At 39.7% G+C, this 72,089-nt stretch overlaps 1 long non-coding RNA gene across 2 annotated transcripts; it reads left to right on the top strand.

The window, feature by feature from the left end:
• Nucleotides 1–41,508: 41,508 nt before the first annotated feature.
• LOC107816184 (uncharacterized) lies at nucleotides 41,509–69,920 on the top strand. Of its 2 annotated transcripts, none has more exons than XR_001654881.2 (6): nucleotides 41,509–41,657; nucleotides 41,742–41,898; nucleotides 67,931–68,024; nucleotides 68,622–68,685; nucleotides 68,782–69,041; nucleotides 69,485–69,920. It is a non-coding gene; the product is annotated as an uncharacterized LOC107816184 (long non-coding RNA). The 2 variants fall into 2 exon arrangements; XR_001654882.2 differs by having other exon boundaries at nucleotides 41,538–41,657; nucleotides 41,749–41,898.
• Nucleotides 69,921–72,089: the final 2,169 nt, after the last annotated feature.

The following is a 72,089-nucleotide window of genomic DNA, read 5'->3' as shown; positions in this document are numbered from 1 at the left end:
AGTTTCGGAACGGAGTTAGACCGAAAGGGATTCAAGGAAAAGTAAACAAAGGACAAGAAAAAATGAATTTAAGGGAGAAGCGTCCCTTTCGGGAGGGGAGGAAGGACTTATCTGGGGTGCATGCGGGCTTCAATAGACATGACATACTTCTTGGACTGGATATCCGACCCGCACAAACTTCCCTAATTCCTCATAAACTCATTGTGAACCATATTTTCAAATCGAGAAACCTAGCCAGGACTCCAATGGTGGCGAGGGTGTCTTCTTTTCGATCAACGGCGCCCTTTGCGGGCTTTTGCCAATCGACCTCTCTCATTTCCCTTCTCACCGCTGCCTGATAGTGCTCCTTACGAGTTTTCACTACCCAAGCTCTCTCATTTTCAATTTCTCTGCTCACCATCGCCTTATGGTGCCCGTAGGTTTTCACCGATAAGACTCTCTCATTTTATTTCTCTCATTTTGATTGTATCAAATCCACGCAGCTGTGTTTTCTAATTCTGACGCCTTTGCCGATTGATCAGTAGGACTTGGACAGGGTTCGGGTAAAAAGAGAATTGGATCGCATTACAACTTTGGAACCGGTCGGCGGGATCATTGCCGAACTATTACATCATCTGTCCCAATTTTACTCTTTTGGGAAAAAATTGGCTTTTTGTTTTGGTGTGACTGAACCCCAGGGAGAGGCTGCCTACGTATCCTTTCGGAATCAAGTCGAACGTAGTTCAGGAAAACTTTTTTTTTCATTTTCATTTCATAACACTTTTCGGTTGCAAAGAGGGTAATCAAAGAAGAGTAACCGGCTCATATGGGTTTGCAAAAGGGGAGATAGTATTTGGGGTAGCGAGAACGAAAGCCTTCGTCATCCCAATCAGACAAGGTTGTTACTGCAGAAAACCTAAACATAGTACCTTTTGACTGCATCCGCATTTACAACTGCTTTGGGATCATTTCCTTCGATATCGCCCAGATACAATGCTCATCTCGGCAATATCTTTCTAATGATGTATGGGCCTTTCCAATTAGGAGCAAATTTTCCTTTTGCTTCCTGGTGATGGGGAAGAATACGGCTAAAAACGAGTTGCCCCACTTCAAAATTTCTAGGCCGCACTTTCTTATTGTAGGCACGGGCCATTCTTTGTTGGTACAACTGCTCGTGGCAGACCGCGACCATTCGCTTTTCATCGATCAAGGTTAACTATTCCAGACGGGTTTTAACCCACTCACTATCTTCAATATCAGCTTCCACAATGATCCTGAGAAAGGGGATTTCAACCTCTGCGGGTATTACGGCTTCAGTGCCATAAACCAAAAGATACTGGGTGGCTCCAATTGATGTGCGCACAGTAGTGCGATATCCCAAAAATGCAAACGACAACTTTTCATGCCACTGCCTGGAACTTTGAATCATCTTTCTCAAAATCTTTTTGATGCTTTTGTTTGCTGCTTCAACGGCACCATTGCCTTTAGGCCGATAAGGAGTAGAGTTCCGGTGCATTATCTTGAATTTCTCACATATCTCCCCCATCAAATGACTATTCAAGTTTGCAGCATTGTCTCTGATAATAGTTGCAGGAATGCCAAAACGGTAGATAAGATTGGAGTGCACAAAATCTACCACTGCTTTCTTGGTAACGGATTTGAGAGTGATGGCTTCAACCCATTTTGTGATGTAGTCAATGGCAACTAGTATGAATCTGTGCCCATTTGAGGCTTTCGGCTCGATTGGCCCAATGACATCCATACCCCAAGAAACAAATGGCCAAGGTGCTAACATAGGATGTAGTTCTATGGGAGGTGCATGAATCAAATCACCGTGCACCTGACACTGATGACACTTCCGGACAAAGCTGAAACAGTCCTTTTCCATGGTTATCCAGTAATAGCCCGCTCGAAGGATTTTCTTTGCTAAAACATAACCGTTCATGTGGGGTCCGCATACTCCCATGTGTACCTCATGCATGATTCTTCCAGCCTCTTCTACATTAACACATCTTAACAAGTTGAAGTCCGGAGTTCTCTTGTACAAGACATTGCCACTCAAAAGGAAACCACTTGCGTGCCGCCTAATGGTTCTCTTCTGATCTCTACTGGCTTGCTCGGGGTATTCTTGCATTTTTAAAAACTTTTTGATGTCATGGTACCATGGTTGGGTATTTGGTGTTGTTTCAACCGTATTACAATAACCATGCCTTTCCCGAATCTGGATTTCCAAGGGGTCAATGTGGGCATTACCTGGGTATGGTAGCATTGAGACTAAAGTGGCAAGCGCATCAGCTAGTTCATTGTGGCAATGAGGAATGTACCTAAACTCTATTGACTTAAATCGCTTGCCAAGTTCTTCCACATGTTGCCTATAAGGAATAAGCTTGACATCTCGGGTTTCCCATTCTCCTTGAGCTTGTCGGATAATCAAATCTGAATCTCCCATGATTAACAGTTCTTCGACATCTTGGTCGATTGCCAGGTTCATACCCATAATGCAAGCTTTGTACTCGGAAGTGTTGTTTGTGCAGAAAAACCGAAGCCTAGCTGTGGTTGGGTAATGCTGACCGGTGGGCGAGATCAAGATTGCCCCAATTCCGACACCTTTTTGCGTTTACCGCTCCATCAAAGAATATTTTCCAAGCATTGATGTCTTCAGATATTGCCTCAACTGAGTTTACCTCTTCATCTGGGAAGTAAGTATTCAAAGGTTAGTATTCATCATCGACCGAATTTTCAGCCAAATGATCTACCAACGCCTGGGCTTTCATTGTCGTGCGAGTGACATATACTATGTCAAATTCCGTAAGCAGGATCTGCCACTTTGCTAGCCTCCCAGTGGGCATTGGCTTCTGGAATATGTATTTTAAAGGATCCAACCTGGTTATGAGGTAAGTGGTATAAGCTTGCAAATAATGCCTCAGCTTCTGAGCGACCCAAGTCAGAGCGCAGCAAGTCCTTTCCAACAAAGTGTATTTGGCTTCATAACTAATGAATTTCTTGCTCAGATAGTAAATGGCCTACTTTTTCTTTCCGGTCACATCGTGTTGCCCGAGGACGCAGCCAAAAGAATTTTCCAAGACTGTCAGGTACAAGAACAAAGGCCTCTCTGGCTCAGGTGGGACCAAGACTGGCGGATTTGACAGATATTCCTTGATTTTATCAAAAGCTTCTTGACATTCATCTGTCCAGTTGATTGTCACGTCTTTCTTTAGCAATTTGAATATGGGTTCACATGTGGATGTCAACTGGGCAATGAACCGGCTGATATAGTTCAATCTACCCAACAAACTCATAACATCCTTCTTGGTTTTCGGAGGAGGCAAATCTCGAATAGACTTTATCTTAGTTGGGTCTAACTCGATGCCCCTTCGACTGACGATGAATCCTAGGAGTTTGCCGGATGGTACCCCAAATGCACATTTGGCTGGGTTCAGATTCAAATCATATTTGTGCAGCCGCTCAAAGAACTTTCTCAAGTCCCGAACGTGATCATCCTGGGTTTTGGATTTGATGATTACATTGTCCACATACACCTCTATTTCTTGGTACATCATATCGTGAAAAATGACAGTCATGGCCCTCATATAGGTTGACCTGGCATTCTTCAGACCAAATGGCATGACTCTGTAACAGTATGTACCCTACGGTGTGGTAAAAGCTGTCTTCTCCGCATCTCTTTCATCCATCAACACCTGGTGATATCCTGCGTAACAATCCACGAAAGATTGTATCTCATGCTTGGCGCAGTTATCAACAAGGATGTGGATGTTCGGCAAAGGAAAGTTATCTTTGGGACTTGCCTTGTTTAAATCTCTGTAATCCACACACACCCCGGTCTTCCCGTCTTTCTTTGGAACTGAGACCACATTAGCTAGCCATGTGGTGTACCGTACCACTCGGATCACCCCCGCTTTCAACTGCTTCGTGACCTCTTCTTTGATCTTGTCACTGATACCAGTTTTAAATTTTCTTTGCTTTTGTTGGACTTGGGGACAATCTGGGTAAGTAGGCAACTTATGAACCGCCAAATCAACACTCAGCCCTAGCATGTCGTCATATGACCAAGCGAACACATCTTTGAACTCAAACAGGAGTTGGATTAAGGCGTCCCGAGTTTTTCCGTCTAGGTGAATGCTTATCTTGGTTTCCCTGATTTCTTCAGAACTACCCAAATTAACCGGTTCAGTATCATTTAAGTTCGGCTTAGGTTTATTCTCAAATTGTTCCAATTCTCAATTTATTTCCCTAAAAGCCTCATCTTCATCATACTTCGGTTCTTGATTCATTATTTCGCAGTTAGACAACGTGCTTGGATTTGGGCATGAAGTCCGCAAGCATGTCATGTTATTTAAAGCCGCATTATTAGAATTGAAAAAAGAAATAAAAGAGAAAAAACAACAAAATCAGAAGGAATAAAAAAGGATGAACGATGAAATATTGATTTCATTTCTTGGAATTTGAAGATAGCAGGGTTTACATTGGAAAATTAAAAGACAAGAAACTAAAGAAAACATCCGAGTTACACCCTGAAATAACTCATGATGCAGAAAAGGTGGCAGGACAGGTCTACTGGGATTCCCACCTGATTGGGAATGGCGTAGACTTCCAATTCTGCAGCTTGGCATTAAGTCCCATATACAGCACCTCAGCGGTGCTTGAGCCCTCCCCCAGCTGGACCATGTAGGTTTCATATGGTATCTTCCTCATTGTCCCACAGATCTCTTCAATCTCTTCAGCCGTGAAGGCCTCATTTTCTTCCTTCTCATGGTATTTTGGCTTGATAAATGTTTTGTACAGATGCGACACCGGATGTGGCAAAACCCAACCATCATTCTTTCTATCATTTGCCCATTTTACATCAGCTGGAGTGGGTCGAAAACTTATCCTAAAGAACTTTTCACTGGCGGTCAAGGTGACAGGTTCAGTTATTCCTTGCAAGGATTTCCCGAGCCCCTTCCCCGGCTTGAAGCCATGTCTAATCATTTCTTTGGCCACCATGATTGTTGCATAAGAAAGGAAGGGTTGGGGGCAATGATTTCCCTCTTCGTGTTGGTCTGCGACCACAACTTCAAAGGCCTGATAAACTATGTGCTCACTCCCTTCTCTTGCTTCAAGACATGGGACTGATGGGTCCCAATAAATTGACTGCTCGTCTTCCCTGTGGACCACAATCTCTTGATCTTCATGCTCAAATTTTACCATCTGATGAAGGGTAGAGGGTACAGCCCCCGCTGCATGAATCCATGGCCTCCCCAAAAGAAAATTGTAGGATGTGACCATGTCCAAAACCTGGAAGGTTACTTCGAAGTCTACTGGGCCGATGGTCAGAATCAGATCGATCTCTCCAATTGTGTCCCTTTTTATACCATCGAAAGCCCGTACACAGACATTATTGGGTCGAATTCTTTTGGTCCAGATTTCCATGCGTTGTAGAGTTGAGAGTGGGCAGATGTCTACCCCAGAGCCTCCGTCCAACATAACCTTTTTCACATAGTACCCTTCGCATTTGACTGTCAGGTGCAGGGCTTTGTTATGCGCGGCCCCTTCTGGGGGCAAGTCATTTTTGCTGAAGGAAATCTGGTTAATTGCGAAAAACCTTTCTACCATCCTCTCCAACTGTTCTACAGAAGTCTCGACAGGCGCGTATGCTTCGTTAAGGGTCTTAATCAATACCTTCTGATGTGCGGTGGAGTTCATCAGCAAAACCAACAAAGAGACTTGTTCGGGGAATTTTCGTAGCTGGTCGATCACCTCATAATCCGACATTTTCATCTTTTGAAAGAAGGTCTCTGCTTCTTTGGCACTCACGGGCTTCTTAGATGGGAAGCGCTTTCTAGTGGAATTGTTCACCCCTTCCAAATTAGAATACTTTTCAACGGGTTATCTTCTTGAACTTCTCTTGAGATTTCTTTGCCCTTATAGGTCACCACCGTTTTGTTGTAGTTCTAGGGCACAACGGTAGGATCTGTCATGGGCTTCTGTGGCGCGCGTCCAATAACCATGGGCTCGCTCAGCCTTGGTAGATTAATTGGCCCCCGCATCACATAAGCCCCCTTGGCCACATACATCGGGGTTGTCTTGTTCAACTAGAATCTCCTAGGGGGACTCAAAGTCATCGGCTTTTCTTTGCGGCCTTGCAGGATATAGAGAACAGCATCCTTGGGAGGCGTTGCCCCAGTTTCGACTTCAACTTTCTTCTCTAACTTTGGAGGAGTGGTTTCGTTCTTTTCCTCCCCTTTGTCTTGATTCGAGACAACTTTTGGTTTCTTTTCTGCATCAGCGATGGCAATGATGGCCTTCAATGCTGGGTCAAACTCCTTATCCTCACAAATCATTCCGATTACTGGCCCGTTGTTGTGGGCCGACAGTGGGTTGTTAGTCACATTGGGAATATCTTCATCCCTAAGCACTATCTTCCTCTATTCTATCAAATCTTCCACAGCTCTTTTCAAAGTCCAACAATTTTCCGTATCATGCCCCTCAGCCCCTGAGTGATAAGCGCATCGGGTGCCACGTTGGTAAGAAGGTGATTCTGGGTTTTGCCTATTTGGGGGTACGGGTTGCAACAAACCCATTTGGACTAATTTTTGGAATAGGCTAGAATAAGATTCGCCAATTGGAGTGAAGTTTGATTCCCTTGGCGGCTCCCGGGCACAGAAGTTGTTTTGTGGAGGTCGGGGATTGTAGTGGGCTTGGTAAGGAGGCTGGTTTCTGGGAAATAGAGCTTGGTTCCGGTCGGCTTGTTGTTGTGGCTGGACATAAGGTTGAGCATTCATGATCGGGTATGGCTGAGGAGCATAAGCCACACCTTGGTGGGGGTAATAGTGCTGTGGGGTTCTTTCTAGGAAAAGGGATCTGGGAGTACGGTGTTTTTTTGCACCCGACGCTACCATGGATGTTTCTTCCTTTTTCTTGCCCTTCGCTACTCCTCCAGACCCACCCTGAATGGCTTGGGAGGTGGCTCTGATAGCAGATTGGCTTAGAATTCGACCCGTTTTCAGCCCATTTTCAACATTTCGCCAATCTTGATGGCTTCAACGAATGGTTTACCCATTGCGGACATCATATTTTGGAAGTAATCAGCTTCTTGAGCTTGGAGGAAAACTGTGACCATTTCAACCTCATCCATCGGAGGTTTTACCCTGGAGGCCTGCTCACTCCATTTAACTGCGTACTCTCGGAAGCTTTCCGAGGATTTCTTCTTCGAGTTTGTCAATGAGTTCCTATCTGGAGCAATATCAATGTTGTACTGGAACTGCCTGACGAAATCTCTAGCAAGATCATCCCAGATGTGCCAGCGGGATATATCTTGGTCCATGTACCACTCAGATGCGATGCCAACCAGACTTTCTCCGAAAATAGGCCATGAGGAGTTCTTCCTTTCCACCGGCCCCTCGCAGCTGGTTGCAGTATCTCTTGAGATGAGCAATAGGATCACCGTGTCCATCATACTTCTCAAATTTTGGGGTTTTGAATCCCAATGGTAGGTGCACGTGGGGAAACATGCATAAGTCGGCATATGATACACTTTTCTGTCCACTCAAACCTTGTATGCTTTTGAGACTCTGTTCCATACTCCTCATCTTCCTCATAATCTCTTCTTGCTCAGGAGTTTTGGTGGTCTTTTCTTGCCCCGTAGTGAACTCAAATTGGGGTGGCTGAGGATAAGTATAAGTGGGAAACTAAGGAGGTTCCATTTGGAAGGCGGGTGTTTGAAAGGTGAAAGTTGAGGGGTCAAAACTGGGTCTAAGCAGTGTAGGCTGTGTTGTGGCCGAGCATGGGGGAGCAGTGAAGATATTTGAAGCTGCACCGGACATTAACATATGGGGGCGAACCTCAGAAGGTGTTCCCACAAAATGAGCTGAGATAGTTGGGTGTCCTAGTGGTGTGTTTGGGTGACTGATCAGAACAGTGAAGGCACCACTTGCTCTAGGAAAAGGTTCGGGGAATCCCGGGATGGCGCTTGGTGGCTCTCTTCCATTTGCCCAAGTGTCCCACATTTCCATAACCCGAAGACGCAGGATTCTATTTTCTTCGGCAACTGCCGATTCTGAGGTCGGGATGCCTGAAATAGGACTATCATCCATGACGGGAATTGTTGGCAGAGTCATTTCTGAAGACATTTCAACGCTCCCTTTTGATCTCGTAAAGTATGGGTGTGAAGCCAGATTACCACAAAAACCAACCACCGTTCTATAAAACCCTGGACTGGAATGCATCATCAAATGGTTAGTTTGAAACAAATAACAGATAAGTAATCGCACGTTGGGGTGTGATGCACCTATACAGTTAAAATGTGTTTCTACATATTTTGCAGTGGTTGCATGCTTCATCCCGGATTTACTTATTCTTTCCATTTTTCTTCTTTCTATTTCCATTCCCTTCCACTTTTATCTCCTTCCTCGCTTTCTTTTCTCTTTTTTTCCTTGGATTTTTCTTCAGCTCTCTTTTCTTTCTTTTGGGTTTTTCTTTCGGCTCTTCTTTTCACGCCCTCTCTTATTGGATTTATTAACAAAATCATGACCGGATCCGATGAGGATTGCCTACGTATCACGACGCTGCGTGAATCAGATCATTTACGTAGTTCAAGAGGCAATAAATGTAAAAATAAATAACAAAATATTTTGGGATTTTCAATTTTTCATAAAAAGGAAATACTTTGGATTACAATGATTCAAAGCTAAAAGGCTCAAAAAGGAAAACAACAGACTCCAATAACACGATGACAATACAGACTCATGAACTGACTTAACAGACTCTGACAAAAAGAAAAATACAGAATCGAAAATAAACTAACAGACTTTAACAGAAAAGAAAAATACAGACTCTAGTAAAATCAAAAATACATTAATGCTCCTGGTGCCCGCGGGACGTCATTCGGTCTCGCCGCGGGCCTAAATGCGAGATCCCCTTGCAATTGGTCCAAATCACTCATGACTAGGCGGGCGAAAGTCATTACTGCAGCGAAAAAAGTGGTACGAGTCATATCCTCACACGCTTGGCACTTCATGGTAATGTAATCGGCGATGGTTCTGATCCTTTCTCTAATTCTGCCCTTTTCTTGGAGCAATCGCCCTATCTGCTGATTCCGGGCTTCTAACACTTGAGAGTTATGAAGGTGTTGATCTTGCAACTGTTGTTTTCCTTCCTCCATCTGAGCCATCAAATCATAACAGTGTTCCCTATCAACTTTGAAATCTTTAGTCTACTTGGTTGCCTCATTCTCAAGAGTAGTCATCTTTCTTTTTAGGCTGGTGATTGTTCCTTCATATCATCTTTTTATTTGTTGCACAAACTAGGTTCGACCTTTTGCATTCTCCGCTAATTGAGCCCGGGCATTTGCTAGACTGGCCTCAGCCTTTTCTAGGTCATCTTGACACTCAAGGGCTTTCTTTTTCAGACTGCTTATAAGTCTCTCGTCCGCTCGGCTTCTCTCCGGGTTTCTAGCAGCTATTTTCATCTTCCAGATTTGAGCTTTGAGGGCTTTATTCTCTTGAGTTAGTTTTTTCTTTTCTCCCTCGTCTGCGGCAGCTTGCAAACTATTTTCAAACTGAAGGTTCATGACTTGCCTTTCTAGCTTGCTTATTTTGGCCCTGTAGCTTTCTTCTTTTGCCAACCAGCCCCACTGCTCTTGCGAGTCGCTAGTAAACTGCTGAACGTGAGCCCTCTTAGCAGGTCTCTCAAGAATCTGAAATCTTTTATCGAACCAAACAATGTACTTAGGGTCTACTTCACCTCTAGCTAAATCTCGCACCATGGTCTTAGGTTCAAGAAACCTACATTCATTCCACACCTGGAGAATTCTCCCTTCTGGAAATGTGGCTTTCGGGTACAATTCAACGACATGTCTACTCAAATCTTCGTCATGAGGGACGGTTTGAAATCTTCCTAATTGGCGCAAAACCCTGTGAGGAGCATACGGCTGGATGCTCCGGATGCCCATCAGGAGGAGATAACACACTTCAGCTGACATGTACACTGCTTCAGTGATAGGAAGCCATCCGAATGCCCACTCAATTTTATCATCAGTCAATGAGCTTAAATGTGTAAGCCAAGCTTTAGTACCTTCGGGGAATTCAATACCCACTACTCGGCTTTCAAATTCTTCAACGCAACTTAAACCGGTCATACCATAATTCATATATCCAACCCAGTGGCAGAGATGTTCCTACATCCATAATTGTAGTAGCAGATTGCATCCTTGGAAGAACTTTTCCCCTTCTCGACAGATAGTCAAGGCTCGGTATATTTCGGATAAGATTAGGGGAACCACAGTGCTGTTGGATTTCTTGATTGCAACATCGACCATTCCTACGAGACCCACCTCTATATTACGATCTTTTCGCGGACAGACTACAATACCCAAGAATGCTACAATAAAAGCCAGACCCCGCCACGCCTCCCACTTGTCTTTATTTCCATCATGGGTCAGACCAGTGTTCCGCTCTTCAAAACTTCGGGGGTTACCATATCTATAATATAAGAACTGGAGCGTGCAATACCCCTCAGATAAATTTCCGTCTTGAATATCCCGACTAATACTCAACAAATCTAGAAATCTGTGGGGGATACCGGTCTTCGTGCCAACGGATATCGACTTCTAAGGTTTCCGTTAAGGCCCGCATAACCTGCAATTTCCTCCAATGTAGGTGTAAGCTCAAAGTCAGAGAAGCGGAACACATTGCGAGTCGGGTCCCAAAAAGGTATTAAGGCTTCAATTATGTCCAACCTTGGCTTGACGTTTAATAGTCCGACGAGGCCTCCCAGAACTTTTACCACTGTTTCTTTATTGCCTTTTCCTAGATCATTCCACCACATGTGGAGCTTTAAGGGGATCTCATTAAGGACTGTGAAGGGTTCAATTTCGTCTATGCTCATCCTGCACATTTGTTAAGGTGATTTAATAACTAATTTTGACCCAAAAGAGTGACACCATTTTTCAAAATTTTATTTCACAATAAAACCAGGTTTTGCAGATACAACCTTTCAGCACTTCGGGGAAGAAGATTTTGAAGTCGTGCCCGCTAACCGTTTAAAAATGACAAAAGGGGCTATTCTTGCAAAAAAAACTGCCTTCCGGCGCCCTTTTGGGGACATTCGGCTTATTTTAAGCAAGAATGGCATTGCCCTGTTTATTTGTGACAAAAAATAAATTTTTATTGTTTTTGGGCTATTTTTTGCAAAAAAGGGAAGTTGGACCCGATGTGGGTTGCCTACGTATCCCACATCCGGTGAGAATCAAACTGGCGTAGTTCGGGCAGATTAGACGAAAATAAACCAACTATTTTTCAAACAGAAAATTTTTGTCAAAATTTTGGCAGAGTTTCAGCATATTTTTTGGATACTGATTTTTCAAAACAAGTAATTATCTCTCCGAGCCCTCACATTGATTTTCTTTTTCCCAACTTTTCTCCTATTATTCATAAGCCGGTCAACACGCAAATTCGAAGCAAATAAATGCGCAAGTAGAATGTATCAGGATGGTCTTTTCATTTCGTGTACACCTGTCCTAGACAGACCCAACCCCTATGTTGAGTCTCCTAAGTCAAATGCACGTGATGCAAACAAACGTTCCTACTAAGGATCCGACATGAGGCTTTGTTATACTAGGTTTAAAGCCTGGGTTTATTGTTCTAGACCTGGCTTATCCGAGCGGACAACTCGAGCCGAGGGAGGGCAGCGTACCGGGAATACAGAAGCTTCACCGGCTTAGCAACTTATCCGAACCTCGTTCTAAAATGGGATAAGACTCTAAACAGAAGAGAAGTCACACGAAGTGCACCCTTCTCCATGATTTAGAAGACTCAGAGAGAGGAAGGGTTTCGTAGCAGTTTATATACAGTTCACAAAATATCAAAGCGATAAAGCATTTAGCACATTAGGCTCAAACATGTAGGAAAATTAGATAATAGATAAAGCCAATCATAACAGCTATTCTAAGCTCGAATTCTTGAACCCTGAACCAGAGATTCTGGGTTCGATTCCCCAGCGGAGTCGTCAGAGATGTCACACCTCCTTTTTACACACCCGAAGGTAGTATAAGGGAGTTTTTCCAATTTAAGTGGCATTATTCGAAATGGGATTAATTATTCATTTTTTGTTCAGAGTCGCCACTTGGGATGGTTTGTTTTCTGGTGTCCCAAGTCACCGGTTTATTTTTTAATCCCAAATCGAGGAAGATTTCGACTTTCCTTTTGAAGTCTGCGAACCAGAAATTCTAAGTAAGGAATTCTGTTAATCCGAGGGAAGGTGTTAGGCACCCCCGGATTCCGTGGTTCTAACACGATCGCTTAAACTATCATAATTGGCCTATTATCTGATTTTAATACATGTTTTAGCCTATGGTACATTTTAACTTTATTAAAACGCTTTTAATTATCTTTAGGAAGATTCAACGTTATTTAAAACACGTCTTCGGACCGCACCACATGAAATGCACCCGTGATCCACGGCATATTTTATTTAATATTGTTGAGAATTGGAGTTGGGTCACATAAAATGCACACCGGAGTTTAGGAAGGTAATATTATTAAAATACGCGCCTAAAGCAACTACGTGTTTTAGCTTTGCGAGGGTCATGGAAATTTGCTAAATGGCACGCCTCGATTTCTAGGTATTTTAAATGAAATAATTAAATGAGGGCCATGCATTTGAGATTTTATTTGGTGCGACGCACTTCAATTCTAATTAAAGAGGCATTCAAACTAGGCTTCGGAGGGCCATAAGTTATATTCTAATGGATATGGCTCACTTCGTAATGTAACTAGTGAGAATTCAATTAATTAGAGGACATAATGATCAACACTTTTAAGACTAAAATTTTGGATCAATTTAAAACTAAAAGACCAACAATCGGTCTGCCCTAATACATGCCCAACGCAAGCCCTAAGCCATAGAGAATAGGCAACGGCAGATGCGAGACTCCAGATCGAGTCTCTACACATGCAGAATACCAGAATTATTTGAATTAATGGCCCTGACTTCATTTACTGGCCATCACTAGGCCCAAGTTCTCGTGATTCAAATGATTCATACAAATTAAACTGATGTTAATTATGGAACATGAAGTCAGATTAACAAACTTAAACTCTGATTTTAAACAATTAACACAATTTAACTAAGCTAAATTTTTAATTTTATCTTCCATGTATCCTTGAGTCAAATCTGCTACCCAAACAATCCAGTAGCTAAAAGAATGCCCTGCTGGGTAAAAAACGAGCTCAGATAACAACAACAGGCCATCTTCCCTTGCAAGTGACTTCAGAATTCAAGGCTCGAGGAGCCCAACACTGTAACAAACAAAACTGAGGGTTTCAGACTAAAGATCGAGTCTATGTTAAAGCAAAACAAACCCTTGCACTCAAACATAAACTGTTAAATCTCATCACTACCCAATAACTAATACATTAGGAAAACTTTGAATTACTACCGAGGATACATGCTTGACATCAGATTAACGAACATTCACACTTAACTAAACTTACAAACATAGCACGAGACTTTAAACTAACTAACTCTTTTTCAATACCAAAAAGTAACAAAATCTAGAGAATTAATCAACACCCAAAACTCTTAAAGAGCACATATTCACTTGTATAGCATATTAAGGGCATGAGATATCTAAGACAACATGTGTAATTCAGGACTTATTACAGAACATTAAAGAAATAGAGGAAATGAATGTAATGGAGTTCAAAACAGTTTGCATTCAGTCACGCTTCAACTCGAAATACATTTTCTTAGTCACTTGTTGACCATGGTTTGGGGAAATACCTGGAAAATACACAAAAGGAAAAATGTGAGGGCAACAAACAGCTACCGCAGCAGTGTAACAGGTCCAGCAACAGCAGAAACCAAAGTAGTAAAACTCAGCAGCAAGAAAAATCCCAGATTCCACCAAATATCTAGTGAAATCAACTCAACCAATAATGAAACAGTGACCTCGACCCAGAACTCAAACCCAGACTTTAAGAGAAAAACAAGTTCAAGCCATTTTATACACCCACTGAACCAAAGATTACCTTAGCAAGTTGGAATTTCAAAAAATCAGAAATAAAACTCAATGGAACAGTAATTTTTTTCTCCAAATTTCAGCTGTTTTTTTTCCCTTAGTTTCTTAGTTTTTTTTCCAATCCCCCTTGAGCCTCAAGTAACAATGCCTTTATAGGTAAGTTACTAGGGCAGCAATAATGAAATAAGTTTTTGCACTTTTATCCTTTTGAAGTTTTTTTTGCTATTTAATCCTTAGTTGAAAAATTAGGTTTTTACATAAGTCCCAACCCCCACCTTCTAGGCAGCTTCCCATTCAGTTATAAGAGATTCTCTCACCTAGATTTCCTAATATACCCTTTAAGACTTTGTCAATTACCACAGCAGACCACATGAGTCAATTCTGACCCAAGACTCAAACCAAAATGAGTGAGCTTCTCTTAAAAATGGGTCAGAAATGACCCCAAAGCCCAAAACCAATCAGAAAATCCATTTGGCAATTCATGAAAAACAGAAGAAGAAACCAATTAAATGATTTCAAAAACAAAAATCTAAACTAAATGACTGATTTTAACTAAATAATGAGCTAGAATTAACTATATTACCAAATCAACAACATCTAATTAAACTAATCATACGACTAGAAAAAATCAGAAACTTAAAGTCATGAGTGACAATTAAGCATGACGAGTAAATAATCTTACCAAAAATAACGTTTAAAAGTTGAAAGGAAAACTGAAAAACAGCCGGAACTAATACAGATATGAATCAATCCAGAAAAAGAAACCTATGTTCAGAACCTTGGTTAATTTTCGATCTACTTCATGAAAAATGAGAAGAAAAAGAGGAGTAGGAGGTGAAATAACAAAATGGACAGAAAAATAAAGAAAGTTTACCGACTAAACTCGAAATAACGTTGTACATCTTGATTTAAACGGAACTGATACTAATCACTTGTTCTTTGTCAAGAACAAATGAGTAGCATCAATTCGCGTTGAATCAAACTTCAACACTCGAACTAATCGGAAGCCTATGGTCATGCATGCCAATAGATTCAACAGAAATTGATTTTGGGTTTTTAGGTTTCGCGCTCAGATTTGAAATTCGAGCAGATGCAAAAGGATTCGAGGGAAATTAGTTAGGGATTTGGGAAGAGGAGGTTCCGAGGATTTTGGGGTGGACGTTTGGGGCCAGTTAGGGGTGGCGCTGCCACCGGAGAAAACAAAGGCGGTGCTAGGGCTTCTCCTTTGAATCAAGATTCGTGACGCTCCAGACATGTGAGCACGTGATTTTTGTTTTACGCGACAATAGCTCCAAAAGAAATAAAATAATAACAAATGGTCCTGCTGTACAAGTTTTGGATTTTATGTGGCATATTTGTTAGTTATCTGTAATCTCGTCCGTGTTTATTTTATTCAAAAAAAATATATAAAATAAAAAATGTGTGCATCTTTCATTTTTATTTTTTGTCATTAAGTGATGTTAGTATAATTAAATGTTAATTGTATGTAAATTGTTGTTTATGGTTTTATATGGTATTATTTGGCAAATTAATTTAAGAAATTAAAAAGAAAAAAAAAGAAGAAGAAAGAGTTTTCGGACTTGGGCCAGTCCAATTTTAAAACAAATTGGCCCAAACAACCCAACCCAAAACCCCGGTCCAGACCAGCTGACCTTAGGGGGCATCCAAACGACGCCGTATTGATCTGGTTTGATCTGGGCCGTTGATCTCAAGATGATCAACGGCCAAGATCGCATTCCCCATAACCCATGAACAAACCCGACCCATTCCACCCGGACCAACCCAACCCCTTTTAGTTTAAAACGACACCGTTACTTACTAGCCAAAAGATCCTGACCCTTCATCTCACTCCATCCGACGGCCAGGAATCGATCATTCACTTACTATATAATCCCACTCCATTACCCTGCCCCCCTATCCAAACCCCCATGCCTTAGTCGTCCCCTTCACGGACCTCAATCCCCCAAACCCTAGCCGCCTCTGTACACCTTCACCATGAAAGCCAGCGGCCTGGACGCCGGTGACTCCCACCTTAACACCGTAGGACCACCTCACCGCCCTGAACATGGATTTGTTAACCGCTTAGCTCGAATCCCATCCCACCTTCTCGAATCTTCATTTGAAGATTCAAGTCAAAACTCGATCTACACCGATCTGCCCTAGATTCATACCAGACAGTCCCCAGACTTCCCTCGTGACCAAACCATGCTTGGTTTGGTCCGAATCTAACCGTAGAGACTCAAAACCCAAATCTGTCATCTAGGAACCATAGAAAACCCCAGGGCCTGGTCCGCGTCTGTTTGAGCCAAGTGATTAGGGTCTAATGGACCTTAATCGAAGTGTTTCTCATTTGAGAAACACTTCGATTAAAGTCCGTTCAACCCTAAGAAAGGTCTATTCAAGTCCAGCTAAGGCTTTCTGATTTTTCGGGGATTTAAGGTAAGTTTGTTTTTCCTTTTTTCTTTATTCTGTCCATGTGTTGATTAAAGGTCTGTTCGTTGGAAAAATGTCTGGTTTAATTTGTGTTTTGAATTTTACCAACTGTATCCTGTCCACTTTGATTGAACCTCTGTGTTTGATCGAGTCTTTCTTCTATTCACTGATAATGTGTAGATGTGTATGTGCTGTGCAATCAATTGAACTTTGAACTTGACTAATTAACTGATTCCCCGGTACAGTTTCTGCTTAGTCATTACAATTCGAATCATGGGTTCGATACTGTTAGATATCTGATCATGGTTTCGATTGTACCTATTATGATTAGTATAGTCGAATCGACATATGTCGTCAATTAATTTCAGCTATTTGAACAATAAAAATTGATCTGCTTCTGTTAAGCATTGTTTGAATCAATTAGGAATTGAGTTTTAGCTACTTATAGTTGTTAATTTGAATCAAAAGGATTTGTTTTGTTTATTTGCAATCTGAATTGTGGTCATGTGCACTTCTGCACAGCATGTGCATTTAGGGGCCTTTTAGGATTAAAATAAGCTGTCAACAGGTGCTGTCAGAACACACCCCTGCTGCCCATGCCCTGTTTTAATTTAGAAATAATAAGCCCCATCCAGATATTGTTTGTCAGGGAATATCATGGGAGGGGATATACTTAAATGTTTGAGTGGAAACTGAAAAGAGAAAAAACAGTGCATGGGAGGGGTTTTCTGATTGATTAACAGGCTGTTTAAATGGCCTGATGTTAGGCTTATAAGAGGGGAACTTCCATTAGAAAAGAGGGCAAAAAAAAACATTAAGAACGGAGGTTTGAAAGACAGAACACTGAAAAAGAATTCTTTTTGATAACTCAAATAGATTTCAAGACTGAAAATTGGCACTGGATTTTGAAAAGAAAAGAGATAGTGAGAGGGATATCACAGAGAGGCTTATACAGACACACATACGAGAGAGAAAAACATACAAAAATCAGAAACTGTTTTCTTCCTGCTGTTTGTTCGATTCTCAGTTTGTTCAAACTGTTCAATCAGTTCTGTTTTCTTTCAAGTATCAGCTAAGTTTATTGGTTGGTTCGTATTGGTTGTTTCTCTTGGAATTGGATTGTCTGGATCTTTGTTTCTATACTACTGGTTATTGCTGTCATTCTGCCATTTTCCATCGGCTCTAGCTGCCTCTTGCACTGGGATTTGTTCTATTTGTTACCTGCTGCCACTGCTACTGTTTGGTATTGCTTCTATTGCTCTAACTGACCCCCTTGCTTCTTCTGTTGTATCCAACATCCAGGTACATACTAGAACTTTGCATCTGATGTAACAATGAAAGCATGAAATAAAAGATATGCGGGAGTTTAATCATTCGTTGCTGCAGTTACAGTTTTTACGAATGTTATTAGATTTGTGTAACTTGTTTAGTTTGTAATTCAATAAAGAAACACATTAGGTAGCCTTGTACTTAATTGCAGCTTAGTTTTTTTTTTCAAATTGTGATTTCAGTTGTTTAGTGGGTTGTATGATAAGGAATGCATGAGTGTTTTGGCACACAGGTAATTAGATAACTTTTCGGCTATATTCTACATGTATAAAGCAGAATGCCTTAATCTTGCCAGATATAATGTAGTTTTATTGGATCTTTTTAGGCAGTTCACATGATCACGTTCAAACCCTATTAGTAACAGTTTCCGATAAGTTAATTCTACTGACCTGGTTTAAATAAGTGAGTTTCAAATTCGGATTTGAAGAACATTTAACATAGGCTTTTTAGCAGTTTTATTAATCTTGTATATTAATTTCCTCTAGCAATTTAACAACATGTTCATCCATGAAATAAGGCACAAAACAATTCATGCCTCATAAACAACTAATCAGATAATCAAACAAGAATCCGAAGTTGGTCAAGCATGTAATTATCACGCATTCCTCCTTCTTTCATTTTATTAGAGACGAACACAATAGAAATGTAGTCACTGTAGGTTTATCCTTTTAAATAAAAATGAGACGAGCCTCAACAAACAAAATGCACCAGCTGCGGGGCCCTCTAAATGTATACATTAAAATGCTTAGAATTCGGGACAGGCCGTTTAGCGAATTTTGCGGCCTTCCTAAAATAACAACACGCTAGTTGCTTTAGGCACGGCTTAATTAGATTACATTCTTAAACTCGGGTGCACATTGATGTGACCCAGATCCAAATCTCAACGGAGTCGAAATGTATTAATAACCACGGGTGCATTGATTGTGACGTGGTTCGAGATGCATTTTCACGACGTTGCAATTCTATAAAAAATAAATGATAATTGTAAAAGCAGTTTAAACTTAATAAAAGCACGTAAGTCATAACATATATTGAAATCAGATATTTAGCCTTTATAACAATTTAAGCGACCGTGCTAGAACCACGGGATTCGAGGGTGCCTAACACCTTCCCTCGGGTCAACAGAATTCCTTACTTAGAATTTCTGGTTCGCAGACTTCATTTGGAAAAGTCGAAAATTTCCTCGATTTGGGATTCAAGATAAACCGGTGACTTGGGACACCAAAAGCCAAACCTTTCTCAAGTGGCGACTCTGAATTAAATAAATAATCCCATTTCGAATATTGTCACTTAAATTGGAAAAACTCCCTCGCGCATCTAAACCCTTCGGGGCGGGGCGCGCAAAAGGAGGTGTAACAGCTCTGGCGACTCTGCTGGGGATTTAAACCCAGAACCACTGGTTCAGGGTTCAAGAATTCGAGCTTAGAATAATTATTATATTTGGCTTTATTATCTGATCTTTATTACATGTTTTTGCATAACGTGCTAAATGTTGTCTTTTACCGCTTTGATATTGTCTGAACTGTACATATAAACTGTGCCGAAACCCTTCTCTTCTTACCTCCGGGGAGAAGCTCGCTGGTCGAGACTCCCTATTCTGTTAGTGTCGATACCTGAAATAAGAAAGAGGTCAGACAAGTTACAAAGCCGGACGATCTCGCGGGTCCCCGGTACGTAGCCCCCTCCTCGACTCGAGTTGTCCGCTCGGGTACACAGTCTAGAACAAATACCCAGGTTATAAACCTAGTATAACGAAACTTCATGCCGGATCCCTAGTAGGAACGCTTATTTGCATCATGTTGCATTTGACTTAGGGGACTCAACACAGGGGTTGGGTCCGTCTAGGACAGGCAACCTGAAATGAAAAGACCATCCTGCTGCATCCTATTTGTTTTGCGCATTTATTTGCTTCAGTTCCGCATATTGACCAGTTTCTAAAAAGAAAACAAAAGCAGCGTAGGGAGATAATTACTTATTTTGGGAAAAATAATGTCCAAATAGTGTCAAAACCTCGCCGTAATTTTTCTAAAAAAGGGGAATAAAAACAAAATTTGTCTTCTAGTTTGACTTATTAAAAAAACATATAAAAATTTTCTTTTAATTACTTTCAAAATAAAGAAAAAGGGTATTTATTTAAAAGTAAAAAAAAATGGAAAATTCATAATTCAAAAAAGAATGTTGTTTCTTTTGTAGTACCTCTTCTATAAATTCAGACTAATAGTCCAAATATTTCCTTAAAAAAAATAATAAAAAAAATATATATTCTTGCTTTCTGGGTTTAATCGATTTTCTCTATTTGCGATGTACCGTACTATGCCGGTTTGATTCTCACCGGATGTGAGATACGTAGGCAACCCCCATCTGGTTCAACCCCACCCTTTTGCTAAAAATAGCCAAAAATAATAAATAATAAAAAAAATTCTGTCATAAAGAAGTCGGGTGACGATGTTTTATCGAGACATAGCCGAATGTTCCCGAAAGGGACGCCGAAAGGCTGACTTTGCATGAACAGCCACCTTTTGGGTCATGTTTAGGATTTTGTCCAATTGACCCACACAGCCTTAAAATCTTCATCCCCGAAGTGCTTAAAGGCCGTGTTCGAAACTTGATCCCCCTTTGTAAAATATTGTTGAGTCAAGTTATTTTTATTAAAAATCACCTTAATAAATGTGCAGGATGAGCACGATGCAAAATGAACATTTTTCAATAATGACCAAAATCCCTGTCAAGTTACGGCTATGGTGGAATGATCTAGGTGCTGAAGGACAAGATGAGGTCAAGAAATATCTGAAAGGTCTCGTGGGTTTGTTGGAAATCCAGCCTCGGGGAGATATCATAAGAGCTTTGGTTACCTACTGGGACCCGGCGCACAATGTTTTCCATTTCTCTGATTTTGAACTCACCCCGACTTTGGAAGAAATGGCTGGGTACATTGGAAATGCTGAACTTCCGTTAAGGCAAAAATACTTGGTCGCCCCAAGAGCTGTCACGGTACATCGGTTCCTAGATTCACTGAAGATACCCAGAACGGTCCACAACCCGGATTTGGCTGCCGGTTTTTGTACTCTATGCTTCATATATGATAGGTACGGTCATGAAGGAGGATTCAATAATCCAATCAACAAACTGTGCAGCAAAGGTATTCGTCAGAAGTGGGACAAACACAAACGGGTAGCCTTCATGATGATGTTCCTGGGCCTTCTGGTATTTCCGAGGAAAGACGGAAACATTGATTTAAAGATATCCGGGGTCGTCAGCACCTTACTCACGCAAAGTGACAGTACTCTCGCGCCTATGGTGGTATCTGACATCTTTCGAGCTCTTACAGCTTGTAAGGCTGGGGGAAATTTCTTCGAAGGTTGTAACTTGCTCCTACAAATGTGGATGACCGAGCACCTCTGCCATCGTTCCGAGATTTTGAGCCATGGTTCCCCGGAAAAGACTTGCATAGAAGAATTTTATACGAGAACCAAAGAGATCAGTTTGCCCAAAGGAGTCATGGCATGGACCTCGTTTTTTCAAGCTCTTACTGCCAGCCAAATACAGTGGACACTGGGATGGTTGCCTGTTGATGAAGTCATATATATGCCAGCAGCTAGAACTCATTTCTTACTGATGGGACTTAAGAGCATTCAACCTTACGCGACCTGTCGAGTTTTGAGACAGCTCGGAAGATGCCAGACGGTACCGCATGAGGAAGATCTTAGCGCTCAAACAATTGAGATAAGTCCTGGCGAACAATTTCCAGAAGCGAAAATTCGCCAAATCTGGAGTGAGTGTCAATATTTGAAATCAGATACTTGCGTGCGGGATCGAGCCAAAGGTGAGACGGCACCAGGTTACCTGGCCTGGTATAGAAGGGAACTTGCGCATGAAAGGCCGGCTAAGAGACTCCACATCCTGAATTTCGCCGAATCGTCGCAAAGGCAGTGGGATTGGCTAGCAAAAGAAAGAGGCTATTGCGCCGAAATCAGCAGGTTAAAGCAACAAGTGGAAAGCCTGAAATATGAGCACAACATGCAAGTTGCTACCGATCTGGGAGAACTGAACAGGTTGATTCAGGAAAACGAAATGCTCAGAGCCCAGATCAAACAGATAAGGATGGATGCGGATAAACGGCCAAGGCGTCGATCAGACGAGCAGTTGATAATAAAGCTAAAAAGTGAAGTCATGGAATAGCAAGAAGGTTTAGAGAAATCTAAAAACGTCATAGCAGAGCTCAGGGCACAGTGGGATACAAGAGCAGATAAGCATCGCCGATACTTAAATCAATTGAAAAGCGACCACGAAAAAACTGTTGCTAAAATGAAGAGAGAGATGGCTGCACTTGAGACCAAAGCAGCTAATCAGGCTAAGGATTTCCAAATTGAGAGCAGATACTGGTACGACTTGTTGGCCTAGATGAAGTTAGAAGTACGGCAACTGAAGAATCAATATATACAGGATGCTCAGGTATTCAAGATGTGTAGCGATCAGATAAAACGCCTACTCATAGAGAAGAAGCAAACCAAAGATAGGATCAAGGCCATTGCCCATGCCATCACCAGACGATGTCTACGATGTGAGAACATGACCAGCGTTACCGTCCTCTCGGCAGTGATGAGTTATGTCAAGCAGACCATGTATGAGAAGGAGCAACTTGAGAGGGATCTCACACCTAGGACCGCGGCGAGGCCGAACGATGCCCCGCGGGCACCAATTTTCAAAACCATAATGTACTCATAAGTCAAGTCTGTATCTTAGCATCTTCTGCCTGTTTTTCCCATCAGAGTGATTTTAGTCTATTTTTGAGTCTAGGTTTATTTTCAAAGTTTGCTCTTTCTTTTGCAAAATGTAGTTTGTAATAGACCGTTTCAACAATAAAAGGTGTGTTTCTTTTACGCTCATTAGTGTTTTTGAACTACGTAATGATCTGATTCACGTGGCGTCGTGATACGTAGGCAATCCTCATCGGATCCGGTCGCATTTTTACCGCAAAATAAAAACATAAAAGAAAAACAAAAAGAGAAGAAAAATGATAAGAAAAGGGAAGCCTAAAAAAAAGAATGCCGGAATGACGCATGCTTTCATCGCAAACATGTAGAATTCACTTAACTGTATAGGTGCATCATGCTCAACGTGAGGTTGCCTATCTGTTATTTGTTTCGAATTAACCGCTCGTTTGTCGTTGAGCCTTCCAGGTTTTTGGAAAAGACGGTTGGTTTGGTGAAAGTCTGGCCTCGCACTCATACTTCACGAGGTCGAAAGGGAGTGTTCAGCTACCTGTGGTTAAGTCAGGAGGCAGTGCTCACGCTTATTTCACAAGGTCAAAAGGAAGCACAGAAATGTCTGCAGAAATTCCTTTACCAACAGTGCCTGTTCCCGAGGAAAGTTCGATCTCAGCTGTCCTCGCGCCCGAGTCCGCAACTGCGGAGGAAAATAAGATCCTACGGCTCCGCATGTTGGAAATGCTGGACGACTAGAATAATGGGAAAGAGCCACCAAGTGTCGTCCCTGGATTCCCTGAGTTATTCTCCAGGACAAGCGGGACTTCTAATGTTCCCATAAGTTATCCTGCTACCCCGTTCGGGTACCCGGCTACTTCAGCCTTCTCTGCTGGATCGCCCTCTAAGTCTCACCCCCGAATGTCAGCCACCGATGCAAGCACGAACATCTTTACTGCACTGCCCTGCCCAATTATGGCACAGCCTGCTACGTATAAGCCAAGCTTTGACTCATCCTCCTTTACATTCCAAGCACCCTCTTTCTCAATGGAACCAACTAGGTTCGCTACCAGCACTAATCCTCCACCGCCTCAGTGCGAGCTTGCACCTGGGCAGGATCAGAACCCCAGAATTGCAGAACAAAATGAGATGGCCAAAAGAATGAGAAGCCTTGAACAGAGTTTGAAGAATATGCAAGGTTTGAGCGGACAGAAGAGCGTCTCTTACGCCGACCTATGCATATTCCCTCACGTACACCTACCAGTGGGTTTCAAGACCCCAAAGTTTGAGAAGTACGACGGGCACGGTGACCCCATTGCTCACCTAAAGAAATACTGCAACCAATTAAGGGGAGCCGGCGGAAAAGAGGAATTGCTAATGGCATATTTCGGGGAAAGTCTGATAGGAATAGCCTCGGAATGGTACATGGACCAGGACATGTCCCGATGGCATGTCTGGGATGATCTCGCTAGAGATTTTGTGAGACAATTCCAGTATAACATCGACATCGCACCAGACCGAAATTCTCTGTCGAACTTGAAAAAGAAACCTTCAGAAAGCTTCAGAGAGTATGCTATTAAGTGGCGCGAGCAGGCGTCGAGGGTGAAGCCTCCCATGGATGAAGCGGAAATGGTCACTACCTTTCTCCAGGCTCAAGAGTCTGACTATTTCCAAAACATGATGTCAGCCATGGGAAAGCCGTTTGCAGAAGCAATTAAGATTGGAGAGATGGTGGAGAATGGTCTGAAAACGGGTAGGATTTTGAGTCAAGCAGCCATAAGGGCGACCTCCCAAGCCGTCCAAAGCGGGTCCGGAGGAATGGCAAGAGGGAAGAAGAAGGAAGAAACAACCATGGCAGCTTCGGGAACAAGGGAATATCGTAATCTCCGACCCCGTTTTCTGGAAAAAACCCCACAACACTACTACCCCCACACAAATCTGGCATATGCTCATCAACCCTATATGGTCATAAATGCCCAGCCTTATGTCCATCCGCCGCAACAAGCCAACCGAGGCCAAGCTCCACTTCCCAGAAATCAGCCTCCTTACCGCAACCACTATAACCCACAACCTCCGCAGAATAACTTCCGCCCTCAGGAGCCACCTAGAAGGCGGACTTTCACGCCCATCGGTGAACCATACTCTACTTTGTTCCCGAAGCTAGTCCAGTTGGGTTTCCTGCAACCAGTCCCTCAAACAAGGCAAAACCCGATGTCACCTTCTTACAAAGCTGGAGTCAAATGCACCTATCATTCAGGGGCCGAGGGGCACGATACAAATGACTGCTGGTCGTTGAAAAGAGTGGTCAAGAATTTAATAGAGCAAGGGAAAATAGTGCTAAGGGACGAGGAGGTCCCAAATGTGACTAACAATCCATTACCTGCTCATAATAACGGGCCGCTGATCGGGATGATTTGCGAAGACAAAGAATTTGACCCCGCTTTGAAAGCTATAATCGCCATTGTCGACGCAGGGAAAAAGCCTGAAATAGCCCAAAAACTAGAAAAAGGGGAAAAGGCCAATACTGCAAAGTGCGAGCCCGAAAAGAAGGTGGAAAAGAAAGCGGTACCGGTAAAGGATGGAGTTCTTTACATCCCACAAGGTCGAGCAGAGAAGCCGCAGAACTTCGAGGTCAAAAAGGCAAAACCTATGTACATACCAAAAGGGGCCTATGTGGTCCGAGGGACGATTCAACCACCTCGGCTGAATGAGCCAGTGGTTATCGGACGCATGCCACAAAAGCCGATGACCAACCCGTCCACAGTGCCGTGGAATTATCAAAGGACGTTGGTAATGTACAAAGGTAAAGACGTCACGGGGGAATTTCCGGAAAATACTTTCATTGGAAGGCATTCAAACACCCAAGAGCTGAACAACGCCACACGAAGGCGCTTCCCACCAAAGAAGCCTGTAAGCGTTGAAGAAGCGGAAGTGTTCTTCCAACAAATGAAAATGCCGGATTACGAAGTGATAGATCAACTGCGCAAGTGCCCCGAGCAAGTATCCATGCTATCATTGTTGATGAGGTCGGCCGAGCATCAAAAGATCTTACTGAAGACCCTGAATGAAGCATACGTGCCAGTTGAAACCTCGGTTGAACAACTGGAGCGAATGATAGAAAGATTCTTCGCCGTTAACCAAATCTCTTTCAGCAAGAACGATCTACCCCCGGAAGGAGCGGCACACAACAAGACCTTGCACCTAACAGTTAAATGCGAGGACTACTATGTCAAGCGGGTAATGTTGGATGGGGGTTCAGGTGTTGACATTTGCCCGCTCTCCACGCTACAAATAATGGAAATTGGGACCGGAAGAATCCGACCCAATAATGTCTGCGTAAGGGCTTTCGACGGCATCAAGAGAGATACCATGGAGGAAATAGACCTGTTGTTGGTCATAGGACCAGTCGAGTTTGAAGTAACCTTCCAGGTGCTCGACATGGATACATCCTACAATTTTCTCCTCGGCAGGCCTTGGATCCATGCGGCAGGAGCTGTGCCTTCCACTCTTCACCAGATGGTGAAGTTTGAGTACGAAGACCGAGAGATCGTGGTCCATGGAGAAGACGAGCATGCTATTTATCGGGACCCATCCGTCCCATATCTTGAACCAAGAGAAGAGAGCGAACATACGGTCTATCAAGCTTTCGAGATTGTACTAGTAGAGCAGCATGAAGAGGGAATATCTTGCCTCCAGCCTTTCTTGTCTAACGCCTCGGTTATGGTGGCCAAAGAGATGATCCGGCACGGATTTAGGCCAGGGAAAGGGCTTGGACGAACCCTGCAGGGAATAACAGAACCCATCACCTTGCCGACCACCAAGAAACCTTTTGGACTAGGTTTCAAACCCACTCCAGGAGATGAAGAGTGGGCAAAGAAAAGGAAAAATGAGGTTTGGAAATTACCTCGACCATTGCCGGATTTATATGAAACTTTCATCAGGCCAAGGTATACCAAAGAAGAAGACGATGAGGTCTTCACGGCTGAGGAAATCGAGGAGATATGTGGGGCAATGAGAGAAATGCTCTACGAGACTCACATGGTTCAACCAGGTGAAGGCACAAGCACTGCTGAGATGCTGTACGTGGGGCCGAATGCCAAACTTCGAAACTGGGAGGCCACGCCATTCCCGACTAGACGGAAGTCCGGGTAGACCTGTCCTGCCACCCTTCCTGTGTCACAAGTTATCTCCAGGACATAACTTGAACGTTTTCTTCCTTTCAATTGTTGTTTTGAATTTCTAAGTTGTAAACATTGTTGTCTTCCAACTTCCCAAAGAAAATAAAAAAAAAAGAAAGAGAAATCGTCATTGCTTCCCCATTTTTTCTGTTGTTCTGATTTTTGTTATTTTCCTTTTATCTTTCCTTTCAGTTATAATAATGCGGCTTTAAATATGACATGCTTGCGGACTTCACGCCCAGATCACAACGAGCTATTTAACTGTGAATTAATGAACCCAGAACCAGAATATGATGAAGAAGAAGCATTTAGGGAAATAAATCGAGAGTTGGAACATTTTGAGAATAAACCTAAGCCAAATCTGAATGACACCGAACCGGTTAATTTAGGAACTCCTGAAGAAATCCGGGAGACCAAAATAAGCATTCACACGGACAAGAAAACGCGAGATGCGATAATTCAACTTCTTTTTGAATTTAAAGACGTGTTTGCTTGGTCATATGATGACATGCCGGGGCTAGGTGTTGATCTAGTGGTTCATAAATTGCCGATTCATCCTGATTGTCCTCCAGTTCAACAAAAGCAACGAAAGTTCAAAACTGAGGTCAGTGACAAGATTAAAGAGGAGATCACCAAACAACTGAAAACGGGAGTGATTCGGGTAGTCCAGTATACAACGTGGTTGGCAAATGTGGTTCCAGTACCGAAAAAGGACGGGAAAACTCGGGTATGTGTAGATTACCGAGATCTGAATAGAGCAAGTCCCAAAGATAATTTCCCACTGCCCAACATCCACATCCTCGTTGATAATTGCGCCAAACACGAGATACAGTCTTTCATAGATTGTTACGCTGGGTATCATCAGGTATTGATGGATGAAGAGGACGCCGAGAAAACTGCCTTCACCATGTCTTGGGGCACCTACTGTTATCGGGTCATGCCATTTGGTCTGAAGAATGCTGGGGCTACTTACATTAGGGCCATGACTGCCATTTTTCATGACATGATGCATCAGGAAATAGAGGTGTACGTGGACGACGTGATAGTCAAGTCTAGGACGCAGGATAATCACATCCAAGACTTGAGGAAGTTCTTCGAGAGACTAAGGAAGTATGACTTGAAGCTGAACCCAGCCAAATGTGCTTTCGGAGTTCCATCGGGCAAGCTTTTGGGCTTTATAGTGAGCAGGAGAGGTATCGAATTAGATCCAACTAAGATAAAATCTATCAGAGATCTACCTCCCCCGAAAACAAAGAAAGACGTGATGAGTTTGTTAGGCAGATTGAACTACATCAGTCGATTTATTGCCCAGCTGACAAGCACGTGTGAGCCCATATTCAAGCTGTTAAGGAAAGATGCGACAATCAAATGGACAGCTGAGTGTCAAGAAGCCTTTGATAAAGTCAAAGAATACCTTTCGAATCCCCCAGTTTTGGTCCCGCCAGAGCCAGGAAGACCACTGTTCTTGTATCTGACAGTCTTGGAGAACTCTTTCGGTTGCGTCCTCGGGCAACATGACATAACTGAAAAGAAAGAACAAGCGATCTACTACTTGAGCAAGAAATTCACCGGCTACGAGGCCAAGTATACTCTGCTGGAAAGAACATGTTGCGCTCTGACATGGGTTGCTCAAAAGCTGAGACATTATCTTCAAACTCACACTACCTTTCTCATAAGCAGGTTGGATCCTTTGAAGTATATATTTCAGAAACCGATGCCTACTGGAAGATTGGCTAAGTGGCAAATCTTGCTTACTGAATTCGACATAGTCTTTGTCACTCGCACGGCAATGAAAGCCCAGGCGCTAGCGGATCATTTGGCTGAAAATCCAGTCGATGAGGAATACCAGCCATTGAGTACCTACTTTCCAGATGAGGAAGTAAACACCATAGAAGTGGTCTCGGAGGACGCTCCTGTTTGGAAGATGTTCTTTGATGGAGCTGTAAACGCCAAAGGTGTAGGGATTGGGGCAATTTTGATTTCGCCTTTATCCCGCCATAGCTAGACTGCGTTTCTTTTGCACAAACAATACAGCTGAGTATGAAGCCTGCATTATAGGCATGCATATGGCGATCGATCAGGATGTCGAAGACTTACTGATTATGGGAGATTCTGACTTGATTATCCGGCAAGCCCAAGGTGAATGGGAAACTCGGGATGTCAAACTTATCCCTTACCGACAGCATGTGGAGGACCTCGGCAAGCGTTTTAAAACAATAGAGTTCAGGTATATCCCGAGGTGTCACAATGAACTAGCGGATGCACTTGCTACTCTGGCTTCAATGCTACCCTACCCGGGCAACGCCCAAGTCGATCCTTTGGAAATCCAAATCAGGGAAAGACACGGTTACTGCAATGTAATCGAGGCGGGATCAAATATGCGGCCTTGGTACCATGACATCAAGAGGTTCCTGAAGACGCAAGAATACCCCGAGCATGCTACTGGAGATCAAAAGAGAACCATTAGGCGGCATGCAAGTGTTTTCTTTCTGAGCGGTGAATTGTTGTTCAAGAGGACCCCGGACCTCAATCTACTAAGATGTGTCGACGCCGAGGAGGCGAGAAAGATCATGCACGAAGTACACGCAGGTGTGTGCGGACCTCACATGAACGGGTATGTCTTAGCGAAGAAAATCCTTCGAGCAGGTTATTACTGGATGACCATGGAAAAGGACTGCTTTAGCTTCGTTCGGAAGTGTCATCAGTGTCAGGTGCACGGTGATTTGATTCATGCACCTCCCACGGAACTGCATCCCATGTCTGCACCTTGGCCATTTGTCGCCTGGGGCATGGACGTCATTGGACCAATCGAGCCAAAGGCTTCAAATGGACACAGATTTATACTGGTTGCCATCGACTACTTCACAAAATGGGTAGAGGCTGTCACTCTCAAGTCGGTCACTAAAAAAGCTGTAGTGGATTTTGTACACTCAAATCTTATCTGTCGTTTCGGTATTCCTGCGACTATCATTACAGATAACGCAGCAAACTTGAACAGTCACTTGATGGGAGATGTATGCGAGCAATTCAAAATAACGCATAGGAATTCTACTCCTTATCGGCCGAAGGCCAATGGTGCTGTGGAAGCGGCGAACAAAAACATCAAGAAGATTTTAAGGAAAACGATCCAAAGTTCCCGACAGTGGCACGAGCAGTTACCATTTGCATTTTTGGGATATCGTACTACGGTACGCACGTCAGTAGGAGCAAATCCTTATATTTTGGTTTATGGGACCGAGGCTGTGATACCAGCAGAAGTAGAAATCCATTCGCTTCGAACCATTGTTGAAGCAGAAATCGAAGACAGCGAGTGGGTCAAGACTCGATTAGAGAAATTGACTTTGATCGATGAAAAGCGAATGGCTGCGGTTTGTCACGGACAATAGTACCAACGAAGAATGGCCCGTGCTTACAACAAGAAAGTCCGACCCAGGAATTTCGAAGTAGGTCAGCTGGTACTGAGGCGTATTCTGCCACATCACCAGGAAGCAAAAGGGAAATTTGCTCCAAATTGGAAAGGCCCATACATCATCAGGAAAATATTGCCGAGAGGAGCATTGTATCTAGGTGATATCGAAGGAAATGACTCCGAAACAGCAGTAAATGCAGATGCAGTCAAGAGATAATACGTCTGAGTGACGCCTCGGCGATCCTGACACATTTGAAATGATGAAGGTTTTTATTCCCACTACCAACTCTCTCTACAAGCCTTTGAGCCGCTTACAAAAAAAAAACATTGATTGAGGCCTGAACTACGTTTGACTTGATTCCGAAAGGATACGTAGGCAGCCTCTCCCTGAGGTTCAGTCGCACCAACAATAAAATCCCATTTACCCTGAAATTGAAACCGGGGCACGCTAAACGGTTTAGAAGTTAGTATCATCTACCTCTCTTTACCAATCACAAGCCTTCAGATCAATTACCAAAGATAGCGGGAAGCCAAGAAGCGTCACGAATGGAGGCCGGAACACTCTAAATTGAGAGAGATAAAATGAGAGAGTCTCATCGGTGAAAACCTTCGGGCACCGCGAGGCGACGGGAGTAGAGAAACCAAAATGAGAGAGTTTGTTTAGTAAAAACTCGCAAAGAGTGCTATCAAGCGATGACAGGAAGAGAAATGAGAGAGGTTAGCCAGCGAAAACCCGCAAAGGGCGCTGTTGGCCGAAAGAATGACTCCACCCCAGGGAGGTCTCAGCAAAGGTCCACCGGTTTGGAATCATAGATCCGTTTTGGTTCAGGGAAATGCAAGTTCATTGAAGGTCAGGCATCCAGTCCAAAGAGCATGTCATGTCCATTTAAAGTCGGCATTGTCTTCCTCAGATAAGTCTTTCTCATCCCGAAAGAGACACTCCTTTTCTGAAATTTGCGTTCTCCTTTCTTTGTTTTTCTTCGAATCCCTTTCGTGTTTAACCCCAAGTTCCAGATATACCGGAAAAGACAGGTGGCAGGTTTGGTTTCACGAAATTCCGTTTTATGAAGGAAAACACCTCGTTTCGTTGGTACGTTTGTCCAAACCTGATGAATCATGATGTTTGGCTACATTCGAAGTAAAGAGGAAAGAGAGAAATTTCCCCAGCAAGTCCGCTTCGTACAAAACCCCACAGGGCTTCCCTTTGTACAGATCCGCACAAAGAATCCGCTGCGTAAATCTTCCCCAAAGAGTCTGCCCCAGCAAAATTCACATAGATTTTCTCTCTTGTACAGATCCCCACAAGGTCTTCCCTTTGTTAATAATAATAACAATAATAATAAAAAAAAAGAAGGATTTCCCCAGCAAATCCCCAGCAAGTCCCTTTGTAAAAATTCCCCAACGAGCTTACCCCAACAAATCCTGGAAAGTCCGCTTTGAAACAAATCCCCAGCATCTCCCCGTTGTATAAAAATCCACACAAAGAATCCACTTTGTAAATATTCCCCCACAGATCTTTCCTTTGTACAAATCCCCACAGAATACCTTCAATAAAATCCCCGTTGAGAATCTTCAAGCAAAACGGGACAAAAAAAAAAGAGCCTTACGGGGCAAATCATCACAGAATCTGGAAATACAAGCCTGAGTAGTCTAAAAGGCTTCGCCATTTGAATCCAATCAATGGCAGGACTTTGCAAAAGAAATAAGGACGCAACAAAGTAACTGGAATGATCAAGGTCACCAAACCACCCGCCATTTCCGAACTAACAATTGTTCTTTGTCTGAAAAGTTGAAACAGGTATAATCCAAGACAACCGTGCAAGAAGCAGGTGTCACCCAAAGAAGAAGGAATCCACTCGAAAGGTAAGTTTCCACGAGATTCCACTTTATCTTCTACTAAAATAGAAAATTCAAAAAAAAGAGGTCAGTTAGTATCCTCGAACTTTGTCCCTAGTCAACCAGCGTTAGGGTTTTAAACCCTGAACTGAGCCTTTTCATTCAATCAGTATTAGGGTTTTAAACCCTGAACTGAACTCTTTCCAGCCAGTCGGTATTAGGGTTTTAAACCCTAAACTGAACTCTTTCCTTCAGTCAGCATTAGGGTTTTAAACCCTAAACTGAACTTTTTTCCCTTCAGTCAGCATTAGGGTTTTAAACCCTAAACTGAACTCTTTCCTTTAGTCAGCATTAGGGTTTTAAACCCTAAACTGAACTTTTTCCTTTAGTCAGCATTAGGGTTTTAAACCCTAAACTGAACTCTTTCCTTCAGTCAGCATTAAGGTTTTAAACCCTAAACTGAACTTTTTTCCCTTCAGTCAGCATTAGGGTTTTAAACCCTAAACTGAACTCTTTCTTTTAGTTAGCATTAGGGTTTTAAACCCTAAACTGAACTTTTTCCATTCAGTCAGCATTAGGGTTTTAAACCTTAAACTGAACTTTTTCCTTTAATCAGCATTAGGGTTTTAAAACCTAAAGTGAACTTTTTCTTTAATCAGCATTAGGGTTTTAAACCCTAAACTGAACTTTTTTCATTCAGTCAGTATTAGGGTTTTAAACCCTAAACTGAACTTTTTCCTTTAGTCAACATTAGGGTTTTAAACCCTAAACTGAACTTTTTTCATTCAGTCAGCATTAGGGTTTTAAACCCTGAACTGAACTTTTCCAGTCAGTCAGCATTAGGGTTTTAAACCCTAAACTGAACTTTTCCAGCCAGTCAGCATTAGGGTTTTAAACCCTAAACTGAACTTTTTCCATTCAGTCAGTATTAGGGTTTTGAAACCTTAAACTGAACTCTTTCCCTCAGTCAGCATTAGGGTTTTAAACCCTATACTAAACTTTTTTCCCTTCAGTCAGCATTAGGGTTTTAAACCCTAAACTGAACTTTTTCCTTTAGTCAGCATTAGGGTTTTAAAGCCTAAACTGAACTCTTTCCTTTAGTCAGCATTATGGTTTTAAACCCTAAACTGAACTTTTTCCATTCAGTCAGCATTAGGGTTTTAAACCCTAAACTGAACTTTTTCCTATAATCAGCATTAGGGTTTTAAACCCTAAACTGAACATTTTCCTTTAGTCAGCATTAGGGTTTTAAACCCTAAACTGAACTTTTTCTATTCAGTCAGCATTAGGGTTTTAAACCCTAAACTGAACTTTTTTCTTTAATCAGCATTAGGGTTTTAAACCCTAAACTGAACTTTTCCATTCAGTCAGCATTAGGGTTTTAAACCCTAAACTGAACTTTTTTCTTTAGTCAGCATTAGGGTTTTAAACCCTAAACTGAACTCTTTCTTTTAGTCAGCATTAGGGTTTTAAACCCTAAACTGAACTCTTTCCTTCAGTCAGCATTAGGGTTTTAAACCCTAAACTGAACTTTTTCCTTCAGTCAACATTAGGGTTTTAAACCCTAAACTGGACTGTTTCCTTTAATCAGCATTAGGGTTTTAAACCCTAAACTGAACTTTTTCCTTTCAGTCAGCATTAGGGTTTTAAACCTTAAACTGAACTTTTCCAGCCAGTCAGTATTAGGGTTTTAAACCCTAAACTGGATTTTTTCCTTTAATCAGCATTAGGGTTTTAAACCCTAAACTGAACTTTTTCCTTTCAGTCAGCATTAGGGTTTTAAACCCTAAACTGAACTTTTTCCTTCAGTCAGCATTAGAGTTTTAAACCAGAAACTGGACTTTTTCCTTTAATCAGCATTAGGGTTTTAAACCCTAAACTGAACTCTTTCCTTTAGTCAGCATTAGGGTTTTAAAACCCTAAACTGAACTCTTTCTTTTAGTTAGCATTAGGGTTTTGAACCCTAAACTGAACTTTTTCCTTCAGTTAGCATTAGGGTTTTAAAACCCTAAACTGAACTCTTTCCTTTAGTCAGCATTAGGGTTTTGAACCCTAAACTAAACTTTTTCCTTCACTCAGCATTAGGGTTTTAAACCCTAAACTGTACTTTTTCCTTTAATCAGCATTAAGGTTTTAAACCCTAAACTGGACTTTTTCCATTCAGTCAGCATTAGGGTTTTAAACCCTAAACTGAACTTTTTCCTTTAATCAGCATTAGGGTTTTAAACCCTAAACTGAACTCTTTCCTTTAGTCAGCATTAGGGTTTTAAACCCTAAACTGAACTTTTTCCATTCAGTTAGCATTAGGGTTTTAAACCCTAAACTGAACTTTTTCCTTTAATCAGCATTAGGGTTTTAAACCCTAAACTGAACTCTTTCCTTCAGTCAGCATTAGGGTTTTAAACCCTAAACTGAACTTTTCCATTCAGTCAGCATTAGGGTTTTAAAACCCTAAACTGAACTTTTCCATTCAGTCAGCATTAGGGTTTTAAACCCTAAACTGAACTTTTTCCATTTAGTCAGCATTAGGGTTTTAAACCCTAAACTGAACTTTTCCATTTAGTCAGCATTAGGGTTTTAAACCCTAAACTGAACTTTTCCATTCAGTCAGCATTAGGGTTTTAAACCTTAAACTGAACTTTTCCAGCCAGTCAGTATTAGGGTTTTAAACCCTAAACTGAACTTTTCCTTTTAGTCAGCATTAGGGTTTTAAACCCTAAACTGAACTTTTCCATTCAGTCAGTATTAGGGTTTTAAACCCTAAACTGAACTTTTTCCATTCAGTCAGCATTAGGATTTTAAAACCTAAACTGAACTTTTCCATTTAGTCAGCATTAGTGTTTTAAACCCTAAACTGAACTTTTCCTTTCAGTCAGCATTAAGGTTTTAAACCCTAAACTGAACTTTTCCATTCAGTCAGTATTAGTGTTTTAAACCCTAAACTGAACTTTTTCCATTCAGTCAGCATTAGGATTTTAAAATCTAAACTGAACTTTTGCATTTAGTCAGCATTAGGGTTTTAAACCCTAAACTGAACTTTTCCTTTCAGTCAGTATTAGGGTTTTAAACCCTAAACTGAACTTTTCCATTCAGTCAACATTAGGGTTTTAAACCCTAAACTGAACTTTTTCATTCAGTCAGCATTAGGGTTTTAAACCCTAAACTGAACTTTTTCCATTCAGTCAGCATTAGGGTTTTAAACCCTAAACTGAACTTTTCCATTCAGTCAGCATTAGAGTTTTAAACCCTAAACTGAACTTTTCCTCAGTTGGTCAGCATTATAGTTTCAACTCTAAACTGAACTTCTCTCCAGCTAGTCAGTATTAGGGCTCCAACCCTGAACTGAGCATTCATATCCTCTTTCATCAATTTTATGAACTTCCTGGCAAATAATTCACGAAATTTTCCTAGTGAAACTGGGGCAGAAAATTTCGTTCGTTTGTTCTTCCCCGCAGGTCTAACCTCGAGCCACATGGATCGAAACGACCCACGAGATGAGTCTCAACTCGGAATAAAAGGAGAAAAGACAAAAGAAGATGTCCCGAGATACCGGAGAGAATGGAAGGCGGATCGCTCCAAGATTTGATTAAGGTCCCGAACTCTGCCAGTCGCGTCTCACTCAGTATCCTAGAGATTAAACAAGCACCTACAACTCGCAAGCATCAAGATTCGGATCGAAGTCTCCAAGCAAAATCAGCTAAGACCCGAGATCAAGTCGCAAAAGAATCATAGATAGGAATCTTGTAACTAGCAGTTGACATGCATATGAGTATTTAGTTCAGTTCCAACTTTTCTTTGTTTGTAATAAGGTGGTCAGTAAAGCAGCGGTGACAACAGCAACAGCAGTAACAGCAAGCATTGCAATCCCATGGTAGCCCCCAGCTGCCAAAACTTCCCGAACTACATTGACCTGATTCCTGTTTAGCCCAGGATATGTAGGAAATCTTTGAAGCAAAGATTCAGTCAAATCTTTCAAAACATGCTTCACACGGAGTAGTCCATAGGCAAAAATTGCTCATATCCGCTCACTTTATCTTTGCACGAAAACTCTTCGTGTATCCGAACAAAGAGGGGCAGCTGTGAGCACGTGATTTTTGTTTTACGCGATAATCGCTCCAAAAGAAATAAAATAATAACAAATGGTCCTGCTGTACAAGTTTTGGATTTTATGTGGCATATTTGTTAGTTATCTGTAATCTCATCCGTGTTTATTTTATTCAAAAAAAAATATATAAAATAAAAAATGTGTGCATCTTTCATTTTTATTTTTTGTCATTAAGTGATGTTAGTATAATTAAATGTTAATTGTATGTAAATTGTTGTTTATGGTTTTATATGGTATTATTTGGCAAATTAATTTAAGAAATTAAAAAGAAAAAAAAAGAAGAAGAAAGAGTTTTCGGACTTGGGCCAGTCCAATTTTAAAACAAATTGGCCCAAACAACCCAACCCAAAACCCCGGTCCAGACCAGCTGACCTCAGGGGGCATCCAAACGACGCCGTATTGATCTGGTTTGATCTGGGCCGTTGATCTCAGGATGATCAACGGCCAATATCGCATTCCCCATAACCCATGAACAAACCCGACCCATTCCACCCGGACCAACCCAACCCCCTTTAGTTTAAAACGACACCGTTCCTTACTAGCCAAAAGATCCTGACCCTTCATCTCACTCCATCCGACGGCCAGGAATCGATCATTCACTTACTATATAATCCCACTCCATTACCCTGCCCCCCTATCCAAACCCCCATGCCTTAGTCGTCCCCTCCACGGACCTCAATCCCCCAAACCCTAGCCGCCTCTGTACACCTTCACCATGAAAGTCGGCGGCCTGGACGCCGGTGACTCCCACCTTAACACCGTAGGACCACCTCACCGCCCTGAACATGGATTTGTTAACCGCTTAGCTCGAATCCCATCCCACCTTCTCGAATCTTCATTTGAAGATTAAAGGTCTGTTCGTTGGCCAAATGTCTGGTTTAATTTGTGTTTTGAATTTTACCAACTGTATCCTGTCCACCTTGCTTGAACCTCTGTGTTTGATCGAGTCTTTCTTCTATTCACTGATAATGTGTATATGTGTATGTGCTGTGCAATCAATTAAACTTTGAACTTGACTAATTAACTGATTTCCCGGTACAGTTTCTGCTTAGTCATTACAATTTGAATCATGGGTTCGATACTGTTAGATGTCTGATCATGGTTTCGATTGTACGTGTTATGATTAGTATAGTCGAGTCGACATATGTCGTCAATTAGTTTCAGCTATTTGAACAATAAAAATTGATCTGCTTCTGTTAAGCATTGTTTGAATCAATTAGGAATTGAGTTTTAGCTACTTATAGTTGTTAATTTGAATCAAAAGGATTTGTTTTGTTTATTTGCACTCTGAATTGTGGTCATGTGCACTTCTGCACAGCATGTGCATTTAGGGGCCTTTTAGGATTAAAATAAGCTGTCAACAGGTGCTGTCAGAACACACCCCTGCTGCCCATGCCCTGTTTTAATTTAGAAATAATAAGCCCCATCCAGATATTGTTTGTCAGGGAATATCATGGGAGGGGATATACTTAAATGTTTGAGTGGAAACTGAAAAGAGAAAAAACAGCACATGGGAGGGGTTTTCTGATTGATTAACAGGCTGTTTAAATGGCCTGATGTTAGGCTTATAAGAGGGGAACTTCCATTAGAAAAGAGGGCAAAAAAAAAACATTGAGAACGGAGGTTTGAAATACAGAACACTGAAAAAGAATTCTTTTTGATAACTCAAATAGATTTCAAGACTGAAAATTGGCACTGGATTTTGAAAAGAAAAGAGATAGTGAGAGGGATATCACAGAGAGGCTTATACAGACACACATACGAGAGAGCAAAACATACAAAAATCAGAAACTGTTTTCTTCCTGCTGTTTGTTCGATTCTCAGTTTGTTCAAACTGTTCAATCAGTTCTGTTTTCTTTCAAGTATCAACTAAGTTTATTGGTTGGTTCGTATTGGTTGTTTCTCTTGGAATTGGATTGTCTGGATCTCTGTTTCTATACTACTGGTTATTGCTGTCATTCTGCCATTTTCCATCGGCTCTAGCTGCCTCTTGCACTGGGATTTGTTCTATTTGTTACCTGCTGCCACTGCTACTGTTTGGTATTGCTTCTATTGCTCTAACTGACCCCCTTGCTTCTTCTGTTGTATCCAACATCCAGGTACATACTAGAACTTTGCATCTGATGTAACAATGAAAGCATGAAATAAAAGATATGCGGGAGTTTAATCATTCGTTGCTGCAGTTACAGTTTTTACGAATGTTATTAGATTTGTGTAACTTGTTTAGTTTGTAATTCAATAAAGAAACACATTAGGTAGCCTTGTACTTAATTGCAGCTTAGTTTGTTTCAAATTGTGATTTTAGTTGTTTAGTGGGTTGTATGATAAGTAATGCATGAGTGTTTTGGCACACATGTAATTAGATAACTTTTCGGCTATATTCTACATGTATAAAGCAGAATGCCTTAATCTTGCCAGATATAATGTAGTTTTATTGGATCTTTTTAGGCAGTTCACATGATCACGTTCAAACCCTATTAGTAACAGTTTCCGATAAGTTAATTCTACTGACCTGGTTTAAATAAGTGAGTTTCAAATTCGGATTTGAAGAACATTTAACATAGGCTTTTTAGCAGTTTTATTAATCTTGTATATTAATTTCCTCTAGCAATTTAACAACATGTTCATCCATGAAATAAGGCACAAAACAATTCATGCCTCATAAACAACTAATCAGATAATCAAACAAGAATCCGAAGTTGGTCAAGCATGTAATTATCACGCATTCCTCCTTCTTTCATTTTATTAGAGACGAACACAATAGAAATGTAGTCACTGTAGGTTTATCCTTTTAAATAAAAATGAGACGAGCCTCAACAAACAAAATGCACCAGCTGCGGGGCCCTCTAAATGTATACATTAAAATGCTTAGAATTCGGGACAGGCCGTTTAGCGAATTTTGCGGCCTTCCTAAAATAACAACACGCTAGTTGCTTTAGGCACGACTTAATTAGATTACATTCTTAAACTCGGGTGCACATTGATGTGACCCAGATCCAAATCTCAACGGAGTCGAAATGTATTAATAACCACGGGTGCATTGATTGTGACGTGGTTCGAGATGCATTTTCACGACGTTGCAATTCTATAAAAAATAAATGATAATTGTAAAAGCAGTTTAAACTTAATAAAAGCACGTAAGTCATAACATATATTGAAATCAGATATTTAGCCTTTATAACAATTTAAGCGACCGTGCTAGAACCACGGGATTCGAGGGTGCCTAACACCTTCCCTCGGGTCAACAGAATTCCTTACTTAGAATTTCTGGTTCGCAGACTTCATTTGGAAAAGTCGAAAATTTCCTCGATTTGGGATTCAAGATAAACCGGTGACTTGGGACACCAAAAGCCAAACCGTTCCCAAGTGGCGACTCTGAATTAAATAAATAATCCCATTTCGAATATTGTCACTTAAATTGGAAAAACTCCCTCGCGTATCTAAACCCTTCGGGGCGGGGCGCGCAAAAGAAGGTGTGACAAGACAGATTCGAAAGAAAAGGAGTGAGGATTCAGAACGGGGAGGTGAAGGGGAATCTGGGGTGTTGATTTGGTGTTGATTGAGACCGGCGCCGCCACCGAAGATGGCAAGGTTTTGAGGGCGGCGCTCTAGGGTTCGTGGTAACGATCTCTGAAGAGAGGAGTTGAGAGAGATGAGACGAGGGGGGGTACGGGCGTTTGGACATATATATATTAAGCGGTCCCCCATTTTGGAGCCGTTGGATTAAAGAACCTCGACGGCTCAGATCTACTGGTCACCTAAACGACGTCGTTTGATGAGAGGGGGGGCTGGACCGAGTGAGACGGGTTTTGGGCTTGGGTAAACGGGTTTCAGGGGTTGAATTAATTGGGCTTTGAGGAATTTTATGGATTTGGCCCAAATATCTGATTCTTTTCACTTCTTTTCCTTTTCCCATTTTCCTTTTATATAAAAACATCTTTTCTTTTCAAAAAAATTAGAAATAAAACCTAAATTAATCCCTAAACCAAATTATCCTACCAAATTAAATTAATTAACTCTAAATAATAATTACCACAACTAATTAAATACCAAATTAATAGAAACTACTAAAATTCGAGGCTAAAAATTAAAAATGCGAAAACGAGATATTTTTGTGATTTTTCCATTTTTGTAAAACAAACTAATTTACTAATTAATCTAAAATGTAAAATTAAATCCTAAATGCAACGCGTGATATTTTTTGCTATTTTTCATGATTTAAATAAAATTAAATATGCGCACAAAATGTAAATAAACACGAAAATTGGGCAATTAATTCCTAAAAACCAAATAAATAAAAAGAAAAATCCTAATTTTGAGGATTCTGTAGGAGTAATTCATGCGAGGCAAAAATTACGTGCTCATAACCTTATTCAACAATGAGATTCTACTCTAATGACATCACTCAATATATGCTACATTTATTAATAACTTATTGTTTCTAATATTAGGTGGTGTAGTTTCAAAACTACTACAATAGCACAATTATGCTAAATGAAGAAAATAAAGAAAATAAAAAATATGAGCAACTATATGAAATCACAAAAATAAAGGTTGAAAAGTGAGAATATTATTTAAATATAAAAAGTAATCTATTATTTTAACATAGTTAAGCTTGCATATAATCATATCCAATAACAAAGTGCAACTTTAATGACATCACTAATTATATGTCAAGTTTGTGGATAACTTATTCTTTCTGAGATTACAAGATATATTATTTTTTAGAAAAACTAGAATAATAACATTCTAAGTGTAATAATAATAATAAAATAATTACAAAAAAATATGAAAAATTATGTAGAAACACGTGAAGTAAATGTTGGGAAGAAATAAGGAATTAAAAGATAAACAGTGTAAAAAGAATACAAATTTTTGAAAAAAGAAGAATTTAAAAAGTTAAAATAAAAAATAAATTAAAAAGAATAAGAATAAAAAAAATTAAAAAGAAAAGAAAGAGATTCAGAAAATAATCTTGTCAACCCCTTGTGAATTGTAGACTGTAATTGCACCCCTCAATTACACCCAATTACATATTGACCAAATAATTTTACTTGGTGAGACAAACGTATCAAAACTTACACCCAAATTCAATTATAGAGTGACTTTCCAAACAAGCCCTTAATGGACAGAAGAATATAATTTAGATAAAATTTTCTATAATTAAGGTTATTAAATAGTATATTCTAAGAAACATATAAGAAACTTTAGCTAAAGGAATATTAATAGCATGTTTGGCTAAATTTATTTTTGGCCAAAAGTACTTTTGGCAAAAAATTAAGGTGTTTGACCAAGCTTTTGGAAGTAAAAAAAGTATTTTTGAGGAGAAATAGAAGCAGTTTTGGAAAAACAAAAAAAGTAGCTTCTCTCCAAAAATACTTTTCAGAAAAATATATTTAGAAGCAATTTTTTAAACCTTGACCAAACACTAATTATTGCTCAAAAGTGCTTTTCAAACTAATTAGTCAAACACAAACTGCTTCTAGCAAAATATTTTTGAGAAAAGCAAACGGCTATAAGTACAAGACTCACAGATCGCGTGACTCAAAACTTTGTCGTATGCCTGTTTAGAATAGATTGGACTGTGTGACTCTGTATGGGAAGTGGAGCTTCAAATGGATAAGAATGGCGACACGTGTGAAGCCACCAAGAAGTGAAGAGACCACTTGTCTGATCCGAGCTCTATCCTCTTTTATTTTTACTTTTTCCAAAAATACATGCTCCTTAGTAAGCTGACAAAATACTATCTTAGATTGTAGCTATGGCGACAGAATAAATTTATAGCGGTGATCGGCGACGGCTTCTGCTACCGGAGAATCAGACGACTGATTAATCTGTTTGTGGGTCTTGCTATTACTTTGCTGATGAGGTCATCGATGGTGTTCCCCACTAGCTAGAGTCCTTAAAGGGTACGCAACTCCAATTGTTTGGGTAATTTTTTAATATTCTGATATATTGGGGTTAGTCTTCACAGAGTGTTTTTTAGTATCTGAACCATGGTGTTTTATATGTGATGTCCGTTTGTTTGATTGCTTTCACGTGTGCATATTATGTATTTATGTGTTTAGATAGATTTTTGGAATTTGTGCCATTTGGTGTTATATAATGGTTGAATTAAAGGTTTATGGATTGATTTTAGATTGATAGGAGTAAGTCAAAAAGATTGAAAAATACAATCATTTGATTAATATACTCTCAATAGTCCTTAGATGATTGTTTTAGGATGATCCTTTTGTTAACGGATCCGCTAATTACACTCATAATCTCAAAAGATTGATTTGGATGCAAAATAAGAAAACTAGGAAAGTTTGATGTAGGAACTGTGATCGCAGTGACGGAGGCAGGATTTCCGTGAAGGGATTTCAAAAAAGAAAAAAATTAAAAAAGATTGTAGCTTGCGGGAATAGAACCAACAAATCTTATATAGGTTTTGAACTCCCTGACCACTAAGCTATGCTTTTGATCTATGCCAAGGGATTCAAAACATAATATATAGAGGTGAAAAATAGATTTTGCCTTATATATACAATGTAATTTTTTTGCAAAAGGGATTCGGGTGAACCCCTTTGCTCCTCTAAATCCGCCCCTGCGTGGTCGTGGTAGTAGTGGTCAAAGCACAAGCTTACGATTAAAAGAGTAAAGGAAGGAAATTAGCGACTGAACTAAAACCATGGTCATAGGACCAATGGACCGACCGCAGCTGCTATTGTCAGTTTTAAGGGAAAATAACAATCACAACACTCCATACTACAATAGCTACAAGTAGGGCTCTGGGCACCGGTCATGATTGCCACCCACTGACTAAATTTTTAGGAATTTATCCCCTAATTGTTCTAAAATTTTTCATACTCGTTCCAAACTCTTAGAAATCAAAAAGAAGTCAGGTTCCCAAGTCGGAGAGAATTTTAGATTACCCATTTTTAGGGGGAAGTACGAGAGTTAGACATTGTATTTCCTTTAAGAATAATTACTCTTTCACGGATCATGATGGCAGCTGCACTATCCCATCGGTGGGCGAACCATCCCCAAAATTATTTATCTTTTGAAAGAAAATTAGCGGAAATGAACAACAACAACAACATACCCAATATTATCCCACACCGTGGGGTTAGGGGAGTGTAGTGTGTACGCAGACCATATCCCTACCTTGTGAAGATAGAGAGGTTTCCGATAGACTCTCGGCTCAGGAAAGCATAAGCACCACATTAATGAAAATATAGACGAGAAGGGACAGTACCAAAAAAAACCATATAAAAGCAGAATAAAAACAACAAGACAGTAAGGTGATCAACAATGAAAGAAAACAACGATTAGTCATAAAAATCTACTATCAACAGAAAGCGAGACTACATGCCAATACCACTGTTATGAACACTCTAGTACCTACTCTACTACCCTAATCCTCGACCTCCATACCTTCCTATCAAGGATCATGTCCTCGGTCAGCTGAAGCTGCGCCATGTGTTGCCTAATCACCTCGCCCCACCTCTTATTTGGCCTACCTCTACCTCTGCGTATGCCGTCTAATGTCAACCTCTCACACCTCCTTACCGGGGCGTCTGTGCTCCTCCTCCTCACATGACTGAACCACCTAAGCCGCAACTCTCGCATCTTGTCCTCAATAGGGGCCAGACCCATCTTTTCGTGAATAACTTCATTTCTGATCCTATCTAACTTGGTGTGCCCGCACATCCATCTCAACATCCTCGTCTCTGCTACCTTCATCTTCTGGACATGAGCAATCTTGACTGGCCAACATTCAGCCCCATATAACATCGTTGGTTTGACAACCACTCTGTAGAACTTACCTTTAAGTTTCCGTGGCACCTTCTTGTCACACAAAACACCGGAAGCGAGTCTTCATTTTATCAATCCCGCCCAATACGATGGGTGACATCTTCATCAATCTCCCCATCCCCCTGAATAATAGACCCAAGGTACTTAAAACTCCCTCTCCTAGGGATGACCTGCGAGTCCAATCTTACCTCCCCTTCCCCTCCTTGAGTCTCGCCATTGAACTTGCACTCCAAGTATTCTGTCTTGGTCCTACTCAACTTGAACCCTTTAGATTCCAAGGTCCGCCTCCATACCTCTAATTGCGCGTTCATACCGTCTCGCATCTCGTCAATCAATACAATATCATTTGCAAATAGCATATACCATGGCACCTCCCCTTAGATGTGGCGCGTCAGTACGTCCATCACAGCAAATAAAAAAGGGCCGAGTGTTGTCCCCTGATGCAACTCCATCATAATCGGAAAATGGTCCGAGTCCCTACCCACCGTCCTCACTCGGGTCTTTACTAGATCATACATTTCCTTAATCAACCTAATGTAGGAACGATACATCTTTAGCCTTCAAGCTTCTCCACAAACCCTCCTTCGGAACTTTATCGTACGCCTTTTCTAAGTCGATGAAGACCATATGCAAGTCCTTCTTTCTCTCCCTATACTGCTCCATCAATCTCCTAACAAAGTGGATGACTTCTGTAGTCGAACGCGCCAGCATAAACCCAAACTGGTTCTCGGAAATAGACACACTCCTCCTCACCCTTAGCTCTATCACTCTCTCCCAGACTTTCATAGTATGTCTAAGCAGCTTGATACCCCGATAGTTATTACAATTTTAGATATCACTCTTGTTCTTGTATACAGGAACCATCGTGCTCCACCTCCACTCTTCGGACATCTTCTTCGTTCTAAAAATGACATTAAATAACCTAGTGAGCCACTCCAAGCCTGCCTTGCCCGCACTCTTCCGAAACTCCACCCGGATATCATCCGGCCAGGTCACTTTGCCCTCCTGCTCATCTTATGCATAGCCCCCTCAACTTCATCAACTCTAATCCACGGAAATGAAAAGAAATAAATATTACTAAAATTGTTTTGCCATGAATATATATAATAAAGATGCGAAAACAAACTTGCTAAATGCATTTCCCAAAACCTGGTCTGACTTGTACAAGAGCATCTAATAATTACTACAATGTCTGAAATAGTGAAATACAAGTCTCAAAAATACTAAATTAAGTATTGTCCAAGGGTGGGGAAAGATAGACAGAAACATAAGGAAGAGATTCTAGGGTTGTAGGTCCAACTAGTAGCTCACCCTATCGTCTTTGATGAATCGCCTCAAGATCAAACACGAGGTCTTGAACAGGAAGCTGGATCAAACTCAACGCTCAACAAAAGTGCAACGTAATTCCGTAGATATAATAGGCCGACAACGATTAGATAAACACATGGAAGTTACAGAAATTAACAAGTAGAGCAGATAAGACAATCAAGTACAGTGCGACGAGTAGAACCGTCAAGTCAATGACAATTCCGAATTCAAGTTCAAGTAGAAGTTCATAGTAATAATAATCACGATAGATCTCCATAAACTCAGGTTAGAAGCCTAGCTGAAAGTTTCTAATCCGCAAGTCCGTCGAATCTCCAAATACGCACTAGACAAAACAGGCAACAACTCAAGTAAATCAACAACCAAGAGTTCCATGAATATGCAATGCAGTGATATGAAATTCCATGCAGATGGAATGCATTGCACTGGCCAACTGTCCATATCTGTGCACACATGTTGAGGGCAATGCCTCGAAGTCATGACCCATGGGGGACCCGTGAAGTCCATGAACTTGTTGCAGCGTGCAACTCGATCCCATATATATGTTTATGTTGCGGCGTGCAACCCGATCCATAACGTACATACCCATTGCAGCGTGCAACTCAATCCATAACGTACATACCCGTTGCGGCCTGCAACCCGATTCCTAATGTAGGTACCCGTTGTAGTGTGCAACCCGATCCATAAGTCATTACAACATGTACCATCATCTTAATTTCCTTCGACATCTTATTCAACAAATGTATGATATGAATACATACATATCAAATATCAAGTCACAATGTAATATGGGATGTATATCATGCATGGAGTCGATCTCAACAATAGCACGATGTCTCAGAATCAGAATCCACATGCCATGGTTACAATCACAACTCAAATAATCAATGTTTATCCTTTCTTTTTTTCATGAAGTAAGGGAGAATCTAGTGTGACAGAATAGTTTCAACCAAAATATTCATAAGTAGAGCAAACGTGGCGAAAAGCCCACATAAACAACAATCATACCAACCTAAGTGGAATTTATCACAACAGTATGCTCGAAGGCCAAATATGCTTACCCATCAACATGTACAACTACATTAACTAACCGAAGTCTAATAAAGATAAGCCGTAACCTACCTCGAAGCCGACCAGGAGCCACGAACCCCAAGCCAACGCCTTTCCTTTCCAGAGTGCTTTTGAATGATCAACGTCTATCAAATATGAACTCTACGTCGAAATACGAATCCATGGATACTCATGTGGCCATAGTTTTACCCGGAACCCAAAAATGGGCCCAAAATAGCCAACCCGAGCCCCAAGGGCGAAATTGGAATTTTATTTAAAAATTGAATTACCTATAACTTATATAGTCTAGATCCAAAAAAACCTATTCAAAACACCTTCATCTTGATTCTCAAATCAACGGTTTACCATTTTTCAACTTTTAGGTTCAAAACTCCAATTTTCTCTGATCAAACGTGGATAAAATTGATAACCAACAGAAATAAACTTGAGGAAACATCAAAATAAAGGTATGATTCTTACCCCTTTGTTGAGACGAGAACAATGCCGTGAAAATCATCTCTAACGAGCTCTAGAACTCAAGATATGCTCAAAATACTAAATGAACGCAGTCTTATTTTTTAATACACAGCGATTTCTGCTTCCGCACCCAATAACTCGCACCTGAGGCCTGCCATGTGTCATTTCCGCACCCGCGGACCTTTTCTCGCATATGTGGGGCCGCAAGTGCAAAGTGGCTGCAGGTGCAGACTCCACTTCGCATTTACGACGCACCAACACCAGATATCCTCTCCGACCCTGAAATGGGCATAACTCCCTCATACGATGTCCTAATTCAATGATTCTTTTTGTTGTGGTTGTGTGATTATGATACAGATCTAATGGTTCAATCGAATCACAAATAAAAGTTGTTTGCTCAATATGGTACCCCTTTTGCCGGAAGAAACAACACCAAAACCTCAAATACGAGCGCTACATAACCCAAATTCATTTGAAACTCATTAGAATCTCACCAACACTTGTGGACAAGTCGAAAATAATCGTAGGTAGCTACTCGAACTCTTAAAACACCCAAACGAATCTGCCTTGACCTGATGTTGACCATGGTCAACTCCAAATCATCTCCAAAGCTAGTTTCTCAACCAACCACCTAAATCACACCCGAACCTCTATGGAGCCAAGCTAACAACTCGACCAAGCAAAAAAACACATTCCGGACCAAATGGAATCGACGAAATTTCAAAAAAGTCACATTTGCTTCCTTGACTCTGGTCAAACTTTCTCACTTCCTTAACTTAAAAACTTCCAATTTCACCAATTGCGATACATAACTCCCGATTGACTCGGGAACCACGCAACCTATCCCTGCGAGTCATAAATATCAATATGAAGCCAAAAGTACCAACAAATTTTGAATCCTAGTCTTATTTCTTCCCGTGACCATTTTTTCACCATAAATATGCATATTTAATGCTAAAACCGACTTAATTGTCAAAAACCAACCAAATAGACTCTAAAATTAGCCCCATCAATTTCTACAGGTCATAAATTAAATTTCAAATCTAACGGAATCTTTAGATCGCCAATTAGAGCACGTTTCCCCAAAATAAACAATTTATCCAAATAAATAAATGCCAGAATTTTCAAAGTGAAACCTTCTCCCAAAGTGAACCAAATGGCATCCATTTAACTTCAAATTTTGCAAGCAAGTCAAAAACTCCGAGATGGAACTACAGAAGGGTATTTTTAGAAAGAAGCTTAAAAACTCAAAACGGCCAGACATGTCGACCCGAACCTCTCCGGAACTAAGCTAACAACTCGACTAAGCAGAAAAACACATTCCGGACCTAATGGAATTGATGAAACTTCAAAAAAGTCGCATTTGCTCCCTTGACTCTGGTCAAACTTTCTCACTTCTTTAACTTAAGAACTTGCAATTTCACCAAATTCGATCCACAACTCCCGATTGACTCAGGAACCACGCAACCTATCCATGTGAGTCACAAATATCAATATGAAGCCAAAGGAACCAACAAATTTCGAATCCTGGTCTTATTTATTCCCTTGACCATCTTTTCACCATAAATATGCATATTTAATGCTAAAACCGACTTAATTGTCAAAAACCAACCAAATAGACTCTAAAATTAGCCCCGTCAATTTCTACATGTCATAAATTGTATTTCAAATCTAACAGATTTTTCAGATCGCCAATCAGAGCACATTTTCCCAAAATAAACAATTTATCCAAATAATTAAACGCCAGAATTTTCAAAGTGAAACCTTTTCCCAAAGTGAACCAAATGACATCCATTTGACTTCAAATTGCAAGCAAGTCAAAAACTCCGAGATGGAACTACGGAAGGGTATTTCGGAGAAAGAAGCTTAAAAACTCAAAACGGCAAGACATGTCGACCTGAACCTTTCCGGAACCAAGCTAACAATTCGACTACGCAAAAAAACACATTCCGGACCTAATGGAATCGACGAAACTTCGAAAAAGTCGCATTTGCTCCCTTGACTCTGGTCAAACTTTCTCACTTAACTTAAAAACTTCCAATTTCACCAAATTCGATCCAAAACTACCGATTCACTTGGGAACCACGCAACCTATCCCCGCGAATAAATATCAATATGAAGCCAAAGGAACCAACAAATTTCGAATCTTGGTCTTATTTCTTCCCGTGACCATCTTTTACCATAAATATGCAATATTTAATGCTAAAACCGACTTAATTGGCAAAAACCAACCAAATAGACTCTAATATTATCCCCTTCAATATCTACAGGTCATAAATTATATTTCAGATCTAACGGAATCTTCAAATCGCCAATCAGAGCACGTTTCCCCAAAAATAAACAATTTATCCAAATAATTAAACGTCAGAATTTTCAAAGTGAAACATTCTCCCAAAGTGAATCAAATGACATCCATTTGACTTCAAATTTTGCAAGCAAATCAAAAACTTCGAGATGGAACTACGGAAGGGTATTTTGTGGTAAGAAGCTTAAAAACTCAAAACGGCCAGACATGTTGTTACATCAGATACCAATTAAATAATCGTTTGTCCTCGAACGATAAAGGAAAGTACGAAAGCCGACGAGTAACCAAGTAATCTCCATTATAACCTCATGAAAGCCTCCACCGACAAGAAATACGCCGTTAGTACCATTTTTCCCTTTATTAACCAAGCTACCTATAACTTAGCTGAACGACCCAAATTTCCATTTTTTCATACCTGGAATTTCTTTCACAGCTAATCCTCGAACGTAGAACTGACTCTGCTCGAATTCCCTGATTTGATTATAACCATATCTCCATGCGCGTTCGGTGGAATCTACAAATATCACCTTAATCACCATCATCCTTAGTTTTAGCCACAAACCATTGCCCAACCTATAATGATAAAATGTTCTGATTCTATCAATCCTTTTCTCACACCTTCCTAGGCCATCATTCGCACTAAGATTCCTTAGAAACACATACACACGCCACAAGCACAATTCATGACTTCCTTTCGCCAGAAAAGAATCCTTCCTTTATGTGAGAAAAATTCTAAGTAATTCCATCGATAAACTGATCTTATCCAAAGCCGATTGTGCTAATTGTAATCACGTTAGTACTATATCCCGAAGTCGAAATCACTTTGTCAAAACCCATTGCCCAATTCTTCTCAAATATGCAAATCACCATAGTATAAGCATACCTATAATTACCTGGTCACCTATAATCCGTCGAAAATAAACTGATCAATCTAAAAAATCCCCATAATCACTTGTACCTTCTCAGTACATCTCCAAGCACCTGTGTAAACCATTAGAACTGTACGAATCGTTATCCAAAAGATATCATCAATCCTACTTGCAAATTTCAATGAGATAAGGTAACACCGCCATATCTCCATTCTGAATTGAAATCCATCAAATCCATGAAGGTGATTTACTAGAATACCCATAATCCTTCTGGTAATATAAACATAGCTACCCGGCTCTATTTGAACCGTTCTGACCTGAAAATAAATGTGCAACCCCCCGAATATCACCAATAATTACCCGCACTGGCTCCAAGCCTTCACGAAACCAAACATAGTCCTTTGATAAATCTGTGGCGACCGATTCTAATCCTTTTCTCATGAACAAACAATCTTGGGTTGTCACCCTCGACCCCGAAGGCTGAATCTCACCCAGCTCATCATTCTATAATTGAGAAGCTATACCTTTATGACTTAAGTCCTCATGTACCTCATTTCACACCCGTCACACCAATTTGATAAAACCCCATGAACTCTAGAGCATCAAATTCTTCTTGTGCTTCCTCTTAACTCTCTCACAACTCCGAACATTTCGACGCAAAGTCTGCAGCCTCATTTACTACACCTCCAACCATCGATTCTCTAATAGTAATATCTCACTACACCTTTAACGATCTAGAAAGTATCGAATCTTGCAACCCTCACGCCTTACCAAATCTTAACGTATCAACCTTATGATCCATGTACCTTACCTTGCGCTATTACTTCTGTCGTGCCCCCTTTCGAAATCGGGTTTATGACATTTGGTATGGGACAACTCGTTCCTTTCAGGAACTGGGTTTTGCATTTTTGAAGAGTCGCCACCTAATGATTTTTAAGGTGCATTAGGACACCAATGGGGTTCAATTCTAAGTAATTTGAATAACCAGAGATAAGGTAAGGGCTTGAAGTTATCCCAAGGGGAAGGTGTTAGGCACCCCTCAGGATCCACTAGTGTGGTTCCCGTCCAGACAGTTATTGTGAATTTAGCAAATATACAAGTACAGGCTCAAATATTAGGGGATTTAAACACATAAAAAAAGAAAGAATAATTAAAAGAAGTGTTAAAAAAAAGTTTGCAAATAAAAGGAAAGGAGATCCTAGGTTTATATTTAATATGGATCACGTCAATGCAATACCCGGTAATCACTCCTCAAAAGAGGGGTTACACGTGGCATTAGCGCACCGGTCATCATATCCATATCTACCCTTCCCACCCCGTTAAGGTATTAAAGCGCGGATTGGTCTCGATTACTATTGCATGCTATTACCCGTCCCATTCCTATCAGTCCCGGAGGCACTTAGGACTGCTAGTCCTAAAGAGTGGGATATTAGGCTGATTGGTTTCAAAGGATAAAAATCTAAGGCGACATACAAAAAACACATACTGCATGTTGGGGAAGCATATAAACAGATAAAGGCTCAAATATACCTCCTTGAACAAAAGCACATAACTAGCATGACTTGCACATACTTTTTAGGTCTGATTAAAATACTAAAGACGAGGGGAGTTTGATTATTGAAGCAGATTTGTTTATTACATAACTCAGATAAGAAGTTCGAATCAGGCCTGCCTGCTGGTTGTAACAATTAACAAAGGCGGACTCAATTTTACGGTCATTACTCTAAGGCTTGCCTAAGTATTTAGACGGGGTCCTATAGGCATGATATTCCCTTAATTTAGAAGGTGGTGAAACAGTGATAACTCAAAGCAAATTGTTTGAAATCCTATAGGCATGCTTGCTAAACCTCGTTAAAATAAGAGAATCAGATTATTAAAAAAAAGATTCAGAATGGACGAATTTTAAATTAGACTAGTTTCAGTTTCTGCAGATGATAGTATCCACTATCGCTGATTTTTACTCCTATGAACATTGTATCTAGGATTACTGATTTTAGAAACCTGTAGACATAATTGCCGATTTTAAACCCGTTGCGTACATAGTATCTGAATAATGGCAAACCCCTATAGGCATAATATCTAGTAGACAATGGAAGCAGGCGGGTTTTCACTTGGGAATTCCTATAAGCATGATTTCTATTCATTATGCTGATTTTAACAGGCGACTGGGTTATAGCCAATTGGGCCCTAAAAAAACATGATATCTAAACGGTGACAAACATGCAGAATTTTAGATAATTCCTATAGGCAGGTTATCTAGATGTGAAGTTGAACAAGTAGGTCCTATAAACATGGTTTCTAAATGTGATGTGAATATGCAGAATTAAAAGCAGTCCTATAGGCATGTTTTCTAAATGCGAATTGAACATGTAGAAAAAGCAGTCCTATAGGCATATTTTCTACCCTTGAGAATGCATAATTACCCAACCCTTTTCACTAGCCAGCCCCAAATGTTCATTACAAATTATTACAAACCATGAATACTGAATCACATCAGAAAAGTACAAAGAAAAGTTACAACTGGAAGAAGCCCGATTCTTGACTTTCTCTTTGAGTTATGGAGTAAACCACCTCAAAATGCCATTGATCCAAAGCCTTTCTCAGACTTGAGTGTGCCAGAGCTCCCTAAGGGCCTCAATAGGACCCCGGGCAGTGCTCACACCCAAGTTACATAACCAGAATGGAGATGAGTGCAGTGTGGAAATGTCAGCCCTCATGTGTCCAAGTTCAGAGGGAGCTCATAGATCCCAAGGCAAGGCTCACATGAGGGGGGGGGGGGGCAAAACTTAAGTCTAAGAAGAGAGTGAAAGTGCAGAAACAGAGTTCTAAGAGCTGAGGGAATAAAGGAGAGGGAAAGGGTGATGAGAGACAGCCATTAACATTTCAGGGAGTCAATAACTTCACATAAAGGGGGCAGGAGATTGAGAATTCATTGCAAGGAGCTTATACACTTAGGCATGGGTTAACTTTGGGTATGTACAACAATAAGAGTGCTGACATGCCTGTAAATCAACCAGAACACACCACATATAAGAGAAACATGGAGGTTATGATCCTAAGAGGATCAAGTTTGGGTCATGTACAACAATTTCCAATGCTGTCATGCCCCAAACCAACCACAAGTATTAAACACATTGGGGTAGGGATTTAGAATTCACAAGTCATGATACATTGATTCAGAACAGGAGAAAGGAAATTACAGCATGCTAAACAATGGTACTGGGCTAAATACAAACAGTAGGCAGACAAGAATGCAAGAAACAGTAAATAAGCATATTGTTGTTGGTGCAGAAAACTTAATTAGAACATACCAGTAAGAAATGCAAATGCAGAAAATAAGCAAGTTTCCCCACAACCTAGCCTTGGCTTTCAGCCAGCTAGGTAAGGCAGCAATATAGTAGTAACAGAGAAAAGAGAGATTTGGTGGAGTGTGTGTTTGAACTCAAGTGTTTATGCCTTGTGTTCGTGTTTTTTGAAAGAAAAGAAGTACATGGTATTTATAGCTTTTTGAAAACGAGTAAGATGCAGAAAACTTAATTAGAACATACCAGTAAGAAATGCAAATGCAGAAAATAAGCAAGTTTCCCCACAACCTAGCCTTGGCTTTTAGCCGGCTAGGTAAGGCAGCAATATAGTAGTAACAGAGAAAAGAGAGATTTGGTGGAGTGTGTGTTTGAACTCAAGTGTTTATGCCTTGTGTTCGTGTTTTTTGAAAGAAAAGAAGTACATGGTATTTATAGCTTTTTGAAAACGAGTAAGAGGGTAATAAGCTACAAACATGGAAACAATCATAATTCAGAATCAATTATACAAGTGATTGCCTTTAATTAAGGGATCACTTTGCTTAACGGGTAGTTACAGGTTCAAAAATAAGGAAAGAAATCAATTTATAAGCAGACTGACAGTTGCCATAAAAGAAGTAATAAAACATTAAGTAGGCCATCGAGTCTAGGTACAGAGATACACTAATTTTGGAAAGAATTCAGCAAGGCAAAACAGGAAAAAAAAATCAATTAACCCTAACAGGCGAGTGAAATCAGAATTTCACAAAGGAAAAGTTCGAAATCAGTCACAAGTTGAAGGTCAAACAAAGAAGGAAACTTAGCATATAAATAGGGTGCATAAACACTATACATGCGAGGCCAAGCCTGTTGGCAGAAGGAAATAGCATACAATAGTAGCACAAAATTCAGTGGATAGCAACTTTCGAAACATGATAGCCCAGTAGGTCAAGTAGTGAAGAAAACATAGAATATCAAAGCATGTGAAGATCTCACAGTAGCAGGTGAAGAAAACCCCTCTTGAAAATTAGGGTTTCGAGCATAATCGATTTTAGAGATAATAGAAAACCAGAGTCAGAAGAATCACACAGAGAAATGAGAGATTTTGAGATAAAGAACTTCAAAATCGAGTTATGCACTTAAACGAACAGCCTCAGACCCAAAACCATAGGATTTTCAACAATAGAAGAGTTTTTAAAAGAGGATAAACAAACAAATCGGACAGAAACTCAGGTAAACAAACATTCGTCTAATAAACAGTCGTAAGAAATTAGGGCTTTTAACATGCAAACTCAAGTAGAAGAAAGATATAGGTATGCACAGCAGAGCATATCAAAAATTAGAGAAAAGTTTTGAAATAAACTAACAAGAACCCTAATCGGAAAAGATAAGGGGTTTTGAAGGCAGAGTTTTAAAAGAAACTTTGAGAAAAACGCTTAGCAGTTCAGAGTAAACATAGATCTGAAACAGATCTAAAAGAAATCGAAAGAACCTTAGAGGTTAGGGTTTCAAAAGAACCCCAAGTGATGAGAAAAGCTTTGAAAACCATCGATCTAAGCAGGAAAGTCAAGAGTTTGACTCGAATAGCCATGGCTGACCGGAGAACAGTCATGAACTGAAATCGAAAAGGGTCTGGACCAAGCTCTTTCAAGATCTAGCCTTGAGACCATAAGAATCGAACATGTAGAAGCCATGAGGGGTTGATACATGTCTCCGATGACCTTGGAAGCCATAGATTTGGGAGGTATTAGGGTTGGGTTAGGTGGCGGCGGCTAGGGTTCATGAGGGATTGCAGGGAGAGCTGAGAGGGAAAAGGATTCAAGGGCGGCGTTTGGTGTGAAATGAGGTGGGGCAAGGGGTCGTTTGAGGTTAAAATGGAAAGGCCGATATTGGCCGTTGATCTAAATGATCAACGACCAGGATTGAAAGGGTTAGGTAGGGGATCTGAGTTGGGTTATTTAGATTGGGTCGGGGTCGGGTTGAAATTGAAATTGTGTTGGGAAATTGGGGGCCTGTTTTGGGTTTTAATTGAAACTCAATTTGGGCTATAATTGCAATAGTCACTTTTCCCTTTTAATTTTATAAAAAATAGTAAATTAATTCCTGGAAATAAATTGAAGGTACTAAAATGATTTGTAATACATAATTATCAATTTAAAAATACTGGAAACCCTCAAGGGTTGTCCTGGTGGCAATTGACTTGAGCCTTGGGGTTTGCTCCCTTTCAAGGTATCAAGTTCGAAACCCATTGGGTGCAAACAATTTCTGAGGGCCATCGGACTGGGTAAAAGCTGAATTAACCGTGGTGCACTTGCGGGAAACTCTTGCCGAGGGCCTGTGCACCCCCGGGATTAGTCAGGTCTCTAAGAGACTAGGACACCCGGTGCAAATAAAAAAAAAATACTGGACTTAATTTTTTATAAATATAAACGCAATTAAATCTAAAAGAGGCTAATACTGCAATTATAGCTTTAAAAATACTAAATAAATTTGCAAAAATATGCAAAAATTATCTTGACTATATTTTAGTATAAATATGAGAATCCAATAAATGAATCACCAAGATTGATAACTTTGGGAATTATTATTGGGTTTTTTATGAATAAAACAGAGGAATAAATTGGTTAAAAAATCTTTAAAATTAAGAAAATTAATAAAACATTGGGACATACTTATATATGCATATATATGCTATTTTGAAAGTATCTTGCATATAAAAAATATACAGGGAAAAATTGGATATCAACAACTTCCAAGTCTGTAATACCTGGGAATTGAAATACTCACCTATGCAATTAGTCAACAACGCTTCAACATGGTCTACCACTACGATCACAACCTCTCCTCGAGTATATAACCTTAACCTTCAAACTGGAGAGATTCTCAAGATTCCCTCTTATTAATCCACTCTAGACCATCCATTCAAGAACACCGTGAGATTACCCATCTTGATACAACACCAGCCGCTAGGGGTGGGCATCCGGTCGGTTCGGTTCGGTTCGGTTTGAAGAAATTCGGTTCGGTTATTCGGTTTTCGGTTTTGTAAAAGTAGTAACCGAAACCGAACTGAAATAAGTTCGGTTCGGTTTTCGGTTTGAACATTATCATATTGGACTCCTTCTATGTAATAATACGACCGGCGAATTTGTTGATTTTTCCCAAAACTTCGAAATTGTTGGAAATATTGTGTTTATAGAAAAAAAATAGACTAAACTTTGCACACTTTATGGATCATAAAATTCAAACATAGTGTAAATTATAACTCTGTGTGAAATTCTCCCGGTATCTATCACATATGCTATGGAAGTTTTAATAGACTGTAAGTCTTTAAGATTGGAAAATTGATGGACTTACTTAATTGGGTTGAGTCTTTGATAGATTGGACCTAATAGTATTAATTTATTACCTATGGGCTTAGCCTATGTATAACTTAAAGAACAAATATGTTAATAATTCGGTTTTTCGGTTAACTGAACTAAAAAACTTAATAATCGAAAACCGAACCGAAAAATCGAAATTTTAAAATTTTAAACCGAAACCGACCGAACAAACCGAATAACCGAAACCGAAATAAAAAAAATTCGGTTCGGTCGGTTTATTCGGTTCCGACCGAAATATGCCCACCCCTACCAGCCGCCAATCCATAAATCTCATCACATATGTCACCCGAAATTCGCTTCTCATCAGTCGCCAATCACAAACCCCATGGAACATTCATCGTAACACTTAATTAATTAGCGTAGACTTACTCTTTTGAGCGTACTAAACAATTTCACCCCATTTGACAAATAACGCCACCAAAATCCACATCCGACTCGAGTAATCCTGCTGCCTAGAATCCAAATCCTTCCCTTCGAAGATTTTCCTTACTCTTTTTTATTCTTGATCAACTATACCTTTATCTTAATCCTTCATTTTTCCTATTCCATTCAAATCACATTCATCGCTATTGATCGATCAACACTCAAACCCACTCAAAAGTATACCGCAATGTCATAAGTTTTGCAAAAATAGTTGAGTCGATCCTGGAGATAGTTGTATATCATACACTCAAACCAGTGTTTTGAAGCGTTGAATAGCGTGAGGCGACAAATTGCGATTAGGGCCCGGTTCACTGAGGCGAGAAGCGAAGCGCTCGCTTTTTATGTGAAGCGGCAATTTAAATAAAAAAAATAAAATATTAAATATATATATAACTAAAAACTCAATAAATATATCCATTCAAAAATATATCAATAAAAAACTAAGGTTTGAAGAAGCTCTCTGCCTCTGCCCGTGAAGGAATCGAAAAACAGAGCCAAAAAAAAGAGAAGAAGGAAGGAAGGAAGGAAGGAAGGAAGGAAGGAAGGAAGGAAGGAAGGAAGGAAGAATGAATGAAATAAAGAAAGAAAAAGCTCTCTGCAGCTCGATAAAAAACAACAGAGCAAAAAAAAAAGAAAAAGAAGAAGAGAAGAAGAAAAAGGAAGAAGGAAAGAGATGAGAAAGAAGAATAAAGAAAAAAAGAGGGAAGAAAAGAGGAGAAGGAGAAGAAGAAAGAAGAATCGATGATGTGGTTGGGTCGATATTGCTGAAGCCCTAAATTTTTTCTTTTGATCCCTGATCTTCAACCTTTTTCTTTCCTTTTTTTCCTAATAAGTGACGCTACAGGGCGCCTCTGGCTACACAGGCAGAGGCACTATCCTTTTTGAAATCGCCACGCAACAGAGGCAAATAGCGCTGGAGGCTCGCATCGCATCGCCTCAAGCTATTAGCGCTGAGGCGAGCGCTATTTACAACATTGACTCAAACAACCGATAGTTTCCCTTTCCTCACTCGAACTTCAAAACTGAATTCTTCTTTAAATCCGCGCATCATATGCACAATCCTTTATGAAGTTCCTCTGCTAGAAAAGGTACCGACCTAATCTGCTTATTCCAACAAAATCAATTGTTACCGATGCAATAACCCAACCACTTCTAATTGTAGAAACTTCTCAAGTATGCACCTTTATATACCATGCCCACAAACCTTGTCCAAGGACTAGATGCAACACCTGGTATTTCCTTAGAACTCCACACTTGTCCAGCTCTAGAGTCACCTGTTAATCAACCACTGTCCCCCATTAGTCTATGATGTAGTCAAAGATAACGACTCATTCATGATTCCTTCTGTCCACTTTACATTAAACAACTGCAAAATAGCTCACAAATCAACAAGCTCTTGGTCCAAAAACGATCCCCATAAGTAACCTTGCCATTCGACCTGGAGCCGATAGCCATTTCTTGAATGAATCCCTAACCACTACTTCCTACTCACCATTATAATTATGTTACGTTAAAGCCCAACTCAACCTCTTATAACTTATCCAACAACCACCCTCGAACATCTTGCAACCTTATCCCGACGAGCACATTAGATACCAAATGTTCTCTTCATATAGCGAAGATTGATCCATTCAATTCCTCTTTCTCACGCCTTCGTTCTGTAGGACAATAGAACGCTCTTTACTATCATTCTCTGATATGTTTTACTTCCTCTTCACCTTATCACAAAAGTCACTTTTCATGTCCTTATCCTCAACTTCTGTTCTTCGGCTTACCACGATCACTATTTCCTTGTCAAATCAGATGATCTTACCCCAGCTTACTCTTGTCTTCAGATATCGACATTCGACATCTATACTATTCCATTGCTGAACTGTTGACTTGCCATTGATACACTTATGCCAAAAAACTATTATAATAAACCTTGACAATGCTGAAACTTTTCCACTCCAAGAACACCTCGAGCAACCATTCTTGTTAAGCCATAATTTCAATCCCTCGACTTCTGAGCAACTAATTGTTAAAGACATGGCGGTCATGCAGTCCTCCATATCATCACTACCACTTTCCAAGGGTATCACTGAAATAAAGAGTCTTAATAACAACCCCACTCAATTGAAACATCAAGTTGTAGCTAAAAATGGAACCTCGTCACACATCCGTATCATAGTGATACATCTTGTACCCTACCGCATGTCGTCATATTAAGACATTTGTGTGCGATTTCAAGGTCGTGTTCCCACCATCAATGGGAGAATAGAACAACGAAACTCAGATACCAATTTGAAAAAAACTCACACGATAAGAATGAAAGACTGAAAGTTTCCTAAATGTTGTATAGCCTCTTGAAGATGGGTACAAACGCCTACATACCATTCTGCATGACTTTACTAGTCACTGCTCTTGTACTCGTGAGACTGGTGAACCTAGAGCTCTGATATCAACATGTTACGACCCGTTTCATGGATCATGATGACACCTACACATCCCAACGATAGACTAACCATCCCAAAAATCATTTATCTTTTGAAAGTAAATTAGCGGAAATGAAAAGAAATAAGTATTACTAAAACTGTTTTGCCTTGAAAATAAGAAAGATGCGTAAACAAACTTAATAATTGTATTTCCCAAAACATGGTTTGACTCATAAAAAAATAAGTATTACTGAATCCGTTTTGCCTTGATAATAATAAAGATGCAGAAACAAACTTAGTAAATGTATTTCCCAAAACCTGGTTTGACTTATACTAGAGCATCTAATAGTTACTACAATTTCCAAAATACTGACATACATGTCTCAAAGAACTAAATAAAGTACTGTCCAAGAGTAGGAAAGATAGACAAAAATGTAAGGAAGAGATTTCAGCGCTGCAAGTCCAACTAGTAGCTCACCCTATCGCCTCTGATGAATCGCCTAGGGATCAAACACGAAGAGGAAGCCCGATCAAACTCTGCACTCAACAAAAGTGCAACAAGCATAGTATGAGTGCACAACAGCCCTCCATAGGTATCATAGGCCGACAACGATTAGATAAACGCATGGCAGTTACATAAATAAACAAGTAGATTAGATAAAGAAAATCAGATAGTGCGACAAGTAGAACCGTCAAGTCAATGAAGTACAATTATGAATTCAAGTTCAACTAGAAGTTCACAATAATAATAGTCACCATAGATCTCCACTAACTCAGGTTACAAGCCTAGATGAGAGTTTCTAATCCATAAGTCCGTCGAGTCTTCAATTACGCATTTGACAAAACAGGAAACAACTCAAGTAAATCAACAACCGATAGTTCCATGAGATAATATACTATGCAATGATATAAAGTGCTATGTAGATGGAATGCAATGCACTGTCTAACTGTCCATATCCGTACACACATGCTAAAGGCAAAGCCTCGAAGTCATGACCCATAGGGGTACCCGCGAACTCCATGTACCTGTTGCGACGTGCAACCCGATCCCATATATATGTTTATGTTGCGGCGTGCAACCCAATCCGTAACGTACATATCTGTTGCGACGTGCAACCCGATCCATAACGTACATACCCATTGCGGCGTGCAACCCAATCCATAAGTCATTACAACATGTACCCTCATCTTAATATCCTTCTACATCTTATTCACCAAATGTATGAGTATGAGTACATATATATCAAATATCAAGTCACAATGTAATATAGGATGTATACCATGCATGCAGTCAATCGCAACAATAACACGACGTCTCAGAATCAGAATCAGAATTTACATGCCATGGATACAAATCATAACTCAAATAATCAATATTTATCCTTTTTTTTTAATTATGCAGTAAGTCGGAATCAACTGTCACAAATAGATTCATCCAAAATATTCACAAGTACAACAAAAATGGAGAAAAGCCCACATAAACAACAATCATACCAACCTAAGTGGAGTTTATCACCACAACCATGCCCGAAGGCTTATCATGCTTTCCCCATCAACATCTACAACTACATACGATTAACTAGTCAGAGTCTAAAAAAGATAAGCTGTAACTTACCTCGAATCCGAATAGGAGCCACGAACCCCAAGCCAATGCTTTTCCTTTCCAGGGTGCTTCGAAATGATCAACGTCTATCAAATTTGAATTCTACGTCAAAATATGAATCTATGGATACCCACAATGCCGTACTTTTACCCGGAACCCTAAACTGGACCCAAAATACTAAAAATAGCCAGCCCAAGCCCTCAAGGGCGAAATTGAAATTTTATTTAAAAATCAAATCACGTATAACTTATATATTGTAGATCCAGAAAACTCATTCTAAAAGCCTTCATCTTGATTCTCAAATCCATGGTTTACCACTTTTCAACTTTTGGGTTCAAAACCCCAAATTTTGCCAACCAAACACGGCTAAAGTCGATAACCAACGGAAATAAACTTGAGGAAACATCAAAATAAAGGTTAGATACTTACCCCTTTATTGAGACGAGAACGCTGGGAAAATCACCTCAAACAGAGCTCTAAAACTCAAGATATGCTCGAATTATTACACAGTGATATCCGCTTCCGCGCCCAATAACTCGCAGCTATGTCCTGCCAAGTGTCATTTCCGCACCCGTGGACCTTTTTTCGCACTTGCGGAGTCGTGGGAGCGGACCCCACTTTGCATCTGCGAAGCACCAACACAAGTTATCCTCTCCGACACTAAAATGGGCATAACTCCCTCATACGATGTCCGAATTCGATGATTCTTTTTATATGATTTCATAATATCGATATAGATCTAATGTTTTAATCGAATCACAAATAAAAGGTCGTTTTCTCAATATTGTTCCCCTTTCGCCCAAAGAAACAACGTCGAAATCTCAAATACGAGCACGACACAACCCAAATCAATTTGAAACTCATTGGAATCTCATCAAAACTTGTGGACGAATCCTCAATCATCATACGAACCTTCTCGAACTGAGAAAACACCCAAACGAATCTGTCTTGGCCCGATATTGACCGTTGTCACCAAATCATCTCAAAAGCTAGTTTCTTAGCCAACCACCTAAATCACACCGGAACCTCTCCGAAGGTTAACCAATGACTCGACAAAGTCAAAAATCAAATTCCGGACCTAATGGAATCGACGAAACCTCGAAAAGTCACATTTTTTCCCGATGTTGACTTTGGTCAAATTTTCTCACTTTCCTAACTTAAGAACTTCCTATTACACAAAATTCGATCCACAACTCAATCGATTGCATTGAGAACCACGTAGCCTATTCCCGCTAGTCATAAATATCAATATGAAGCCAAAGGAACCAATAAATTTAGAATCCGAGTCTTATTCTTCTTATGACCATCTTTTCACCATAAATAGGCATATTAAATGCTAAAACCGACTTAATTGTCAAAAACCAACCAAATGAACTCTAAAATTATCCCCATCAATTTTGAAGAGTCATAAATAAAATTTCAAATCTAACGAAATATTAAGATCGTAAATGAGCACATTTTCCCAAAATAAACAATTTATCTAAGTAATTAAATGCCGGAATTTCTAAAGTGAAACCGTCTCTCACAGTGAACCAAATGATATCAATTTGACTTCAAATTTTGCAAGCAAGTCAAAACTCCGGGATGGAACTACGTGAAGGGTATTTGGGAGAAAAAAAGCTTAAAAACTCAAAACGACCAGACATTACGGTATATCACATGCATACACATGACATCTTTTTCGTTTAACTTATTATGTGTGATTTAACTAATTAATTAGGATATGGAGTTTATGGTTGAAACAATTTAAAATGGTCATTTACTCGAATGTGGTAGACAAATACTAATATTTCTCTTTTTGGCATTGTAATGGGGGTTCTAGTGTCATTTGAAAATTCTTCCCGTTGTTTCTGAACCTCTTATATTGATAGTAATTTTTTTTTGTATCAGGGATAGTAGGGTGTCTTACTGTCTCTATCTAACCTTCACGACTCACAAAAAGTTTACTTGACTCGTCTCATACTCGCTCTTGTAACTCCTATGGTCTATTACCATTGATCTGGATTTTCGTTGTGTTTTTCTTTCTCACTTTCTATAAGCATAGGCGGTCCATGTTACTAAACTCAATGTCAACACTTTTTGCTAGTAAAGAGTTGTATGAATGTCACCCATGATGGTTTCTTTCCAAACTTATAATGTTATGTTGGAGCCAACTAGGTTCTCAACTATATTTGTAAGCGATGTTGGTGTGAAATAATTCTCGTATTACGCTTCTCTTAGTCCAACTAAATCTATGTCCTTTAACTAGGTTAATGTACCATCACTCACTCTTGCTAGTTATAGTCCTTAGCCTGTCTAACTAGTCATCCTATAGTCCATGTATACATAAATTGATTTAACTTGGGTCCTCTTAGCAACCCGTCTAACTCGGCCCTTTACCACAACCTTGGTGTAAGTGGCATGTCTTTAGTCACATCGAACATCTATTGGTTTCTATTGCGGGGCTACTGCTTACTAATTTTACTACAATCAAGGTATATATAACAACCACATAATAATTTAGTAGCTTGGCTCTAAGCGCGTGAATACTAAGAGGAGAGTGAACAAAATAAGAAACCGACTCTCTAACCTGTCTAAATAGCTCTCCACATGTAATTGTGATGTGCTACACAACCATAAACAATACTTTACTAAGGTAGTGCTCCTTGACTCAACTCCTAGGACTCATGAAACTCAAGCTCTCATACCAAGTTTGCGGGTAATGACTGGCACCCGACAAAGCTCGTGTCCCAAGGAGCGAATCTTTAAGCTTGTTGTCCTGACTATGCATAAAGCATATATTGGGGTTCTAAACGAACCCTATCATGTGTCATTAAGTTAAGACAGAGAGAATTTTATTAATGAAGATAGAAGTGGGGCATAGCCCTTTAAAGGATTAATAACGAGAAAGAAATAAGCCGCCACCGAATAAATGTGGGGCTTTACTGAACCTGTAAGACACGAAGATAAATGGAGTCAGCATATACAATGCAATGAATCTCATAGACCCTCTTCTAAAAAAGTGGATCATTTTTTCCTTTAAATGAAGTTAGTATCAAAATTTGTACTTTAGCAAATTTAAAATTTTCATATATAATAGCAAAACTAAAGTCATAAACATATGAAAAAGCATTAAAAAAATGCTTTCAATATCCATTATTTTTCCCATCGGGCTTAAACAAAATGTTTCTTTATGCTAGCAAGACTTAAACTAACACTAGTGTAGGGCGTATCGTAAGTTGCTACTAATATGGTTCGACTTACATATCCAAAGTAGACTCATGTCAATTGTCGATGATTGGACGCAATAGTTGAGTAATGAAATTCTAGCATCAAGTCTCTAAGCTTTGATTTGAGGTCAATGGAGACCTAACCTTCCTTAAGTATTTCCTTTAAAAGCATGCCTTACAACTGTTCAAAAAATTGCAATGAGAGGATGCCCTAGATGGCTTGTATCAAAAGTTAGGGACATGAGAAAAAGATGTTTAAACTAGTATGACTGAGAGAAAAGATTTAAACCTGGTGAAGTGTATTAAAAACTATTCTCGTCAAGTGTTGATAGGAGATAGTGAGATCAAAAAGCGATAAAGAGTCTATTTGATTAATTGTTCAACTCGAACCACGATAATAACAATTAGGATTTTCATACATCTGTACACAATGAATATAAGCTATATATTATGGAGTTATGCTCGTAGAGGTAGAGGACGCCATGAAAATATAAAGATTAAGAAAGTTTGTGGTCCAGATGGTATTCCTATAGAGGTTTGGGAGTGTCTTTTGATAGGTCGGAGTAGAATGGTTTACAAAGTGGTATGACGCTCGACGAGTGGAGAAAGAGTACCCTGATCTCACTTTTATAAGATCAAGGGAGATATTCAAAGTTGTGCAAACTATTGTGGCATTTAACTTGTGAGTCAATACTATGAAATTTGGGAAAAGAGTGATGGAGCGTATACTTAGAGACACTACAAGAGTGACTAACATCAGTTTGGATTATGTCGGTAATGCTTGCTAAGAAAATTGATAGAAATTTATTACGAGAGAAAGAAAGATTTACAGATGAAGTTAATTGATATGGAGAAAACTTATAATAGAGTACCAACGAGAGTCCATTGGTTTGTGTTAGAGAAAAATTAAATTCATGTTAAATATTTGAATTTCATAAAAGGACATATATGAAGGAGCCTTTACTAGCGTTAAAATAGTAGTAGGAGCTTAAAAGAGTTTTCCATAATCGTAGGTTCAGACCGGAACCAACATTAAGCCTATACATGTTTGCCCTAATTATGGTTGAGCTAACCAACATACACAAGAGGATGTACCACAACGTGTGCTATTTGTTAATGATATTGTGCTAATTGACGAAACCAGCGAGTGTGTCAACCAAAAGCGTGAACTATGGGGAAACACTCTAGAGAATAAGGATTTTAAGATAAGTAGAAGTAATATTGAATTTATGCATTGCAAGTTTAGTTAGCATAAGAAAGTGGAGTTGAGGTCAGATGAGATGGGATTGTGGTGCCTAATGCAAACAATTCAAATATCAAGGTTGGTTATTCTAGTAGGATGGAATGATAGATGAGGATGATATACATAGCATCAAAATTAGATGGTTGAAATGGATAAGTGGTTTCGGAGTGTTACGTGATAGGACGATACTTACCAAAGTTAAAGGTATTTTGTTAGGTTCTATTGAACATTTATATGTCCAACAATGAGATAGAAACACATCACTACCGAGGCCTTTCCGCCTCCCCTACTTCCTACCCCAAAACTATTAAAATCACTAATCTAAGAAAAAACTGAACAAAGTGAAATAAAAATAAATAAATTAAAGTGGCATTTGACATATGGAGGAGCGTGAAATGTAGCCCTCACAAGCTTGATTTTTTATTTTCAAGGAGGTATTAGTTCCACTCTAAACCATAATAGGGGGAAGGGATCGCCATTGAAGTTTAGGTGTAGCATTGAGTTTTTGGGATAAGTCTTAGGGGCGACTTATGTATTTTTTCAGAAGATTTATATAAGCGATACCAATTAGTTGAAAATATATTGTAGTCATGTTAATCTATTCACTTTAGGTTCTTTGCTTTCTATGAGTCTCTTATTCCTCTTTAAGATTCTACGACTTTATTTGAGCATGATATGTTCTACAGGCTTGTTAACATATACTTGAATTGCGAGCCCTATTTGAGATTCCTTCTAGTACTTTTCATTTTTATTTTTGTTTTGTAATGTTAGCATGGGATAAATTTAAATAGAAAATATGGTCAGTGATGACTGATATAGTCGACCCTAACTTATTTGGGATTGGGGCTTAGTTATTGTTACTGCTTGTTCCTTGATTGGGAAGCTAAGGTTAAAGAAACTAGTAGTATCCATGAAATTATCCATGATTCCAATGAATAAATTATATGAACCAATTGAAAAGTGGGAAATTATTGATTGATTTGAGTTACCCATGGCATGGTAAAACACAATTTGATGATATGAGGGTCAAAGATGAAACCAAAGAGGGTTGAGTATTGGGAATTTGTTATGGATGAGTCTATATAGGGATATAATGAACACTCTTTCTAAAAAACTTGACACTAGATTAATGCAATGTAGTTATAGATTGATTGAAGGAAATGTTCCTGATTGCCCATGAACGATATGCTTGAGCTACACACGCTTGTATTGTGAGTGAAAGAAATCTTGGTAGAAAGTTAAAGCTTGCACTTGTCAAAGATGGTATAAATTATTGTTGATCCTACGAGGATTGAGGTTTCTAATTAACTAATTAATGTTTCCTGAACACAACTTTAGAAATTAGATAACTTTATGAACGATCCTATAACTAAAGTGAATTGAAAAATGCCAAAGTTCTGGAGGCAGAATTGATGGTTGGAGATTCTAATAAGCAAAAAAAAGTTTGGATATGGATTTCGCCTTTGACTAACATATGATCTTCATTCCTCTTTAATCTATTCACTTTCTAAGTTATTTGGTGTTTCTTTAAATTATGCCAAACTATTATCACCTTTCGCGATTAACAAATAGTGTTTAAAGCACCTTAAGTGTTGGAGATGATTGATTAACCCACCTTAGGTCCCACGAATAGATATAAACCCTTTTAATTACCTAGATATGATTGCAAGTAGGTTCAAGACTAGCCTTTGCTCTCGTTCAGGATAAGAAAAAACAAATTATGATCAGTCAAGCATAGGTGAGAATGTGCCGAGGGTCTATCGAAACAACCTCTCTGCCCTTTTAGGGGTAGGGGTAAGGCTGCATACATCTTACCCTCCCCAGACCCCACTTGTGAGAAACTAACTATTGGTTTGTTGTTGTTAAGCATAGGTGAGAATGTGAAGGATTCAAACGACTTCTTTCAATTAGAATTTCGAAATTGCACTAAGAAAGATTAATCAAATCAACATTAGATGAAACAAAAGAAATTAATCCATAAAATAAAATCTTAGGATCCATCTAAATCCTACTACAAGAAAGCCACTCCATAGCGGAGTGTGATTCAGATAAAATAGTATTGAAGCCACAAAAATTTCATAGGTGCAAGAGAACGTAAAATGTGAGAAAAAAGAACTCCTAATCTTGAATTTTTTCCTTGAATCTGTGATTCTTTTGTTGGATCCTTGCTTCCTAGCAATGGCTGCCAATGTGTGTCAGAAGTTCCTCAAAGAAACCTCATTTTCATGATTTGATTTTTTTGGTTGCCTGTTGTTTACATGGTACACTATTGTAAGCTTCTCAAACCTACGTAGTTGATTGTGACACCGTATTTTACATAGCTTATGATTTTTATGACGGGGCTAAGATGATGCCTGTCTGTTACCGCATCGTTACCTTATATATGATGTATTCATGATATAATATATCACTGGTTATTGTTATAAGGAAAGGCATTTCTAATCTATTTTGTGAATACTATGTACTGGCGTGCTTCCTGACTTGTGTCCATATAACGTAGTTGTTGGTAAGCGTTATCTACTCATTAAGCTAGGTGACTCACTTTTTTTTCTATTGTTTTACAGAGACATCTATTGATGTAGACGAGGACCTACCTATCTAGAGCTTGCAAAGTTGATAGTACCGGAGAGCCCCTTGTTGGTTTGCGCAGGAGAAGAGGTCTTTATCATTTATTCATGTCCTTTCCTTGAACTCTTAGGATTGCTTTGTTAGTTTTCATGAGTACTTTGGTTATCGTAACACTTTTAGTGTCCGTTGAAATTTTTTTTTATTTAAATTTTCGTGATGGACCTAGTATTATTGTGTTATTAGTGGGAGGTTAGTAATTTTGGTGATTTTTTTGATGGGTGCTTGTTGTGTTGTGATTTTAGCGGAGACATGAAAGTTTTGATAGCCCTTCCCTGAACCCCATGTTGGTTAGCTGGAGCGAAGAGTTTTTGTCATTATTGTCGTCCGTTCTTTTAAACTCTTAGGATTGCTCCTTTTGTCAAGTTCATGAGTATTTTGGTTATCGTGAGACTTATAAGAACAACTTTCTACTCTTTTTTGGTGATGGAGTTAGTATGTTACAAAAGGGAAGTTAGTAGTGGTGGTGGACTTAGTCGTGTTGTATGATTCTAGCTGAGATAGGAAAATATGGACAGCCCTAGATATAAGAAAACTTTGTCCGATTTTCTTTAAAATCTTGGTAAACTTGCTAGGACCTATTCCTGAGCGCCGATCACATCTCTAAATTGGGTTGTGACGTTTTTACAGTTTGCAGGATTGAGATGCTCAAATAAATTAGGATTTCCAAATCATTGAAAGTAATGCTGCAAAGGTGGATGCAAGAGTATTGTTTCATATTTTACCTGATCAGTTTGTAGAATATCAAGTTTTGTTGATATGAACCTCATGAAGATGTTTGTGGATGCAGGGCACTAGTATTCACTCCAGAAGCTGCATTGCCCTTACTGCTTCACTGGGAAGTGTGGTTTTTCCTGCATTTTAGAAATAAACCTTAGGATGTTTCAGAAAATGAGATGTTTCATTTTGGAGGCATTTCCTCACTTGAAATGCACTGTCCTTGATCTTCCACATGTTGCTGCTGACATGCCAAAAAGTGAGAATTTAAGCTATGTAGGAGGGGCTATGTTTCAATCTATTCCACATGTTGCTGATGCCATTTTGCTTAAGGTATATACAAGAACTTTATTCTTTATATATCCTTATGTAGATGAGTTTAGCATTTATCACACCATCAAATCACTTAAAAGATCGGTCCGCAAAAGTGTGATTGGTAACTCGAAAAAAAAACAGGCTAAGTACGCTAATCGCATAAAAAGTTTTTGCACTGTGAGTTCATACAAGTTAAAGATTGTCAAATACAATTTGGGCAGCTTCTATTTAGGTTGGAAGAAATTTCTCCATTTTCTATACATTATCCGAGGCACATCCTTGTATACTAGCATAGATTATACATAAGCACAAATTTCTCACATGGATTCAACTTTCTATATCCTTTTTGTATTAGTTAAATTTACGGTCTGTTTGATCTAATTAACTATCTTCGAAGTTGGCAGAACATTTGTTCAAATTAATCAGAGTTCGATGCAATGTCACACTGTTATGTTTTGCAGCAAGTATTGCACAGTTGGAGAGATGAGGATTGTGTCAAGCTACTGAAGAAATGCAGAGAAGCTATTGCATTGACATGGTGTTAAGACACAAACGAAGATGAACCAGACATGACTGAAGTAAAGCTCATGTTTGACATGTTGATGGCAATGGTTTTCACCGCAAAAGAAAGAACGGAACAAGAACTATTCCTTGAAGCTGGCTTTACTCGTTACACCAATCTTTGGCCTTAGGTCACTTATTGAGGTGAGGAAATGCCTCCAAAATGGTCTTAGCTATAGTCAGTACCAACTAATTTGGGAGTGAAATGTAGTTGGTTAATTTTTTTTTATGTATCCCTGCCCATCTGCCCAGGAAGACGGGGGCAGAAACACATTAGCAAATGTAATTTACTGAATTGTTTTCTTACTTAACGAACATCACATGTTCATGCTATCACTTTTTCTTTCCCTTGAACTAGTCTGTTTTTGTTAGACTGCAAAAGATTGTTAGCAGTTGAGTTACCAGTTGATCTCATTATTTGAATTTAGAAGAAATCTAATCTGTATACTGTAAAGCCTTTGTAAAAATACATTGTATAGATTACAACACTAGTATGACTAAGACCAAATCTTTCTAATACAAAATATAGCTTTCGCTTATTCGTTCTCTCTTCTCTGTTTTATTTGTATTAAAAAGAAAAGGATGCTTAATTGCATACATGAATGTGGAAATTTTGGAGGACAGGCAATTCGTTCTTCGTTTGTGTCAGTTGAACCAAGTAGGGAGTATTAGTTACAAATGTATTAATTGTAGATCTATATGCAATGGTTTCTTCAGTCTATAACTCTATGCCACTTTTGCCCTATACGTGGTTCTAATTATTGACTTTTGCAATCTTGTACTACTGTATTACATTCTTTTGCTGCATGCTACGAACAATGGTGATACTGTAGACTTGTTATATTTTTCCCTTTCTTTGCGCTGTCAACTCAGCAAGTAGCCCGCAAGGCTTAGCTGAGTCGGTTGGGTAAGTGGTTACCCACGTGGATGACCTGGGATCGATTCCCCTCACCTGCAGCCTTCTCAGTTAGAGTAGCCCGCAAGGGCTTGCCTAGTCATTGCACAGTGAGTAGGTTATATCCAATGCACACCTGAAGGCTAGCGGCTGCGGATTTTCCTGGGATCCATCAATACCAATTTAGCTAGGGTCGAGTACATGATTTCTCTCTGTATTATCATCAGAAGATTATCATAGTTAAAACTGTTTTTATGTCGACTATGAACTTACTGCAACCCCTTTCTCTTTTACAAGAGACTTGGGGACTGATTATTCATCGCGAAACTCACATAACATGTTTCTTGTCCAACTTCTTTGTATTCGGTTCATCAGTCTTTGATAGTTCTAGAGAGAATATTTGCATGTAGTCTTTTCCGTCTTATATAACTTGTAATGCTTCGCTTGATGATACTTTCTCATGTTTTTCATCGTCAAACATATTTTAGACAAAACTTTAATTGATATGAAAAAAAAAGATTAAACTTTTCTCTTATGTACACATTATCACTCTACTTTGCAAAGTGGTTGAAACTTATAGTATTACTTAATTTGTTCTAAAAATATGTCGGCCAGTCAAGTATACGTGGTTTGTGCCACGAGCTTAAGCCTTTACTTTAGTATAATTAAGCAGCTAAAGGCACTATAAATGTAGAAGAGTTATTACTACTCATTTCCAGAATTAGACACTATGACTCCATTGGGTATGAGTGTAGGACCATTATATGACGTGAGAAATCTGACGTGAGCATTTCAAAATTGCTGAGAACTATACTATATATGCGCAATGGGACTCTACTGCTGTAACTGTGTGTGTATCAACAACCTGCATTTTCTTCTCCTCCGTTGCTGCTTCATGCCACTTCTGTGATTTTTTATATCTAATTTGTTATAGTCACTTATCAATCAATGCTCTTACCTTAAAAAGTATCATAATTGTGCAAATGTTTCTTCTCATTGACAGGTATAGCATTAAGACTCACCATTTTAATGATAGACTAGGTGAGCTGATTGTCAGCTAGCAGCTAGTCTTCAGTCCTATGATACTATTCATTGGATCTGTCGAATATTCAAATTTATTAAATGATTATCTATTGAAGATTCTTGCAGTTAATAAATATATGTAGCGGGCTTTACATATGATGGTTTATAAGCTGCAAAGAAAACATGCATTGGGTTTGTAAACTATTCTTGAAGGGTAAATCCCTGATGCCTTGAAGCAATTGTTAATTATGTAGGTAAACTTTGACAAAAAAGAAACGAGTAGAATTGCAAGCTATTAAGGGTGTTTGTATTCGCTTAAAATTGGTCAAATTGTTTACCTCAAAAAATGGGAGTAACAATTAAATATGATTTATGGTTTTAAAGATATGTGATTTATTCTAATACTAGTAATATACAAGTAATATTAGGTCTAAGTAAGAAGAATTGATGAACCAAACCAATGTTGCTAGAGCAATAAGGACCTCGAGCTCGATTTTCTTGGGGGCCTCAAGGTGAGCTAAGAGCAATGAAATATGTACAGTAAAGTAAAAACAATAAAGCTGAAGAATACTTGTTGAGCACGGTAA

The sequence above is a fragment of the Nicotiana tabacum genome, chromosome 1 (assembly GCF_000715075.1).
Source record: "Nicotiana tabacum cultivar K326 chromosome 1, ASM71507v2, whole genome shotgun sequence".
Lineage (NCBI taxonomy): Eukaryota > Viridiplantae > Streptophyta > Magnoliopsida > Solanales > Solanaceae > Nicotiana > Nicotiana tabacum.
Note: the sequence above shows the minus strand (reverse complement) of the source record. Positions and strands in the feature narration are given on the sequence as shown.